The 72,089-nt window shown below is 42.7% G+C and overlaps 1 protein-coding gene across 1 annotated transcript; it reads left to right on the top strand.

The window, feature by feature from the left end:
* The first annotated feature begins 22,715 nt into the window (after nt 1-22,715).
* On the top strand, nt 22,716-64,385 carry LOC144785850 (myosin-4-like). Its single transcript, XM_078664694.1, has 39 exons — nt 22,716-22,948; nt 23,060-23,203; nt 27,295-27,451; nt 27,539-27,566; nt 27,657-27,774; nt 27,871-27,963; nt 28,073-28,136; nt 28,223-28,321; nt 31,721-31,824; nt 31,960-32,098; nt 34,007-34,125; nt 43,658-43,807; nt 43,905-44,075; nt 44,162-44,468; nt 44,583-44,659; nt 44,821-44,908; nt 45,014-45,131; nt 45,454-45,577; nt 45,662-45,798; nt 45,890-46,145; nt 46,237-46,479; nt 46,570-46,746; nt 46,953-47,098; nt 48,990-49,080; nt 49,188-49,577; nt 49,660-49,786; nt 50,132-50,250; nt 52,423-52,619; nt 52,710-52,893; nt 52,978-53,143; nt 54,174-54,298; nt 54,403-54,711; nt 54,800-55,003; nt 56,888-57,013; nt 57,279-57,449; nt 57,538-57,642; nt 58,860-58,955; nt 62,921-63,055; nt 64,249-64,385. Exons 1-39 carry the CDS (start codon nt 22,745-22,747, stop codon nt 64,264-64,266), a joined length of 5,826 nt encoding a protein of 1,941 aa, XP_078520820.1. The 5' UTR covers nt 22,716-22,744; the 3' UTR covers nt 64,267-64,385.
* Nucleotides 64,386-72,089: the final 7,704 nt, after the last annotated feature.

Raw genomic sequence — 72,089 nt, 5'->3', positions numbered from 1 at the left:
GCCCATGTGCAGGGGTGAAACAGACGCAGGATTGTGGGAGTCTTTCTCCACACGGGCATGGTTGTGGCGGTGTCTTACAGGTGCAAACCCGTCAACCACCGGGCAACCTACCAGATTTGAGAGGCAAGATAATACTGCTCAAACTGCGGAACAGCAAAAATCAATCAATCAATCAATCAGGTCATTTGTAGAGCGCACTACTCACCCGTAGGGTCTCAAGGCGCTGGGAGGGGGGGGGGGTGCCGCTACTGCTCGAACAGCCAGGTCTTGAGCTGCTTCCTGAAGGAGAGGTGGTCTTGGGTCAGGCGCAGATTGGTCGGAAGTGAGTTCCAGGTCTTGGCGGCCAGGTAGGAGAAGGATCTTCCTCCTGTTGTCGCTCTTCGGATGCGGGGGACGGCGGCGAGGGCGTGGTTGGTTGATCTGAGGAGGCGCTTGGGAGTGTAGAAGCTGATCCGGTTGTTGAGGTAGCTCGGGCCTTGGTCGTGTAGGGCTTTGTGCGCGTGGGTGAGGAGCCGGAAGGTGATTCTCTTGTTGACCGGGAGCCAGTGCAGATCTCTCAGGTGTCCGGTGATGTGGCTGCGTCGGGGGATGTCGAGGATGAGTCTCGCCGAGGCGTTCTGGATCCGCTGGAGTCTCTTCTGGAGTTTCGCCGTGGTTCCGGCGTAGAGGGCGTTGCCGTAGTCCAGTCGGCTGGTGACGAGGGCTTGGGTGACCGTCTTCCTCGTCTCGGTGGGGATCCACCGGAAGATCTTACGTAGCATGCGCAGGATGTTGAAGCATGACGAGGAGACGGCGTTGACTTGTCTGGTCATGGAGAGGGAGGAGTCCAGGATGAAGCCCAGGTTGCGTGCGTGGTCCGTCGGTTTGGGTGCGGTGCCCAGGGCGGGGGGCCACCAGGAGTCGTCCCAGGCGGAGGGCGTGGCGCCCAGGATGAGGACCTCCGTCTTGTCTGAGTTCAGTTTCAGGCGGCTGGTCGTCATCCATTCGGCTACGTCTCTCATCCCTTCGTGCAGGTTGGCTCTGGCGGTGGCGGGGTCGTTGGTCAGGGAGAGGATCAGCTGGGTGTCGTCACCCTGATCAATGAGTAGGTATTGTTCACGTGTGCTACCCTGCATCTGGACTGATTTCAGGAGAATTCCCACAACTGGAATATGATTGATTACTGAAAAAAAGATGAATCTGCCTTGTGATGTAGAAGGAAAGTAGTATACATATGAATGAAGGAGTCCTAGGCAATGCAGGTTCCAATCTTTATTCAGGTGGTTTTAATTGCAGTGATGGTTTGCTCTTAGCCTGTGGTGGCTGAACTGCCACACGTGTGCAGTCAATGGCACCTATCACACTACTGCCCTGCAGAGACCTTGACATGGTGATCTACTGCAGGACTTGCTTGGTAATGCTTCCATCTTAATACCTTGTGCAAGCAACAAGATGGCTTGCCTGTAATATTCACAGGTCTTTTCGATTGATACAGTGGTGACTACGTTAAGTGAAAGCTAGCATGTTGATATGGCAGGGATGGTATTAAGTGGCCCGTCGGTGAAGTGAGTCTCTGCTTCTAGTCTGCAGTCATGTCCAGAATCACTTGTGGAGGGAAGCGGTATATGGCAACTACCACTTACTTACATGCACCAAAGGTAATGATCCAGTGTCTGTCTGACGAGGTGCAGTTGTTGCGGCGTGTGAAGCAGGTCCTTTTATTAAGCCTCCCATGGACTAGCAATGTATATATATCTTGGCTTTTCATATGCTGTGTTATTTAAAGTGTGTGCATATGGTCTTCTACCTGTGTTTATTTGTGACTGATCATCGATGTGATGTTTCTAAAGAAGATGTTACCCAATATTGGGTCCCTCTTTCTGTTCGCTGCCACATTCACACCTCAGTAGTAAGTTGTAGTGTGCCTAATGTTTTGTACACACAGCAGATACACCAGCACACCAAATCCAACTACTATTGCTCGTATGTTTCAGAATGGGCCATTACATGTTTGCTTTTTGAATTGGGTCCCAATGTTTTTCCCACCTACATACCAGTCAATGACCTAAAAACTTTCTGGGAATATGTGGAACAATTAGCGCTACTATGCTAGAGACATAGCATCTCTGTTCAACACAACAAACATTACTGAATATTTCAGACATTCGTTCTATTTAAGCATGGAAGTCGCTCACTGACTAGGCAGTTGTCCTATTCCCCAATTTTTCTTTTGTCCCTATGGTTCATCTACAACTTTTACTTTAGTTAAATATGAGAAATCCAAGGAATTCAAAGTCCAAATCTAGTGCAGCTTGGGAACATACTTGGTTTACTCAAAGATAGGTAATACTTAGAACCTGTCCCCCCACTCTGAAGTTTTGAGGGTGTATTACACTCAACATTGTCAATCAGATTCTGGCTGGTGGCAGAAGTATTGAAATAGGGTGCAGTAGCTACATTTTGGGATGATGCCTAATGGCACCCCTTGTAAATTAAGCTCAATAACTGTAGCGTCCTACCTAGCTCTGGAGCATGTAAAGGAGCACGCCACACATGGCGCTCTGTAATGTACGTCTTTATTATTCAGCATGCAACTGTTAACTGAACGCACTGCATCACAAACCTTATTGACCAAAGCCAGACACACCTCAACTGATGATGTAACATTGTAAGGAGTCCACCAAGGACCACGCGGATCCCCTTGAAAATTACCATAAAAAACTACAGTAACCACAGGTAAACTGAACCTCTTCTTATTTACTTTAGTCAGCAAGATTGTTTACAAACTTTATCCAACATGCTTTTTCACTAATGGTTGCAAAAACGTAGACGTAGGTGCAGAAGGAAGACTGATTACAATAATGTTCACTACATTCGATGATCACAAACATCTATGAATGTAAGACTGAAGGTGGCTACTTCCTAAAGGGAAACAGCAAGGACAGCACAAGGGTTTATTAACAGAGAAGACCCTGGGAAATATAGCTGTATGGCTTCTCTTAGGGCCCAACTACAAAGTGCACTAAGGGAGCAGAGAAAAGCTTGCTGTATCAAGCATTACTTCGTAAACTTGAGAAAACTGCCCCAACCTGGCTGGTTGTATTTTAAAGTTATAACCAGTGGTAGTGAGCCAAGGAGAACAGCACAGGCCCCTGCAGCCCCTATGGCACAGGGGCCCCCAACCCTTCGGGGGATTCACAACCCTTCTGGGGGCCCTCACTTAGCCCCACGCCATTTGATATCTGTGAGATATGGGATGCAATCCTGAGCGAGCCTAGATCGGTCGAGTGAACGAGATCGACAGCTGCAGCGCGCATGCCGAGCATCGCTGTGGAGCACCGCAGAGCTGCCAGCTGGGACTCGGGGGACAGGAGTCAGGGTCCAGAGTCGAATAGGGCACCCCCTCCCGAGCCTAGAGGCGTAGAAGCCCATGAAGCGCTGACGGCCCCAGCCTCCTTCTATTCGTGGAGAGTGTGCTGCGACCTATCGGAGAAACCCAGCAGTCAGAGGAGGTTAGAGGAGATTGGACCACAGGGGCAGCTGGTCGCGCTCGTGCACGGAAGCACGCGGCCCGGTGTCGGGTGATGCTCTCGTAAACTACCGGAATGCACCACAGAGTCACGGGGGGGGGGGGGGGGGAGTAGGATTGCAGAGAGAAGGCAGCATGAGTCCGCCTTGTGGCCGACTCCTCTCTACTAACATCTGATCTCACTCAGACCCCATCCAGTCCTTTCCTTGGGGCTTTGCGACCCATCGCACATTCACCCCAAGTTCAACTATTTCTGGCAGCCCAGGTGGGACGGTGGACTACAGAATGTGCTGTCATCATAGGATCAATGCCAGAATATAATAGTTCAGATGGGAAACAAAACAGACATTGAGTGGGAATGGGAAGCCTGATGCACACAGCTGTGAAGAGCTGTGAGGGGAGAGGAAGTGAAAGGAGGAGGTCTTGATGGCGTGAGGTGAGCGCCTGGTGCTCTGTTCGGTCTTTATAGTGTGAGTCCCCCAGTAGGGGGGGGCCCTGCCAGGGAGGTGAGCACAAGGTCTTACGGAGGCTGCCGAGCCAGGACTCGGTGCGCTTGGGGCACCATGCCTCCCTTGACCTTTGACCCGTCCACCTTCTCCAGAGTAGATCAGGGGGAGACTGTTAAAAACATCTCTAATATGGCCTTGCCTTGGTTTAAAGTTTGGTTGAAGCATTATGTGATAGTCTTGCATTCCATCCAGCCTAGGCGGTAGCCACAGCCACAGCCACTGCCACACCCACAATTCATTGATTCCGGGTTGGATGATTGGCCCATGACAGCTGGGGAAACCTTTGCTATACCTTTGCCACCACCATTACCACTACTTCTCTGCTTGGGAAGAACTTTGGGAATTACTTTGTAGCTTTGCAATAGGCACAGAAAAGGGGGGGAGGGGGCTCCCTGCGGAGGCAGTCAACCTAGGTGCGGGTGCAGCCGGCAGGTCGCCAGCCCATTCTTTGAGGTTCTAGTTCTCCAATACTTTTTAGCAGTGACTTGGATACTTGGCAATTCTCTCGCCAGTACCTATGGTGGCGTAGTGGAGGATTGAGCATTCGGGCCTGTAGCCAGTAGAAAAGGAGTCCATGCACATGCACACTTGTATTGGTCACAAATCTTGCGCTGGGTTCATCTCCCGGAGGAAGTGCTGGGGAAGTCCAGAAAAAAACTGACAACCTAAATATCTTTTTTTTTATTTTAATTTTACAGAGTTTTATATAGCGCAAACTTGACCCGAATCAGAGAGCTTTACATGGAACCTGTTGCATTACATGAGGACACATTAATTTTTGTCAGGCACAGGGAGATTATGGGCCAGATGTAAGTAAAAGCAGTTTAGCGAGTCCTTAATAGCGATTTTTAGGGAATCGCTCTTAAGGACTTGCAAAATGCCATGTAGGTAGGAATCACAATATTTTTTGCGATTCCTCAATTGCGAATTGCAAATTGTGATTCGCAATCAAGGAATACCTCCCCATTCATTCCTATGGGTCTAGAGGCCAATGGGAATGAATGGGAATTGCGCAAGTAATTTGTGAGTACCCAATAGGTACTCGCAAATTGCGTGCGCAAGCAATATCAAGGGTTCCAAAGGGACACCCTGTTGCACCCCTGAAATGTGCATGTGTGCACATGTAGCGCACATACACGCCCGAAGGGCATAAATGTGTGCCACATGGCACTTTAAAAAAAACTTGAAGTTGGTAGTAATTTGCGATTCCTAAAGGCAATATCGCAATTTGCGATGCCTACTAGCATACCATTTAGCATACCATTTAGGGAATCGCAAATTGCGATTCTCTAAATGTTTTCGCAATATAAGGAATCACAATTTTTGTGATTCCTTATATTGCGAGTAGGTATTTGCCCTTCTCTACATTGCACACAGCTGAATTGCGATCTCAAACGCCGAAATTTGCAGAATTTCAGTGTTTGCGATCGCAATTTGGCTTGCTACATCTGGCCCCAGGTGATCTGCCCAGAATCACAGGATGTTCAGCGTCATTGCCGAGACTCAAACCCAGTTCCCCAGATTCGAGGTCGCCGCCCTAGCCATTAGTTCACCTTCTGTCCCCAACGTGAGTTGCCTGCCACACGGTGCGGGATGTTTACAAACTTCCATTTTCCAATGGTAGCTTATGCTGCGGACGTTTTCAGCCTGCTGCACTAGCTACTATTGGAAAATGGATGTTTCCAACTGCAATATCTGCAGTCGCATCCAAATAAGGTGAGCAAAACCGCCGACCTATGGTTGGGGGGTTCTTTCTCCGCAGAGGTGTCGGGCGGACGCGAGTCCACCCGAAATCATAAGGTGGGTCTTTGTTGTTAGCTCATACATGGTTTTCCAGTATCTAGCTGATCTAAAAGTTATAAAGAATATATGGTTTCTATGTGAAATCGAAATAAAGTTTTTGAAACTGAGTGATCACAATATTCTTCTTGTCACCATTAACGTGATACCACAGGATGTGGATACATGGCAGATCCCTGAAACTGATGATGTGCTACTTAGTGTAGATAATGGAAAGGTTTTATGGATCAAGAAAAGTAAACAGTCCCGATCAGTAAAATTAAGGATAATTATTGAAAACCTTCTCCCATCAAGATGGTTACCTGTAAACATATTTGAGGAAGACATGGGATAACTAGTGAGAATAACTCAGAATTCGAAGGTTACCCCTTGCAAGAAACCCTTAAGGCAATCCAATAGTGTGAATAAACGTTTTTTTTTTAACAAGCTCATTAATCATCTGCGAAGAAGGCAATACACCTTTTATTCTAAGGAATGAAATAAGTGGATTTCTCACTTAAATTAGATGGGTAAGAATCCCAAAGAGCTGTAGCTCCGATAAACTCTGGGTAAAAGTATCAGAAGCAGTAAAATTTAAAAATCAAAAAGCCCTTTGAACAATCATAAGGGAAAGAGGGGCTCCTTCTCCAAACCTAAGATAAATAATAAGTCTAGCATGGAATGGCAAAAGTACATTATTCCCCTCTATGCTTTAAACTCATAGACACCCAGTAACAGTGTTATTGGATCCATAGATAAGGGTTCAGCTGGTAGTTGTGCTCCCCTTCTTCCCCCTATGAGAAGGGAAGTGTTGGATTTATCCTACAGCTGCTAGGAATACTGGAGCAAGAGGTCCAGACCAACTAACTATTTCTATCATAAAACTAGACCTGATTTATGGGCCACTTAATTAGTAGAGCTATTCCACTATTTTTACTTGGCTGGGGTGGTCCCTAGCACTTGGATGGGCGGTATTATTACACTATTACATAAATAAGGCCCCTCCAATGTTCCTGGCGATTATAGACAGATCACCCTGTTGGACTCCAAAGGACTCCAAAGGAAAGATTTTTCCTGAAAGTGTGTTATCGCATCTACTTGAAAGGGGGTAGGATTTTGTTTTATTCCCTTGGAGCAGGCGGGGTTTAGAGCTGGTCACTCGACCTTGGAAAATATAACAGCAATTTAGCTTGTACTGGAGAAATATATGAAACATTGAGGGACACCTGTCTATGCAGCTTTCATAGATTTTTCAACTGCTTATGACCACGCTGACCCTTTGGAAAAAGTAGCTGGTGTTATATTATGGTAGGAGGTAGGCGTGGAATGACGCGAACATTCTGACCAGTAATGGGTTGAAACAGGGATGCCTGTTGGCGCTCCTGCTTTTTCCCTCGATATATGGCGGAACTGCACGATGTGGTGAGCAAGGCTCTAATCCTTTGGGGAATTCGCTTTATGCAGACAATGTTGTTCTGCTAGACTTGACACCCAAAGGTCTCCAGAAATGTCTATCTTAATCGGAAGAAAGGGGATCTTGTGAAAGCCTCTGCGGCCATCTTTAACTTTGCGAGCACAGTGGGAGGAAAGCCTATTGGGGCCATTTTGAAAATCTACCAAGCAAAATGTATCTCAAAGGTTAGGTACATGAGTGAGATATGGGGCCACATTGAGCTGGGGGCAGTGCAAAGTGCAGAAAATTCCTTTTTGCGCAGAGTCCTCTCGGTCCCGCAAGGTACCCCATCTTATGTTGTCCACTAGGAACTGGGGATGACTTTCCTTTCAGATGAACTGGCCTTCCGTCTCCTGGCTTTGTGGCTCAAGATTTGGGCCAAGCAAGAGAATACACTTAGTAAGGACGTCCTACAGGGTTTGTCTTTCTCTTGATTATGTTGCACAAATGCGATGGCTCTAGTACATAAGAGTTGGTCTCGCCAGGCTAGGGAGAGCAGATCTTTTTACGAACCCTGAGCGTACATGTAAAAGGAACCTTGTTTTGGCCAAGGAGTGCTTTTTAAGAACACGTCATTGTGAAAGAGAGGGAAAAGAGCTATGCAAGTCCAGTGTGCAAAAGTATATTTTACTGAAAACTGTGCCTACCATCGAGCCTTATCTCCTAGGGCTAAAAAGTATTCACAATAATTTTTTATTGACGAGGTTCCGGCTAGACCTCTTTTACTAATTATTGGCACACCCCCTTGGGTTCCATATAGGTCAGTGCCTCTTGCCTGTGGCTGCGATGATGTGTCTTCTCAGGACATGATGCACTTTTTAATGTTTTGTACTTTTTATGCTGTTCCTCGAAAGATATTTATTATTCCCATTCTTAAAAAACTGGGTTTCAGTAGGGTGAGACCAGATTTCATCTTTTTACAACTTCTCTCTAGTGATACCGTTTTGTACACGTAATTTTTTACGGGTCGACGTCAGACTCATGGCAAGCTATAACTAATATATGCAATTCATGTATTTTTATCCTATGTTTAGATTACGCGGAACTTTCTATATTTGTCAATTTGTAACCCGAATTATGGTATATTTATGTTTGTATGACTTTTGGGGTTTTATCTTTAAAGCTGAATAAAGTTATTGTTGTTGTCTAGATATTTTGTCATCTTAGTCAGAAACTCCATTCCAGAAGGTAAATATAAATAAAACCAAGATTATGAGGTTCGGTACAAAAGGGCATTGGACCTATACCAAATATAAATGGTTCTATAATAATGCTTTAGAATTCAACAGATACTGAACATATTGCACATATATCTAAGAAGCCATATGCACATAGGAATGCACTGATTCTACTTTATGGAACATCAGGTAACAGGCACTTTAATCATCTCCTAACAGTATATAAAATGCAGACACTTCGTCGACCCTTCTTTATGCTCTAGAGACAATAAATATTAAGTAATGGCACTTTATGTATAAAGACCAGCATGCCTCCGATCTCCCACTCCCTTAAAGTCCGGTGAGTGACAACGAGGCAAAGGGCACAGGACCGATAACAGGGAGCCTTCTACAGATGCGCGGCTCCGTCTGCATGACCGATAACAGGGAGCCTTCTAACGATGCGCGGCTCCGTCGGCATGAGCGCTGAGCCCCCGGTGCCTGACCCCAAAATGGCGATCACCTAGGATAGTTAAACTGCAAGCTCAGTTACTGTCGCGATTTTAAGCCAAAGTATGAACCGCCTCTGTAATCCCCACAACCAGCTAATTCCAACAGGCATCTGAAGTTCCTTTAAAACCAATCTAGCCAAAGTAGCGTAATTCAGGAACACTAATGGATCATTTAAGAAGCCTGATCCCAAAATGGCGGCCACACGGAGACAAACACATCGACAACCAATCTATCCTATAACCCAGTCTGTGCATGAAAACTCGAGTGAACTCCAGCAGACACTTGGCATATTAATCAAAGAGAGTTTTTTTTGTTGACATTTTTTTTTCAACAATCATAATGAAAACCGAAGGGTAACCTCTACACTTCAGCACAAGCAGAACAGTCCAAAAGCCTGACCCCAAAATGGCGCTCATTCGGGACAAAGCACTCTGGAGCTCTCGCCTTGCAACAAAACAGGACAAAATTAGCCATGCCAAATAATCGTTGGCCTTAACTTAAAAAGTGACTGCAGTACAAAACCATAGCATGGCAATGGAAAGCACAAAATTACTAAGCTCCTCAATCCGAGAATTACAAATCAGGCAGTAAGATTGTACTGATCATTTGAAATCTATCTGCCGACACAGTTGGCCCCCCTATCTTCTAGCTCCCAGTGGACTACAATGCACTCACAGAACAGAATAAATAGACCACAGGTCAGCCTGACTCCTCCCCACACCAACTCAGCACATGGCTTAAAACCCCATGGCAGAAACTCCTTCTCCATCAAGTACCCTCTCAACCTCTCACCCAAAGCAAAAATAAATTTTAAACAAAGGCTGTTAAGACAACACCAAGAATGCCTAATTGCGGACTTATACCACTGCACCTCAAAAGGATTGCAGAAAATGGATCTCATTTTCCACACCCAGAATCCTAGGGGCTGGAACTCCATCCTCAGATCCCACCTCCATATATATAAAACTACCACCACCCCTGTAAGCTGTAAACTAACGTCACTAATACCCAACCACTGCACTCGCTGCGGAAACACCTTTGTGACCATATACAGGAATAGCACAATACTGATCCAAGTCAACAACGACAACCTAGAGGCCTTCGGCTCACTTTTCCCCACGCTACACCTTGCCTTCACCCATCCATCCCAGCCCAACGCGAAAGAAACCAAGCCACACACACTGAGAAAACCTTACAACCCATCCACCCACTCAACCCCCCCGCCAATCTACCACCCCCAGTTCCATTATCTCCCTCAACGCCTTCCTGAGCAAACAATACCCATTCCGCTTAGGCACACCCAACACTAGACCCACCCTAGACAACACGCCTCAAACCCCCCCCAGTATCCCCCTCTCCCCTCCCCCATCCAGTAACCAAAGAAACCGACCCACTGATAAAAACCCTGAACTCCCCTCCTGCACTAAACCCAGCAAACCCACTGATATCTGTGATTACCCCCATAAACCATACTAAGACTACAGACATAGGGAACAACAACCTCACAGATTCGCTAGCACCACCAATCACAACAAAACACCCCCCAACCACTAATGGTCGGACCCGGGACACACGGACACCAAACCCCCCCACCCCTCCCTCCTTCAGCATAACCCAAAGACTGGCTCGACTAGAATTCCGAATAGCTACGCAAAATATTAACATAATTTTATCCAAACACAACATCACCTCCACTCAGGGCCCACCCCCCTCACTCCCTGGCTCCCTCAATAAACATAGATATCACCACAAAAATAGACGGCTGACATGGAAGACAACCCCCCTAAGTAACCAACCACATAGACCCAAGAGAACGATCGCTGCAATGTCCTTGCAAGAGGCGAGGGATCTTGCCGAATCCAATAAAGCAGAGCCAGCCACCACCCCCAGTTCTGTGATCCCAGTAATCACTGGATTTGGGAGAGAAATCACAACCACAAAAATAGCGAGACCTCCGGCGCACCTCACAAATATTCCTAGTGCTCCCCCAAATGAGGAACCAAACAACAAAAAGGTGGACAACTGCATGCTCATAAACTGCAAATCTGCGAACAAACATGCAACAGAACTGGCAGAAACCATCCTAACACATGACATAGACATCATGTTCATCACTGAAACATGGTTGAATGAATCTTCTCCCCCTATCTTCGATATGCTCGAACCCCCGGGATTCTCTATCCTCAACAAGGACAGGAACAACCAAAGAGGTGGGGGGACTGCAATCATACATAAAAAGAACATCTCTATAACAGAAACCGACTCCTTCAAATATCATCAACTGGAATACCTTACAGCCACCATCAAAATGTCGGATAACAAAATGCTTCACTGTCACCTCATCTACCGACCACCAGGAAACAATACCATATTTGGTGAACAGCTGGCTGACCTGCTCTCACACTGCTCACCCTCAAATGAGAACAACCTAATACTAGGAGACTTAAACCTTCACTGGAATGAGACCAACAACCTTCAAATACAAACCTTAAATGATCTCCTTCACAATAACAACTTGATCCAACACTGCACTGAACAAACCCACGACAAAGGCTCAATCCTAGATGCCATCATAGCCCATGACGATGCAATCACCATCGATCGCACCCTCCCTGTCGACTGGTCAGACCATCGTCTCATCCTCTTCCACATCAATAAAAAAACACATTGAATTCCTAGCGCGAATGATCACTTCCACTGGACGAGAAACCTGAGACAGATCCCCTTGGTAGAACTAGAAGAAAGACTGAGCACACTCTTCCCCTCCAACGTAGGAGAAAGGTCCACAGTAGAACTTACCTCCCAATATAACGAGGCCCTGACTGACATGCTGGACAAAATAGCACCCCTGAAGCCAAAAAAGAGCAAGACCCTACCATCGAGATCGTGGTTCAGCACTGAACTAAACCTGGAAAGAAGACAACTAAGAGCAGCTGAAAGACTTTGGCACAACAACCCGTTGACAACCCACCTCGAACTACTCAAAAAGAAACGTAGGAAATATAATAAGTACATCGCGCACGAAAAATCCTCCTTTTTTTGCGACTCACTGAATAATGCGAAAAAACGCCCCAAAGAACTCTTCAACATTATCAGACAACAAACATCCAAACCAACACCTGCTGCAATTCCGGCCTCCAAAGACCTATGTAACAAATTTGCCAATTTCCTTAGCGAAAAAATACTAAAGATTGAGCTCTCACTGATGGACCACTCGCTTCCCTCAAAGGCAGGCCCGCTACTCATCAAAGAAGATGCAAACCCACCTAGCCAACCAACCAATAACTGGCTAATCTTTACACCCACCACTGAAACGGAAATGATTGAACTAACCACCGGATCCAAACCCTCATCGCACCTTGAAGACCCCTTCCCCGCTCCGCTCAACTGGCAAAACAACTCAAACACTCCTTAGCCCCTATTTGGACTGAGATTATAAACAGCTCCCTGGAAACAGGAATTATACCTGACTGCCTCAAAATAGGCCAGGTAACACCATTAATAAAAAAAAGCTGGGGCTCACCCTAACGATCTCAACAACTACAGGCCTGTCTCCAATCTTCCTTTCCTAGCAAAATTACTGGAAAAATGTGTTCTCCGTCAACTCACCCACCACATGGACATCAACAACCTCCTCGACCCGCACCAATCAGGCTTCAGAAAAGGATGTAGCACAGAGACTGCCATCTTAAATATCATAGATGATGTGCACAAAACACTGGACAAGAACCGCTGCTGTCTACTCATACTCCTTGAACTTTCGGCGGCCTTTGACACGGTTGACCACAAACTACTCATTAACACTCTCCCAAGAAAGGGTAGGAGCAAAAGGGGTAGTCTCACAGTGGTTCACCTCCTTCCTACAAAGCCGCTCCCAAAGAATCAAAATAGGATGCTCCACGTCCGGCCTACACCCTATAATCAGAGGTGTTCCCCAAGGCTCAGTTATTTCACCAACATTGTTCAACATCTACATGGAGCCACTCACCATCATCCTCAAAAAAGCCAACATTCCCTTCCACCTATATGCCGACGACACCCAGATCTACCTAGAAACCTCCTCCATAGAAGACATGCAAAGACTAAACATCACCCTAAGAGAAGTACAAAAGTGGTTGTCCCTTAACCATCTGAAACTATATCAAGACAAAATGGAAATCCTCATAGCCAGCAAGGAAAAGACCCCCCAAATCACAGAATGGATAAAGTCTATTGATGCTCCCGACTGTACTCTCATCCCAGCAGACTCAGTGAAGTAATTGGGTATCACTCTAGACGCCAACTTGGATATGATCAAACACATCAAGAACACTGCAAGAGGTGCCTTCTTCAACTTAAAGCTACTGAGCAAAATCAAACCCTTCATCCCACCAACGGACCTTAAGCAAGCCACGCAATCCCTTGTTCTATCCAGATTAGACTATGGGATCGCCACCCTCACAGGCACGGCTAAACTTCACCTTGCTCCGCTCAGAACAACACTAAATTCAGCAGCCAGAATGGTGACAGGAGTAAAGAAATACGAACACATCACCCCCGCTCTAAAAGAGCTTAAGTGGTGGTTCCCAGTAGAAATGCGGGCCAATTTCAGAACTGCTTGCGTCACACACAAAGCTCTGCACACTGGCAAACCCACCTATCTACCTGCCAAACTCAAAAAAGCGGGACAGACAAGAAACCTCAGAAGCACCAACTCTGCTACTCCTCCCTCCGAAAATATGCAACCAAAAGACCTTATCTAGGTCCTTCACCGGAAATGCACCCAAAATCTGGAATGCCATCCCCATACATATTAGGACGAACTCTTCTTACAAAGCTTTCAAGAGCCAGCTCAAAGCGCACTTCCTCAATCGAGTGCTCACAAAGTGACAACGGACCTGCTTTAATTTCCTACCTCAAGACAGAAGACCCGGCAATTACAGTAAGTTCACTCCTTATAACACTTCCCCCCATTCCGAACACTACTCCCTCCTACTTGTACCTCAACCTTTCAACTCTGCATTGATTACAACTAGACGTTTATTGATTAACCCCTCCGGCGCTCATGATGACCTCAGCTCGTCATGGGCGTAACCTGCGCTACGCGGATGACGAGCTGAGCTCGTCACGTAACGTGTTTTTTTTAAATCGCAGCGCGCAGCGGGAAAACCGCTAGCCCGCATGCGGTTAAGGAACGTCCTTGGATTCACTGTTTACCTGGACACTCTTGGTGTACTAAACTGTTATGAACAAATGTTGTAAGGCGCTCAAATACCTCCGGGTCTGGCTAGCACTATATAAAACTCCCCAAAAAATAAATAAATAAATAATTTTTCACAATAAATTCTATGGCCTCGATCGAAGCTCTAAGGCTAGAATTCGGATTGGTGAGCACTTACATAAGTGGATAGCTGCCAATCTAAGATGGTATTGTATCCTTTATGCCAAGCAAAAGTCTTTAAGGAGTCTTATGGCCATGGAATGTCTTCTTCCCACCACTGCACCGAGTCTGTTTAAAACTAATATTTTAGCTGCCCTTTAGCACTTTTCCCTGACTAAATCAGAGATTGTGAATATGAGCTATGTTCACTTTAAAAGATTTTTAAAGCTTACTATAGCACCCTGTTTGATGGAGAATGATATGGTTATATGTGGCGCGAAACCTTGGTTCCAGTGTGTCACTCAATCATGTCAGGCAGCAGTACCCTAAGCGTATTTGAACTGAAAGCTGGATCACAGGGTGCAAAGATGTATAATGCTTTGTAGTTTGAAATGTTTACCATTAAAAACTGTGACAGATGCATGGCAGAAGGTAGTCTAGGACAAAAGAATTTGCACTTTATGGTATACAGACTATTGAACATTCCTCTGTCCTGTCTTAAGGGTTTATCAACTGAGACACTTTTTTAAAAACCTGGATTTGCAACTGCTATAGCTGCTATGGAGGTGATAAACTGCCCTTTGAATAAATTAATGTGCTGTAATTTTTTTAACTTTTTTAGCTCTTTTTTAAACTTGTATTAATTGCTGTTTATATATTGTAGATCTCATTGTAAGATCTAAATCTCTAATAAAAATCGTGAACCTTGATCACTCAAATGTTTATTCACCAAGGTACAAATGTTTATAACTCGTTCTTTGTAGATGGATAATTCCACACACTAAAACTGAGCCAATCCATACTGGAATCAAGCCCCTTGGTATACATGGGATCTTCGACCAATTGACGACATTCTATATACCATTCGTGGGCATAAAAATCACCCTACCCAGTCTATATGGTGCACTAGCATTGCAGCAGGAGAAGCGAACCGAATGATGAAGAGCATGCCACCCTTTTGGGTGGGTGAGCTCTTCTGCTCCAACAAGTAAAACACTCTCTCTGACCTCTCAACCACTAAGGTACACAAATGCTGTTACCCTTGTTTTGGTTAGGAACAGCACACTGTGTTTGATCTTAGCCTTGGTACAGATTGTCAAGAACTGTTTCTACTCCTCATCAGAGAAGAGAGGGTGGCTGTCTAAGAACATCTTCCTTGTAATCTGAGTGTGACTCTTCCTAGCATCCCCTCCACCAGCATTAGATTTGTTTTGCTTGAACACTTGTAGGCACCCTTCCCCATCCCCATCCCCTTTGACTTTTCCCAGTTCCCACTAAAACGATGAATGGAGAGATGTCAGTACCACCAAACCTTAGTGGCCTGGTTTCTGCAAGTATTACTAAGACCTATTTGAGGGTCCCTTAGCCCTGCCTTGCAGACCATATATCCAACCCCTCTCCCACCCTCCACGATGGAACTGCATACCAGCCAGATCCAGAAGCTTAAAGAGGTGGTATGCCCTTTGAGTTTAAAGTTTGTTAATGTGCGCTCAAACACCCCGGTGTTCAGACACCACATGATATCCTTTCAATAATGCGGTCAGCCTCCCTAGACATGAAGTCTTTGACTCAGTATCACTATCACAGATGGACTGGGAGATATTCAAGTTTCCAGGTAGCAGCAAACTCGAAGCCTACCCAAGGAGACAATCAGGTTTGCAGAGAACACAGACGCTGTTTTACCATGCTAGGATTTTGTTTTCACTCCGAACAGGTTGCCATTTATTCTGTGTAGTTTTCCTTGTGATTGTTATCGGCGAGTGCTCGAGAACAAAGTATTAGCATTTATAGCTTTGGTGCGAGATGAGTACCCCATTGTATGTCCAAAAGCACAGCATTCACTATCAGTTGGATCCCCAAAAATGGTATTTTGGAAAATAGTGTGGAAAGTGTAAGAGCTTCCCCCATATTTTGTTGCTTTATTAATCTGTGTCACTTACATCAATTTGCTTATATATTTATGCATGTGGGCTGTTATTAAAGGGTTTTTGTAACTAAGAATGCAGGCTGGACAATACTTGATTGTTGCTCTGAAAACTGAGTTATAGTACATGAGTTCCCAGTGTGACACCTTCGAGCTCGTCTTCACTGCTTGGACACGCCACCTCGGAACGTCAGAGACGGTTTGGGACCAACTTTCCATTGCTGGCAGAGTGCCCAATGTTTTGTCATGCAGAAGACACCTGCAATCTTTGATATTGTAGGGATGATAGGGAAAGAAGTCTGACACCCAGAGTGGAAACGCCTGGCACTACAGAGCCCAAAGCCCATTCAGAGTGTCCAATAGAATGGAGGTACTTAAGTCTAATTGGGACACGTCATCTTTGGATGCTAGGGAATAGTTTCAGTTGTAGAGGGTCCCCAGCCATGTGACAAGAAGATGCAAAGAATGGAACCTCTGCACCCCAAGTTGTTATTAATGCTGAGGTGCATTCAAAGAAGCCAGAAATATCACACACATGGTAACCTTTCTAATGAGACACATTTATATTGTGCTCACATTTTAGCATGGGCTCAAATATAAATATAAATAAACTGTACCAAACGCTGTTGAGCCTTCTCTAAAAGAAAGTTAGAGCATTCTGTCCATTTTTATTAGAATTTTGCCTCAGACATTCAGAGTCCGGCAGCCAGAAAGGGCTTCAAACACTGCATGCTCTCATTTCTAAATCATAAATCTCCTTCCCTTATTGAAGTGCGGAGCTACTTGGCACCAATAGGCAGGTTTAATTATACCAGATATATTTAGTATTAACGCTTCACGGTGGCTTGGATTTCATTAGAACTTTGGATGTGCCTTATTCCCATGAGAGGGAGGGCACAGGTGCTGAATCAGCAGGCGAATTTCGTATATAAGAAGAGATGAAGTCCCAGTGCTGAAGCTTCAGACTTTTCGGGTAAGTGCAGCCACTTTGTCTGTGACGTGGGTCATTTTGCATGCAGTAAGACGTGCAGAAGCTGCAGGTCTCGAGTTCTGCACCTGCACTTTAGTTTCATTTCTCTTTCCCTTCAACACTCACTCACCATTCACTCACCTGCCCACTTGATATTTCCTTTGCTTTCCCCTTACTATTTCATTCAGTACCTTGTTCAGTCCCTACCTTAATTGGTCACTTAGTAACTCACTCACTTATCTGCTGCTGCTTTCACTCCTTTATAGTCACCCACTCATTAGCTTCCATTCAATGTATGAACCAGTCCCTCAGGAACTCACTCACTCGTCATTTATTCATGTGAGGCACCAACTATAACTAGAAGATGCCTTTTCTAATTGTAATTGTGAATAATCTTAATAACACAGGTATTTTGCTTTTCCTTCCAGGGACCCTGGTGAAGGTTTCTTTTTCCTAACACAGCAACACTGTCAGGTAAGGCTTTTGTTCCATCGAGGGGTAAGTCATGAAGTCACAGGATGTCAGACATTATTTGCTTCAGGTGTTCATGGTTGAATACTAAAGCTTTATGCATAGTTACACAACAGCAATCTTCAAGCATTGGAGGGTCCACACCCAGCCCTCGGCAGAGGCAGCTCAGTGGGGCTAGGATCATGTTTAACGCACAGAACAGCACTTGCTACATATGGTCAGAGTACTCCAGTCATAATATCCCCTAAGATCTTCTTGTCCACGCTTCACCCAGCACAGGTACAAGGCTCCCTGTGCTCTTGTGGAAGGAGCCGTCCCATGAGTCTGGGAACGACAATCATCTCCAAAGATCTCGGACGCTAGAGCGGCAGGTCAGCCCTACATACATGCATACCAAGCATACATGATGGTCCACATACTCTCCTCTGTTGTGCTTAGGGGAGAAACCAAGCTTGTGAGTGATGCTACTGATCAGCAGACATGTCCAGAAGTCAGCAACGACTCTGCAAATGTGGTAGACCCCCCTTTACTGGCTGCTTGAGACATGTACTGTGTCAGCCCCACATACATGCATACCAAGCATACATGATGGTCCAACAGTGGCACATACTCTCCTCTGTCGTGTGGGGGGGAAACCAAGCATGTGAGTGATGCTACTGATCAGCAGACATGTCCAGAAGTCAGCAACGACTCTGCAAATGTGGTAGACCCCCCTTTACTGGCTGCTTGAGACATGTACTGTGTCAGCCCCACATACATGCATACCAGCATACATGATGGTCCAACAGTGGCACATACTCTCCTCTGTCGTGTGGGGGGGAAACCAAGCATGTGAGTGATGCTAGTGATCAGCAGACATGTCCAGTAGTCAGCAGCGCCTCTGCAAATGTGGTAGACCTCCCTTTACTAGCTGCTTGAGACATGTACTGTGACAGCCCCAGATACATACATACATACCAAGCATACATGATGGTCCAACAGTAGCACAGACTCTCCTCTGTCGTGTGGGGGGAGAAACCAAGCATGTGAGTGATGCTAGTGATCAGCAGACATGTCCAGTAGTCAGCAGCGACTCTGCAAATGTGGTAGACCTCCCTTTACTAGCTGCTTGAGACATGTACTGTGACAGCCCCAGATACATACATACATACCAAGCATACATGATGGTCCAACAGTAGCACATACTCGGAAACCAAGCATGTGAGTGATGCTAGTGATCAGTGGAAATGGTTTCTACAATAGTCAGCAGTGACTCTGCAAATGTGGTAGACCTCCCTTTACTGGCTGCTTGAGACATGTACTGTGTCACCCCTCTACGGTACTGGAAACATTGAACTCAATAACTGAGTGGACCCTCATTAATGAGGATAATTATTGATAAACATGATTCTATTAGGGCTTAGTACACATATCCACATGACATTCAGGGATTTCAACCCCACTGTACTGGAAACATTGAACTCAATAACTGAGTGGACCCTCATTTTTAAGGATAATGTTTGATAAACATGCTTCTATTAGGAGCTGATACACGTACCCACACAACTTTCAAGGCTGGCATCCCTCTACAGAATTGCAAACATTCAACTCAATAACTTAGTAGACCCTCATTATTGAGGATATTTCTTGATAAACATGCTTCTATTAGTGGCTGATACCCATATCCACACAGCTTTCAGGGGTGCTTCACCACCTTACAGTACTGGAAACATTAAACTCAATAACTGAGCAGCTCCTCATATTATTGAGGATAATACTTGATAAATGTGCTTCTATTAGGGGCTGGTACAGATATCCACACAGCCTTTCTACATTGTTGGGCACACAGATCGTTAATACTGTAGGACATCCGACACCTGAAGACGCCCTAACAGACTGTTCTTTACCAACTGGCGAGAGGAGATATAAGTATAAACTGACACAAAGTATTCTGAAAACTGGAAAAGACTTTAAAAAACAAAAAGGGAGCGTTAACATTGGGATTTTCGCAAACTGAAACCTGGCCATACTCAATAATTCATTTTAGGGTTCCCCTTTGCCACTATGAGGAAGAACACAGCCAGAACAAACACATACCAAATCACACACAGGTATGCATTGGGTAGCAGGAGGGTTGGTAACATTATCAGATGCCTCAAATTGTGGCAACTGGCAGAGACGGACAGGCCATTCCTCAACTCTGACATATCCCCGTAGCCGGCCAACTCGGTGCTGCTTTAAAATCAGTATGAGTTGCCATGACCCCACTATGCATCTAGGGCATCAGTAAAGCACTATGTTTACCAACAGGATGGGCACTTTGTATATTGATTAATATATGAGTCTCTGTAGAGGACACGCATTGACAGCAGCTTTTAAATAGGGAAAATATGTTTACTATACTTCACTAACACACACTACAGTGAGCTATGCCGCAGAAGCAGCAGAAGCCACAATGCAAAGGAACAGTAGAGCAAGTTTCCTTCCTATACTCAACAGTTACCACACATGTATCAGCAGGACACACTTACACACACACACGCATATACACCCAAAAAAACACACACAAGAAAAACGTGTGGAGCAGCACGTGGAAAACCCGTAAAAGCTTCATTTGTGTTCACTTAGAAGTAGCAACATCAATGCACCTACTTAAAACACACAGAACAGGTACACCATCTGACAAGACTGTAAGCGTCCCTTATTTTTCGCGTGTGTTTATATAATGGTTTTGTGTGTTGTTGTAAGTATATAGATTGGAGAAAGGTGCTCTGGTTAGAGGTTAGAAAATGTACTTGCAGGTAGATTGATCAACCGTAGATGGTAAAGTCTCGGATTCGATGCCATATACATTTATTTATTAAGGAGATCTGTGAAAAGCTGGTTGTCTTTGCCTTAAATACATAGCACTGAGTTGCACCAAAGGAAAGCAGGGCAAACAATCACTAAGTAAGTACCGTGTGGTTAGAATCCAGTAGAATGGTACGAAATCCAGCAAGCTGCACTCCATGATCAGGGTACCTAGAAAAAGGATTTTTCTCTCACATTGACAACAGAATAAAGTTTCATTGGAAGTACAGAAATTACAGGACCTTTCGCTGGAAGCAAGACATGTTAGACTGTAAGATGCTGCATTATTTGAATTCAAAGCAAATGGTTACAGGCTATTTCTTGTAGCTATACGGATTTTGCCTCCTACAGTGGATCTACTGATGCGGAAGATGCACTGAATGATAGTTAGGAACCGCTGCACTCCTGGGTAGATAAAGTAAGTTAAAGGGTAAGTACTGTACAAAGTTAGTAGGTGCGCAGGAAGATCACCTTCTGGATCCAAAAGGTGCTATGAAATACTAGACTTGAGCAAGCCTTACAGGGAGTAAGGACTGTTCCTAGGCACTCTAATTGGCACGAAGTGCGTAATTTAGATTATAGATGCTCCAAGGATAGTTGTTATCATAGTAGTCTTTAAATCAATTCAAATTTCAAATTTCAATTATAGTAATACTGTTCACATTTCAATCATATTACGTCATATGATGGTATTGCATATACATTTCAATCATAAATCACAAGGTCATGAAGGTGGTTTACTCCAATAATCGAGGCACGCAACTATTGCTCACTGCACACCACTGATAACATACTCGGTTTCTCTTCCTTTTTCTCTTCGTTTTTAGCCACTTTGTACTTCTATCCCAAACCGTCAGGCACACGCATGAATCTTAATTTCTATTTATGTTTTGGAAACACCTCACATCTGTTTTGCTCGCGAGCATCTCCCACAGATACTAATCTCACAGACCTCATCTTGGGCTTACTGTACTACAGACTCCTGAATCCTTAGCGCCCTACATACTTTTTTTCTTTGTTACACAGATTCCCCCTGAAGAAGTGCAACTCTTGCACGAAATGCATCGGGGATTACTAAACCATTGGAGTAAACCACCTTCATGACCTTGTGATTTATGATTGAAATGTATATGCAATACCATCATATGACGTAATATGATTGAAATGTGAACAGTATTACTACAATTGAAATTAGAAATTTGAATTGAATTAAAGACTACTATGATAACAACTATCCTTGGAGCATCTATAATCTAAATTACGCACTTCGTGCCAATTAGAGTGCCTAGAAGATGCACTGAAGGCAGAGCTGAATGCTCAGTGAGCACAATGTTTTAATCAGCGTTCATTTTTTTAAAATAAAACGGTGCAGGGAAGAGTTAACATCGTGCACAGAGGAAGAGTTAGCCTACGTTGTACTGGCGTGAAGCATATTTCCAAACACGGCTGGCTACCCTACCTCTTCCAGTGACAACAGAATGTGTATGTAGCTTGATGAGATCTACTTGCTTAAATCCATTTCACAGATCAATTTCTTGAAAGAATCCACGTATGTAGTGTCTTCTGGGGGCGCTTTACTGGGATTAGGATGACAGGGGAAAGCTTTGCAAGTGGATGTGAAGGGGCAGGTGAGGAGAAACTGAGAATGTTTTGACTCAATGAGCTGTATGTACACAAGAACTTTCATATGGAATAAGGGGGAGCATTTCTTCTGTTTTCTGTGCAGCACAGACTGGGGATTGGATCACTTGTATCAGCCTACATGGGCCTATGGAGTGCTTGCACCTGAAGTTTAATGTCCAAGCAAGCTTCCTCACTGCTCCTTGACAAGCCAGTAAAAGTGCCCTCTGTCACTCAGTCTGAGTGTCCTGCCCGTGAGCATTCTCTAGCCAGGGTGCCCCCTAGCCCCATTGGCTAACATTGATACTCTGCACCCGGCTGCCCTAGTGCCGCTGGTGGTGCCCCTTGAGTGCCTAGTCTAGCCCTGTTAAGTGCTTGTGTTTTAGTGAAGTGGACTCATTACAAATATTTCACTTGTGCACAACAGGTTCAAAAGCTTCACTGCCTTGAACCGGAGCAGGTAAACTGCAGGCTCAGAGAGTGTCGTCATTCGCGATTTACTGAAGTCTTTATGGTCAAAGTGCAATATGTGAGGGTGCTAAATGGATAAACTATATTCACCTGTTTCAGTGATGTTTGTGACAATAAAACACCCTTTATCTTTGTATGACAGAAATCTTGTTTCTAACCAGTTTAGTAATTGCCAGCAGCCATGGCTTCCGATGCAGAAATGGCCGTGTTTGGGCCAGCCGCACAATACCTGCGCAAGTCTGACAAAGAACGCTTGGAGGCTCAGAATAGGCCCTTTGATGCCAAGAACTCATGCTTCGTAGATGATGAAAAAGAGCTTTTCGTTAAGGGAATGATCACGTCCCGAGAAGGTGGCAAAGTCACCGTGAAGACCGATGATGGAAGGGTAAATAGAGTCTTGTACCAACAATGACGTAAACAAGCCTAGCACCATAATGCAGCCAGACATCTCTGCTCAACTCCAACTTTATCTTTGCCTGTCTTTCTTTCTTCCTAGTCTGTAACAGTCAAAGACACCCAAGTCTATCCTCAGAATCCTCCCAAGTACGACAAGATTGAAGACATGGTCATAATGACCCATCTGAATGAAGCCTCAGTGCTGTTTAACCTCGCTGACCGATATGCAGCCTGGATGATCTACGTAAGTACAAATCAGTGACGCTTTAGCACTGCTTGCTTTTTGCACTAAGATTTTTCTGTCAGTAGGTGTGACATACTCATGACGTAGGTGTAACTTACTCTTGAATTTTATGAACAAATCACACTTACGGAAAAAAAGCTTTGTGATTTGGGCCATGTACGTTCAATGACCAGTGTAAGACATTTATCACCTCTTAAGGGGTGAAACAACTCAGTACATGTAAAGAAACTGACACAATTAATCTGTGTGCCATTCTTTATATGTGTTGTTTTGTCTTACGGCAAGGACCCAAGTGCACTGTTATAATACTAGTTTCTCCACTGCTTCACCTTCTGGGTTTCATAATCATTAAACACATATATACTCTTCTGATTTTCCCTCCTGACTTACTTTTGAACCTCGTTAATGAGTCATGTTGTTCACCTGATTAAACACAAGCTAGCCTCTGCATTTTTTTTTTGCCGCCAGTGCTAAACGGGCAACATAAACACTCGTGTTTCCTCAGCTAGGTCAAAGGTGCCAGAAAGATTATAGTCTTGGTTACTAAAATTGTAAGAAACTCCACCTGCATAGATTACTATTGTGAAGCGCAAGGTTAATCATGCATACCAAAGGTGGAGAAGAAGGGAGCTCGCTAAAACTGGTGTGGGGAAGAACTTCCATATCACAGATTTTAATGTTCATTTGTGTGAGTCTCACTGCCAGATTATTGATGTTAACGGCCCTGACAATACTTCACCGCCACACTTTGAACATAGCCCTAAGGGTGTGGCAATGGAAAACTTGCTATCATCAAATGATCTATATGAACCAGGGGTCTCGGATACAACAAACCGAGTGGTCACGTATAACGCAAGGGGCAGTGAATCGATTATTGACTATTTTTTTATGTCTTCAGGGCTCCTTCGTTACGTATTGTTTTATAACGCAATTGTAAGTGGGTTTAGTGACCACAACCCTGTGTTATTGGTTTTGGATGCTCTTTCCGGTTTGTATAAAGGAGAATTAAGGGCTACCTCCATAAGGGACGTGAGGAGTAAAGATCAGGGTAGACGCCTTAAATGGTGTAAAGTCTGTCCTGAGGATTTTCATGGTCTCATTATTCAAGAAATGGGAGTCGAAATTGGGAAATGTAGGAATAGAGAGTTGAGGGGAGGGGAAGTCGTGAGTGCCTTTGATGCTATCTGTGCTAGAGTCGAAAAAGAGCTTAGAGCTAAACCAGGGAGGGGTTCTGCTCCAGTGTGTAGATGGTTTGATCACTCTTGCTCACAGGCACATTCAGCTTTGCTGAAGGGCCTAAAACAATTCCCTAGAGATAGGCGCTTGGTGGCACACTTAAGAAGACAATACGCTCTGACAGTTAAACTTAGGAAAAAAGCCATCAAAGATGAAGCATGGGACTCTTTGATGGACCCCATAACCCTCAAACATAGCTCCAAATTTTGGGCTATAATTAATAATCCTTTGTTCTCCCACACTAACAATGTGGATCTTGAAATTAACATCCCGGAAGCTGACTGGATTAACCATTTTTCTAATATATATGGCTCTGATGAAATTGCCGAGGAGTTTAAAATACCTCACTCCTCATCGTCCCCCACCAAATTACATTTTACCAAACCTGAAGTAGTGATGGCAATTTTAGGCTCAGCTGTAAATGAAGCCCCGGGCCCGGATGGGGTACCCCTGGACTTATACAAACTTAATTCTGGGATGTGGGCTGAGATTTTAGCTAATGTTTTCAATTGTGTGTACGAGGGGGGTTTCCCAAAAACATGGTCATGTGCTATTATAGTACCTATTTTTAAAAAGGGTCTTAGAAGCGACCCTAAGTGTTTTCGACCAATTTCGTTATTGGATTCTTCAATGAAGATTTTGGGCAAAGTCCTGCTTGCTAGAATTAACACCTGGTCCATAGACAATAATATCCTAGCAGATGCCCAATATGGGTTCCGTGCTGGGAGAGGGACTGAGGACCAATGCTTAAATCTTCACTTACTAATCTCGAAATACACAACTGTTAAAAAAGGGTCAATTTTTGTTGCTTTTATGGACCTGTCCACAGCTTTTGATTTGGTGAATAGAGCTCGGCTGTGGGCCATGTTGTTAAAACTGGGTCTTGATCCTCCCCTTGTATATTTTTTGGCAGAATTACACAAAGATTTAAAAGCTGCAATTAGAATGGACCAAGTAGGTAATCGTACCGCATGGTTCAAATCCAGCAGGGGCGTGCGGCAGGGCTGCATTCTTGCGCCTATGCTGTTCACTTTGTATATAAATTCACTTGAGGAAACTCTTTTAACCGCTACTTTGGATACTCCGCGTGCAGGGGAAACTCGAATTCCGGTTCTCCTGTACGCGGATGACGCAGCTTTAATAGCTCGGACCCCTATAGGTCTGCAAAAACTTTTAAATACTTTTAACGATTTTATGCTATCATTAGACTTAGTGATAAACAACTCCAAATCACACGTCATGGCTTTTGGGGCTGGAAAAAACAACTCCAAACAGTTTTACTGTAATGGTGACGTAATCACTAATGTTAAAATTTTCACGTACCTGGGTGTAATCTTTGATACCAAGGGGAGTTGGGCTCCGCAAATTGTAGCTAAAACTAAAGCGGTCAGAAGCTCGGCCACTGCTATTCTAAGTTTTGCCAGGAGATTGGGCGGGAAGCCAACAGGCGCCTTACTTAATTTGTACAGGGCAAAATCAGTGGCAATAGCCAGGTATGGTTCGGGCTTGTGGGGCTATGTTAATAGTGAACCAGTCCAAAGGGAAGAAAATAAGTTCCTGCGTTCCACTTTAGGGCTTCCCCAATCTACAGCCACGTACTCGGTTCACCAGGAAGTTGGGCTTGGGTATATATCTGACACCCTTCTTATGGCCCCTATCTTGTTATGGATAAGGCTTTGGACTAATAAAAACTTGGGTCTAAATCATAAAATACTGGCGGACTGTCTAAAACTAGATAACTATAAAAACATTACTTGGCTTTCATATATACAAAAATCCTCTCTGGACCTGGGACGTCCTGATATTTTTCAGGCCCCTCAGGGTCTAAAGAAATCTGATTTAGATTGGGTGAAGGGCAATTTTATATTATTGAAAAATGTGGAGAGGGAGGAACGCCAACTAGTCAAGCCAACGGTTAGAGCCCACTACCTGACCATTACCTGTCTTACTATACAACCGTACCTTACTATCGTCAATATCCCCTTTCATAGGTGGCTTCTGGTTAAACTTCGGTTTAACCAGATTTATACAGTTCTGTGTGATAGTCAGGGTTGGTTTAAGGAGGAGGATGCTCCTGTCTGCAATTGTGATAGTTTTTCTACACAAAATAATATGCATTTTATGTTATTTTGTAATTTCTTTACGGAGCCCAGACAAAAATATTTGGTACCGCTTTTGAAGGATAAAGCTTTTTACCAGGCAAAACCTGCTCTCCTGTATCTTCAATTATTGGATTCTGCGCTGGTCATGTTTAGCGTGGCCAATTACCTCGTTGCTGCGGTTAGGATCAGGAGGAAAAGGCTTAAAAATGCAAATATTAGTGTTTTGTGAAGAAAATTGAAATGGATGTCGTTCACATTTAAATGTCTATTTTATCGAGTATTTACTCTTTTTATGATAACTTTTTATAATGTATATTAATTAATTATTGTTGATGTTTCCTCATATCATGCTTTTCTATGTATATGTAAATACTATTGATTAATGATTCTTGTATTTGCTATGAATTTGTATTGCCCTTCTTGTGATGTGATTGTAGAATGCTTTTATGATTTTTAACTAAATCGAATAAAGTGGTTTTGACTTGATATCACAGTGGGCATGTAGAGATCCTGGCATCACTGAAATGCCAAGCCACAGTGGCAGTTCCTATAATGGACTGGATTGCTATCAGGTCACAATGAGGAGTAATCACATACTCTTCAGGGTACTGGTGATATTAGCAAAGGAATAGAAATGAAAGGTAACCAATAAAGATAATTGGGAATGCTTAAAACATGTCAAAGTAGAAACTCTCTTCCAGATACTACCAAATTATGGTTCCTATCAGCTAAATTTGTTGTTTCCCTTTACAGACCTACTCTGGTCTTTTCTGTGCCACTGTGAACCCCTACAAGTGGTTGCCGGTGTACAACCCTGAGGTTGTAGATGCCTACAGAGGCAAGAAGCGCCAGGAAGCCCCACCTCACATATTTTCCATTTCTGATAATGCCTATCAGTTCATGTTGACAGGTAAGGTTTTGTTTTAAATTGTGTACACTGTTTCAAATTCATCATGGCCTACCCAAAAATGACATGTATTTATTTTCTTTTAAAAAGATCGTGAAAACCAGTCCGTCTTGATCACGTGAGTAAATCACATTTGCAAGAAGCACATGTTTTATGGTGTAACATGTCAATGTACATAACCAATTAATTGTTCTGATTTTATTTAAAGTGGAGAATCTGGTGCAGGGAAGACTGTGAACACCAAGCGTGTCATCCAGTACTTTGCAACAATTGCAGTAGCTACTGATAAGAAAAAGGAGTCCCCTGCCATGGCCAACAAGATGCAGGTTTGTAAATTATGTTTAATTCATTTTTACACAGGCTGCTCATGATTCTCGATATGACAGACAATTTCATACATGGTGAAACTTTGCCTCTAATAGGGAACTCTGGAAGATCAAATCATCCAGGCTAACCCGCTGCTGGAAGCCTTCGGTAATGCCAAGACCGTGAGGAATGACAACTCATCTCGTTTCGTAAGACTTCCAACTTCATTTTCTTCCTACCTAATTCTCACTTTAAAAGAGTCATTTGCTGTCTCGCAATAAAAACTTGAATTTATTTTAGCCTCTATTTACCCTTTAGGGTAAATTTATCAGAATCCATTTTGGAACTACAGGAAAACTGGCTTCTGCAGATATAGAAACATGTAAGCATTGACTCTAAAATCTTATATATCATCAAACATGACCCAAAATAAGTAGTACTCTTTATTATTGATGCTTTATTTTACAGATCTGCTAGAAAAGTCTAGAGTAACATTTCAGCTCTCAGCCGAAAGGAGTTACCATATCTTCTACCAGATAATGACCAATAAGAAGCCAGAGCTTGTCGGTAAGTTTTAGAAATGGGTCATAGCTCCAGTTTTCAGAATTCAATTGCATTACTGTGTTAAAGAAGGCCAAGACAGCATTGCAGAAATAACAGGGATAAACATCACTTGAAGTCTGATTTGACTTTAAAAAAAAGAAAATCATCTCTATTTGACTAACATGAAATAGTTGCGGAACATACAGGTTTCCTTAGCATTGAATCGCATTAAATGGAAAATTCAGAAAATAGCTTTATCTGGCAATCATTCTCACCAACAATGTTTCCAAACTGAATATGAACAATTTTTCACAGATGATATTAATTACTGAATGTTTTACAATTGAAACGGAGTGTTAAATCTCAGGTAATTACAGTTGATGTACAGACATTTTGAGGGCCATTTAGTGAATACTTCCAAAAGTTCAAAACCCCCAGGTAACATAACCTTCTTCCAAAAACACAAGCACAAACCTTAGGGGCTAAATTAGTAGCTACTTCAGGAACAGCAGTGATGGAGCAACTCTACCTCAGTCATTATTTCCTAATGCTTCTGTTTTATTAGTTCAATGTCCCTTAGAAGTAGATATTCAACTGCTGCAGCTGGGACAGTAAAATAATACTGTTACTAAACTATTAGTGTTCCTAATGCATAAATAAATCATCAATCATGCTGAAGTGGGCATTCGATCACCAGTGACAAGGTACAAGGATAGACCCACAGGTAAGACATTAGGTCCAAAATAAATAAATAGGTATATGCTTAGAACGGCTAATTACATCCATAGAGACAGTGTAAAACATTAGTAATTGAGTCAAAATCTAGATCAGCTTATATTGAGAGGGCCAATACATACGGTAACATGATGTGCTCCAGAACTACAACAACATATAAGGGCACAAAAGGATGCATTAAAAATTAAACACGCCTGTTGTGAATTCATCAAAACTGAAACGGACATGATGCAGACAACTAAAGAGTTTTGGCTTTCCAGGTGTACACTTTAACAGTCATACCCAAGAGGATAGGCGCATAATTTCCCTGCACACACAGTGTGCAAACAACTCGCACTGTATAATCTTAATGTTTGAAACACATATAGTAAATGTTTTGTGCTGCATTAACCAATTTCCAAAATGTTCAACATTTGGCCCAAGCGGGCAGGCACAATAGTTGATTACTAATATAACAACCAAATGGCAGTAATATAAATCTTAAATGAGGCAATCCTCATATGAATAACCTTCAAAAATGGAAACAAGTCATAAAAGCACTCAATAAATATACTCAAATTGGTGCCAGAAAAACCTTATCACTGAATCAAAATGCCAACATAAGAAACATAATAGATACAATCACAACGTACCCTTACAGGGCCCTAAATCATCATGCACATCAATATACCAATGTTAACAGATAGCAATAACAAAAATAGAAGAATATAAACAAGAAAGTTCTTGTTTAACTTAATCGGATGCCTATTTAACTTTGTGGTCTCCCGTACCAAAAGAGTAGACCTATAAACAAATGTGACAAAACCAGTGATCAAAACCTATTGGAGGATAGAAACATGAAGTGTAAAGTTTTCAGAGAAAGACGGATAATTAGCGAATAATGAATGAGCAGAAACAATGAACAGTTACTCCAGTCTACACACCCTCATAGTAAAAACTTTATCCAAAATGTACAGCTAGCTCCTCATCCATATTCAATCCCTGTGGATATTGCATGTTGAACCAAATGATGTGACGAGATTCCAGCTTCCTGAGAGCTAGAAACCTTTAGACCCAGACCCCCCCATTCTGATGTGGGTCACGACCTGGTTAAATGCAAAACATGTAACAAGTCTGCCTTGCCCATATGGAATTCCTTAAATTGCCTTGCCACAGGATATTGTTTGTCATTGTGCACAATGACCTTCATGTGCTCCAATGTGCATTTTTGGACTCTATGTATCACGCTCCCAATATAGTAAAGATTGCAAAGTTATTGTAGGGCATAGACACAGAATTCAGAGTTAAATGACAGGCTTGGCAGATCGTGAACTTGTGGGAGGTTTCACAAATGAGCATATATCAGCGCTGGACTTGCAAGCTGTGCCATTCCGCATGTCACAAATCCTGCAGTGCTGTTGGTACCATTATCTTCACATTGATTGGTGATCATATTATTGCAGAGTAAGTCTTTCAGGTATTTACTTCTTGCGTATGAGAATGAGTGGTCACATGTTTAGAGATATTGTCATCACTGTGAAGCACATGCCAATGTTTGTGTGGCACTCTCCTTAATTCATTGGATTGTTTAGTAAACGATTTCTTACTCTGAGACAAGGAGAGCTTCCCTCTTGAGTTTGTTCACTTTGATATCAGTAGCTTCAATATGTCAGTGCTTTAGCCCCTTGCACGGAACCTGCCCAACATAATTCTTTTCTCACATTCTCTCAAGAATTGCGTCATTACTACAATTACACCTTGCGCGGATTAGCTCAAAATAGTACATGCTACTGATTAAACTCTTAGGATGGCAACAAGTTACAGGCAAAATGCTGTTTCCAGTGGGTTTTTTCCTAAACAGAACAGTTTGAACCTGAGAATTCATTATGGTGAGCCTTAAATCTAAAAATTCATGGCTGTTTTTGTTGATGTTACTCGTGAATTTCAAGTTAAGATTATTGGAATTGAGTTCTTCCACAAACTGTAAAGCAAGTTTATTGGACCCTTTCCAGATGGCAAAAATACCATCAATGTAGCAAGCCCAGAGCTCTACATGTTCATCATAGAGACGGGTGTCACTCATGGTTTGCTCCTCCCCCCCAGCCCTTGTAAATACAAGCCTAGCTGGAGGCGAAACAACTCCCCATCAGAGTGCCCATGGTTTGCTGATAGTGTTTGTTGTCAAAAATGAAGTCATTGTTGTCAAGACAGAACCTGATCATGTCCAGGATGGCTTCAGTGTGGAATAATTGAGACAGGGAACTTGCTTGCAGGAACTGACGACATGCCTCTATCCCTAAATCATGAGGGATAGGTGTGTAGAGGCTGCAGACATCTAATCCCATGAGTAGAAAATCTTACTCCCATGTTATGCCATTAATTATCCTGAAGAAATACCATAGCCAAATATTTAGTATTCAAATCATAAACCTGTTTAAATTGCAAGGATGCTTGAATCTTAATGACTGACTTAGATTATTTTGACATATAGCATCATCAAAATTGTTTTGAAATGAAAACACTTGATGGTGTCGGTAAATAAAGGTGTTAAAATATCTATAAATTAAACTGTAAAATGTTAGATTTTTAGATACCCATAACATTGAGTCAGAAGGGAATTCAAGCACTTTGCATCTAGATAGCCATTGGTGTGTCATGTTCAAAGGCCTACTGTAACATTTGGCTCCTCATATTATTTCTCCTAAACAGAAATGCTCCTCATTACCACTAATCCATATGACTTCCCAACCATCAGCCAGGGCGAAATTACGGTGAAGAGCATTGATGACGAAGAGGAGCTGCTGGCTACTGATGTGCGTTACAATAACCACAGCTCACATTGAGTTGTTAATTAAAATTACTATAAACAAGGACTGCAAACCAATACAAGGTTATTCCCCTAACTAAATAGTATCATTCATAAAATGCTCCCTCTTGTTTCATCACAGAGTGCCATTGACATCCTGGGGTTCAACCAAGATGAGAAGCTCGCCATCTACAAGCTGACTGGAGCAGTCATTCACCACGGAAACATGAAATTCAAGCAGAAACAGCGTGAGGAGCAGGCCGAGCCCGATGGCACAGATGGTAAGGCATGCAGTGCACTTCATCAAAGAGAAAATCATCAGATATTAAAGTGCAACGTTATCGTCCAGTGATTAAAACTAGAACCTGCCTTTGGAATAGATGAAACAAAACAAGATGAGATGGGTTTGAAGACAGATCGTTACAGAGAGGCAGAAAGCAGAGTGATTTACGATGTAAGAGAACAAGGTTTTATAAGAAGAGACAGGATATAAAGACAGTTGGACAGACACAATATTACTTTAATGTACAAAGAAAGAAAATAATATGTGAAAACTCCATAAAATAGTAAAGGATTTTACAACTATAACATTTCCACTTCTTACTTGTTTTAAACAATACATATTGTAGTATATTGCATTGGTATGTATTTAGGGCATCATATACTCCTTGCAAAGCCTAAAACTAGGCCTGGGTGAAGTTTCAATTACACTGGAGTAATTTTGGTATTTCCACATTACTCTTTGAAGCAGATTATAGATAATTACACAATTACACCTGCTTGCATAATTTGGGGGGGAAATCCTAACTGCGAGAGCACATTTAGCGAGTATGAGTGGCTGTCTACACTCACTATTGGTGTTCTCATGCATTAAGCAATATTTATTACTGCAGGATGCAGTGTCATGTCCATTTTGAGCTAAGAAAATTGAGGTAAATACTGGGAATAACTTAGGGGAAAATCCTACCCCATGAGCACATTTGGCAGGCACGAGCGGCTCCTCACGCTCGCGATTCACGTTCTGTTGCATTTGGTGCTATTTCTTTGCACAAATATGCCCCCTTGTGTCCACTGCATTTTTGCCCCCCAGAAATAGCAATTAACGCCATTCCATGTAATCTTACATAATTCTTAGACAATTCCGTGTGATTACGCTACATAGGTTACATGAGTTACACCAGCCCCTACCTAAAACACGTTTTCGACTATTGCAAAAGTAGCTCCTTGGTATGTCTACTTTACATAGTGCTTTATAGTCCTGACAAGGACATAGGAGATTCTTCCTTTGCATCACAGGTGCCTTGAGGTACATGGTTGAAAGCACGTTAGTTATAGGTTGTCCTGTTCCTGAGGAAGTTTTGTGCTGTGCATGAAGATAGGAAACAGACTAGACGTGTTGTGTAAGGCTTTCTGCACATAAGTGGAGAGTCTGACAAACAGCCACAGCTGCTGATGCAGGTCCATAACAAATATATGTTGCTAAATGTTATATATGGGGTTGACGTTTACCAACTACAATTGCCACATCTTACTGGCCCTCACACATTTGTGGGACATATGCAGGTGTCTTCTGATAATTTTCAATGGTGCCATGGCTGTGAAAACTGGGACATTTCACACAACATCGTGCTGCATTCAGTTCTGTTTCAGATAGGAATAGTCTAACCATGCACTGATATCTGTCAATGGTGTGTAAATAGAGATTGATTCTTTGTATTTGTGCTGGATATTATGTTCCCTTAACTTTAAAACTAAGAGAGCACTGTATACTATTTAGTGTAAAGATGATTCAGTATTTATACTACTTCTTAATTACAACACTTTCATGTCTATGGAGACATTAGAGAAGAACACCTAACAAGATTAATCAGTCACTCGCTTGACTTTTACAAGGTAATGATTACTGACAAATTCATATTATAGAAACCTGTTAACTGTAAATGGGCATAGGCAAGTAATGAGGTTGTAAGACCCCTAGAATGGGAAGCAATGTGTGGCTGAAATTCAGTTGCACTGTAATATAGAACATGTTGCATTGTGATGGACAACATGCTAATGTTTACAAGGTAAAGTGTTTACGCGAATTGTAAAATTAGATGATGAAGCAAATAAACCGGTACGTGAATTGTAAAATTAGATGATGAAGCAAAAGACCGTAACACACTCTCGCCTCTCATTTCTACCTGCAGTTGCTGACAAGATTTCTTATTTGATGGGTCTCAACTCAGCTGACTTACTGAAATCACTGTGCTACCCAAGAGTGAAGGTTGGCAATGAATATGTCACTAAGGGGCAGACTGTTAATCAGGTACCTTTTCAACCTTTATTTTACATTTTCAATATACCCTTGACATATTGGAATCAATAAAATGCACTTCTTTCTGAACAACAGTTTCACTATGGCAAACCTACAGAAAAGTTAAGTGAAGGCAACCCAGTACCACTTTTATCAATTATCAATTCTTACACTGAAGTGTGATAAGATAATTAACAAATGCACTTCAAAATAGAAAAAGTATCTTTAACCATCTAGAGTACCAACAGATAGTCTCTTTAGATCCCATGTGCAGAACAGTTCTCTCAGTGATCCTTAAAAATGGTTATGTGGGAACTTTCTCTCAAAATAGCAATTGTTCTAATATTTCTGAACTGTATATTAAACATTTTAGTCAAAATCTAGTCACCAAAGACACACCAGTAACGTATGAGCAATGTTTCTTTCTGCTGGAATCTAAAGCAGACACTTGATTTGTAAGAAATGTTGATATCATCACTGTCCTCGTACATCCACTTGGGAGGCAATAAACACTCTGTGTAATCCTTGGTAAATGGAATCCCACTTTAGCTTGTCATTATTTATACTCAGGTCTAAGATCCATTTAGCTACCTGTGTACCTCCAGTTAGCAGCAAGTATTCCAAAATTTACCCAGAACATTAAGTTGGGGCAAAGTTAGCACCCTGCCAAAGAACTCAATCAAACCTTTTGTCTGTGAGGAAAATACTGAAATGCCTCTTGCCTGTCTCCACACAAACTAGCGATGGATAGCATATTCCTGCCATTCTGTTTCTTTTAAGGTGCTTCACCTACCCCAAAACCCCCTCATTTACTGAATGCTTAGTCTATGATATGACCCCAGTTATGTCCTGTTCCTTAAATGTTGCAAGGAAATCTGTAATTTTCCTTGTAAAGGGCATAATGCCTTTAGCATTAAATAAATAAAACAACTACAGGAAGCTGACATGTCATACTGAGGTCAAATTCATGAAACCGCAGATGCAAATTTGCAAGTACCAGCATGATCCTCACCACAGTGTCAGAAGCTGCAGGCCCCTGATTCACGGATGCCCATTGTGGGCAAAGAGGAAGGTTGGGGCGAAAGTGCAGAGGCTGCATCCCAGAGGTCGAAGTCGGCATGGAGTGGGAAAAAGATATTCCCAAAATTTAACAATTTGATCAAAACAGTTCCCATACTTTTTATTTAAAAAAAAAACAAGTATTCCTGAACGGCTGAGTTGCTTCAGGTTGAAAGGGGAGAAGAAGGGACTTCTTTAGCGTTAAGTAGGAGAAAGGGGAGTTAGAAGGAACAAGCATTCTCTCTAGGGTGTCTGCTAGCTGAAAGAAATACAAATCTAGAATGTGTCCTTTAAAACGAACCCTAAAAAAATGTTTGCACTAGTTACAATCAGCGCATTACTAAAAATGTAACTTTTGAAAGCACTAAAACATATAAACGAAATATTTTTACACGTTTTATGACTGTATGTGTGCAATTTATCTTATACTGGGTATCATACATATTTTAAATTAATGACTTAGGGGCATATTAACAAGGGCTTTATCTCCGCTTTTTTGGCTTTAAAAGCCCAAAAAGCGGAGATTGCCTATTTACAAGAGGGACATGCATAATCGCATGTTAGCACCCTTTTTCCCCGACGCCTCCTTTTGCATCTCTGAGATGCAAAGTGGGCCTCACTGGGCAGTACAGCCTTGTAAATATCGCGATGTGCACAGCTGTGTTCTCCAGAAACTAACGTCTGCTAAAATCCTGACCTACCCATCCCTAACATAGGGGGTGGATTATACTGCTATGACCACAGGGTCGTATCAGCAAGATTATCGCCCTTTTGCAGGGAACATCGCTGGAAAACCAGCGATGTTCCCTGCAAAACGGCGATTTCCGTCACTATCTCTGGAATTGTTATCGCCCTGGAGCAACGCTTTGCTGATAACGCGCTACCAGGGCGATAAATTCCAGAGATAGACGGCGATGAATAACAAAGTGCGCTTTGTGTTATTCATCACCGCTCCTTGCTGATATGCCCCTAAGTCACTGTGCTTTCTGTCACAAGTGAAGTCAGCAAACACAACGTATTTTCACAAATATCAAAATGTCCCACCTTCCCATGTGTACGCCGGTGCTACAAAAAATTCGCCCACTTTTAAAATATGGCTGCTTAAGGACTGGTGTAAATTAAGCTTTCATTTATTACTTAACTAACATGTAATGTGACGAAAAGCAGGATGTGCTATTGTCATATAAAAAATAATGGTCATTGGTCCGCCTCAAAAATCCAATTTACATAGAATGTTTTACCACTGCTACTTTTCCTAATGTTGGTCAATTCAGTGATTTGCAAGAAAAGAATCTGAGTTGACCCATGGACACAATGTACCTATTAATATCTCTACTTGGAGCTCTCAACCAAACATAGCCAAAAATCCTCAACTCACCATTCTGGTCTGTATTCTGTTGTGAAACTACAGGACTCCTCCGTTGCCCTCACTACAAGGCCTCCTTTGTGAGGCCCGGTAACTTCACCTCAGTGAATGTATTAATACCAGAGGTCCTGGTAACTCTTGGTGGGAGGAAGACATACCGGGAATGGCTAGCGGCACTTTGAGGGTTCCCATAGACATGAGGAATTACCAGCGGGATCAGTAATTACGGGACCTATTGCCCCAGTAATTCTTCAAATTCTTTTTAAACTTTCACCCAGGTGTTTTGGTTTCTTTAAACAGCAAAAATATCCGAGTGATTCAACAGTTCTCCAGCGGATCTTGTCATTCCTATGAATATGGGAACAAATGTTAGTTGATGCCATGGAATTAAAGGGGACCTTGGATTTAAGATAGTACAATGAAATAAAACCATCATATTAACAAGCTTTCTGAACATTTCTAAACAGCAAATGAAACATTTAAAAAAAAAAAAAATAATTAACTACCAAATGTATTCTGCCATTCGATTTCCGGTACTGACACTACTTCCTTACACCCCCTTCCGTTTTCCTGATGACTATTGTTTGGTAGATGGATCAACACACAATTGAAGTTTTTTCCATCCTGAAGGGGGGGTTCCTGATCAATATGGCAACCCCATGAGAGCCCGTTTTGAATCCCGCATATGCCAGTGTCTTGTAGAACCCTCTACCCAGGAACCCACACTGTGAGCCCTGTAAGTGAGTCTCTTGTTGCAGGACCGCTTCAGGTTTTATTCTCTTGATGTATGCGGCCACCAGCCCTCTTTTAATCTTATTCCCTAGTCTGTTTGCATTCCGCGACAGTATGGAGCTTCACCCATTATCTTGAGTGTCAGCCCCGCTCATCTGGGGTGTGTGATGGTGTCCCGCCATTCTGCATGGTGGTCCTACAGCTGCACCTATTTGCATTCTTACTACATGCTTACTCCACTCACCATGTATGAACTCCCAACAGCTTAACCCAACCATTCCTATTATCCCTCCCCAATATCCCCAGTGCACCTACCCCTTCTGTCAACCTGACAACTGTGTCGCAGGTAGGTCAGAGAGGCTTGTCGCCCCCCTCCTTCCTCGATTCAAATTCTCACCCTGTAACACTAGAAACTCTGCAATTTAATTACAGACTAGTCAGTTTTAAACTTGTAGGGTAGCAAAAAAAGAGTTGGGTTGAAGAGTTAGCTAGAGTGCAGCCAAAGGCTCTTCGTATTTTGCTGACCCTTCATCCTTCTCGGCCCCGTCTGGCTTGTTCACTTGTTCAGTCATATCTCTCGTCTCATGTCTCATCTCTCGTCTCCACCCTGTCATGTCCATGACAGGGTGGAGAAATTTGGGTCAACGATTCCACTTCCAGATTGGCTCTTGTTATTTTCAGAGTCTGTGGAGTTGTGGTGTCGCTCCACTGCTTGTTTTTTGTTTTCTTTTTCACCCGCCAGGTCTACCCTCCTTCTGTATCTGATGACGGACCAGATCCCGGGATCTGTCGTCTTAGGGGACGGGGCTCCCCACCCGTAGTTTCCTCAAAATGCCACTACGATGTCCCCTGCTTGTTCTCCGACTTTTGGATCTGGCCCCTCCCAAGTGACTCTATGCTGCCGTTCCTGTTCTGCTCTGTCCAGTCTCATAACATAACATTTGTATGGGTAAAGTGCACATTCACCCAGAAGGGTATCATGGCGCTGAATAATTGTTAATTGTTACCCAACTCAATGGTACTCATGTTATCAACCACCGAAGGATAAAAGGCTGAGTGGACCCACAGGGATTTGAACCTGTGACCGGCAAACATTGTTTATAATGCAAGCGTTACAAAGCGTGCCATTACAACTCAATTTTTACAACGCAAAATCCATTACAACGCATGTCATTACAACCCATGCCATTAAACGCATTCCCCAAAGTAACGCCCCGGCAGAGTTAGAATAGTAATTTGTACTGTAATGGATTATGCGTTGTAATTGCTTGTGTTGTAATGACATTCGCTGTAATAGATTTTGCTTTGTAAAAAATGTGTTGTAATGGCACACGATGAAAACACGTGCATTGTAACGTGTCCTATTCCTTGTGACCATGAGGCTGAACACATGCCCCCTACAGTGGATGCATTAGTCCACAAAGCCACCACACTCATCTCAGGTGTAGCTGTTCCTCTATCCAGGCCCAATCCTTCTCTGGCACTGGAAAAAGATGGCCTTACCCCCAATTATGACTTTAAGCTTGGCTGGGAACAGCAACGTGCATTGCACATTCATTGCCCGCAGTTTCACTTTGACTGAATCAAAGGACCACCTTTGTTTTTGTATTTCTTTGGAGTAGTAGGAAAACACCATGATTTAAAATTGTGCAAGCCTGATCTTTCCGGTGGTTTGGCAGTCAGAGCCCTGTGGCCTGCTCTATTACAAAGCAAGAGGAGAACTGTGCTGTGGGAAGAGAATCTCTCAAACATTTTTTCAGGAATGTCGCCTTGTTGGAGCCTTCAAACCCTCCAGCAAACCAATCAAACGCAGGTTGTTTGTCTGTGCATAGTTTTCAGCATTGTCGACCCTCCGGGCCAAATCTTTCAGGGTAGTTTGAACGTCTGTGACTTCATTTCGGGGGGTATGTGTCATGTCATCTACTTCTGATTTTCTGCTTTCTGCCTGGGTTACTAGTTCAGAGACATTACTAAGATCTTGGCGGGAAGAGTAACTTCAGAGCGGTCCTCCCCTATTCTCCCTTCCAGGATTTTCCTTTAAGTGTGTATGGCCTGCAGGAGCACAGATTTGTCTGGCATAGTAGCTGTCTCCTCTTCCGACCACCATTTTGCCCTGTTTCCGTTGCTTGAGTTCTTTGTCTTTGGCCATATTGGCTGGTTTTGTGGGCATAGTAGCTGTCTCCTCTTCCAACCACCATTTTGCCCTGTTTTGGTTGCTTGGGTTCTTTGTCTTTGGGCATGTTGGCTGGTTTTGGGGCAGTGTCAGGGAGCTGGAGCCCGGATGGACCCCAGGAAGAGGACGTTATTCCAGTTCAGGACTCTCAAAGGGATGTCGGGTGTGTTTGCATCACCTTGGCTGAAGTTCTCGTGGTGCAGTATTTTCTCTGCCACTATTCAGGTGTCCATTCCACCCTTTTGAAAATGATCAGGAAGATCTGACTCCTGCATGCTGCTGGAGGAAGATGTAGCTTGTGGCTCCCATGTTTCGGTACGTCTAGGCTGAATCGTTACCTCCACTGCCTCTTGTTGTGAGGTCTAGCAGGCTCTCAGTCTTATGTTGGTCTCCAGGGTCATTGATGTCCCAGTCTCATCCATTGCTAGAAGTGGGACAGGGGTGTTGCCTTTATTTATTGCCAGGTCTCGACCTGCCTTGCAGTGTCTCCCTCCTGCTTTCACCCCCAACTTCTCTCACCTCGTGGGGATAACAACAATGTGTTAGATTTGGGGGTCTCTAGTTGGCAGAGGTAGGTACCTTTGACCAAGTAGGGACCATTACGTCTAGTCAGAGTACGGGGGTACACTCCTAAAATAACCCTGCTCACCCCCTTGGTAGCTTGGCAGAAGCAGACAGACTTATTTCAGAGACAGTGTGTAAAGCATTTGTGAACACATACAGTAGCCCAGTGACAACACTACAGATGGACACCACACCAGATGCATATTAAAAATAAGTATTCTCTATATAGATTTAACACAAGACCACAAATGACAAAAATCCACAATACTGTATTTAAAAAATGGTAGAACTAGTTTACGTTTAAGACGTAAAATGCGACACTTTGAGTTCAATGTACCTTAGGATGCATAACGCTATACAACGAAAGTGTTGCAGTGTAGGTTCCTTACACACAAGAACGGTGATGCGTCGGGTCCCTACTGAAGCGTCAGTTTTCTCGGTGTGGGGAGGTGATGCGTCAGTTTCTTACTGTGCTTCCGTGGCGATGCGACCAGCAACACCGTGATGCGATGAAGATCCGGTGCAATGAAACAAAGATGCATCTTCTTCTTGATGCGTGCACAACCAACGGCCGTGTGGCGACTCAACGATTCTTCTGAGCTGCGACAGGCCCTGCGACACGCTTCCCGGTGATGCGGCGGCATCTGGTGCAACGTCGATCCTCTTCTCTGGCGATGCGAGGTGCTTCGGCGATGATGTGACAGCTGCAGCAGCGGCGACACGCTTCTCCGTTGATGCGACGGGGTCTGATGCAATGTCGATCCTCTTCCTCGGTGATGCGACGACAGTGGCTGTGACATCGACACACTTCTTCTTCCTGAGTCGCACTTCCAGCTCCTTGCGACACGTAGTCCCTCAGAAAGCCCAACACAACAGCGGGCACTTCCAGAGAACTCTTGGGGAGCTGCATGGTGAAGTCTGTTGTCCATGAGACTTCAGCAGGAGGCAAGCTCTATCTCAAGCACGTGGTGATCATTGCCTAGTCCAAACCAGTTCTGGTCAGTCCTGGAGCACTCTGTTTACTTGTCTCTTTCTTTCCTTTCACAATGCAGGGCAGAGACATCAGACGCACCACAGGAGGTGGAGCCAGCATTGTGGAGGGAAGGCACAGCCCTATTCAGGTCCCAGGTGCAACCCCTCCCACCCATCTGCATGTAGATCTCTCTATTCAGCCATGTGCTGACTCACCCTGTCTCCTGGAATCCCCCAGCCCCTGTCACTCAAACTCCAGACAAGGAATACTCAATCTAGCAGAGGCAGGCTTTGATAGTTAGGCAAGAAAATACCTACTTTCTAAAAGTGGTATTTTCAAACACAGAATGTTAAAACCAACTTCACTAAAATATGTATTTTATCATTCTGAATTCAGGCATACTAAACTCGAATTTCTACCTAGTTCCCTGAGTCAGTTAGGATTATAAGATGTTATAATCAAACTGCCCATTCTGGCCTATAGGGAACAGGCAGCCTTACAATAGTGAAAAACAAAAATGGCAGTAATTTACTATTAGGACATGCCACACACATCAGGGCTTGTCCTACCCTTTACCTCCAATGCACCCTGCCCTTGGGTCGACCATAGGGGTGACTAATATGCAGAAAAGGAGAGGTTTAGGGACTGGCAAGTGATTGCACTTGCCCAGTCAACATGGCAGTACCAGACTGCACACAGGCTCTGTGATGGCAGACCTGAGCCACACTTTGCAAGGCTGGTTCTGTGGGTGGCACAACCAGTGCTGCAAGCCCATCAGCAGCATTTGGATTTACAAGCCGTGGGCACACTCAGTGCACTGTACTAGGGTCTGACAAATAAACCAAATCAGCCAATCATGGAGTCACTAATACGTACATCAATTTAGAATAGAGAGCACTTGCATTGTGGCATTGGACAGCAGTGGCACAGTGCCCAAAGCATCTATAACCAGCAAAAACACACGAGGCAACAGCAAAAAATGGAAGGGAGACCCACGCCAAGATGCCAGGTCTAACACAATGTCACCGCAATTTGTTCACTAGGAGCTTCCACAGGGCAAAATCTATCTAGTGGCCTGAGCTGAGCGGTCTCCACCCTGTCATCTCTTTTCACTCATGCAGGGACAAGGACCAACGAATATCAGCGTAGTGGGGCCAACAACCATGCACCTTCTCCTCCCAGTCTGCCCTCCCGATGCTTCAGTGTCCGCGGAGAGGGAGTTTTGCGCACCTACACCTTCGTGACAGGCCTCCACACTGCCCGTTCTGCCTCACGGGCCACTCAGCGCCTTTTCCGTTGCCTCTGTCCGCACTGCTCTAGAATGGTAATTCTCTCCTTCTGTGCTTCTTCCCATCCACGAGCCGCAGGGCATCAAGCATTAGCGCGATGTCATCCCCTTCAGCCTCAATGTCCAACAGTGAACTTTCTTAAATGTCCTTGCAGAATCTACTGGTGTCCACAAGGCAAGCGGAGCCTCACGCGACCCCTCCTGTCCACGTCCTTGCATGGCCCCAGTGCCACATCTGTCCTCACCAGCCCGGTCCACATCTAGCTGTCATAACTTCAGAGTGTTTTACGTCTCTTCCACTCCACTGTGCACACGCCAGTTAGGCTCACTCCGTTGGAGGGCTCAGCCTGTCCATCCCGCCCGCCACAGACTCTGCTCAGGGTCCAGTGCTCAGCGCCTCACGTTGTGGTGGGGAGAGGGATGCGGGCCATCTGCACCTTATTCTATTACAGGAAAGGGGCTTCTCTGGCTTCGCTCACTGCGAGAATCATTGTCTGGTGTCCCGATCTCGCCATTCTCCGTCCTCGCCACCGTGCTGAGGGTGCCTATTAGGCCTCTAGTTTGGTGCGTCACCTGTTCCATAATGAGATCTTCTTTCAGCCTGCTCTGTTGTGGACCTTGGTAATCTGATCATGTTTTCTGAATTTGGACAGTATGAAGATCACAGGATTATAGTAGGATTACGAAACGGGCCGGCAGAACTGGTGAGAATAGCTGCTAATTGGCCATTTTGCTGATCACTCCGCCACTTCTATGCATTATCACATCTACACACCGGAGACAGGATTAAAGTCCAATACAAATTACCTGAATAGACAGGATATTTCACCTATTTACTTCACATTAAGAGTACTTGTTGTATAGTTATTGTCTAGGGAAGGTGTATAGTGACTTTGTTTTGGAAGACACTCTTTTTTCTTGCCTTACTGATTTTGGAACTGGAACTAGGACCATAAAATTCATGCTGTTACTCCAGCCTGAGAATGAAGAAGAAAAGCATTCATCCCTAAAACCACCCCCTACATGCAGATCTTCTTGCAAAGATTGCAGCTGAACTCCCAGAGAGAACAAGAGCCTTATTTATGTATAAACCTGACAGGTATTATCTTACAATGTGCCATATAATAAAACAAAAAGTTAAAAATGAAACTACTTAGCCCATTCAGCACCTGGTATTTTCTAGCAATAGGTGTGGAGGACTTTCTCAAGAAAACAGCAGTATAGCTTTAGGAGCTCACACCACAGCCTCTCTGCAAGCAATCTCCTTAACCTTTCCTTCTTTGTGTATGACTAACAAACATTTTGGGATCTTTTAAACATGCAGAAAATAAACAATGTACGGCACACTACACTACTTGAAGCTGACCAATTTAATCTTTTCCCCAAAAGGTCTATAATTCCATTGGTGCACTCTCCAAGTCTATTTATGAAAAGCTCTTCTTATGGATGGTGATACGCATCAACCAACAGCTGGACACCAAGCAAGCCAGGCAATACTACATCGGTGTCTTGGATATTGCAGGGTTTGAGATTTTTGATGTAAGTTTCAGATCTTTTGGTGGGTGATGTTTTAAACCATGCTGACACTCTGATCACAATATATATCTAATCACAGAAAATCTGTGTTATGTTTCAGTTCAACACCTTAGAACAGCTGTGTATCAACTTCACCAATGAAAAACTGCAACAGTTCTTCAACCACCACATGTTTGTCTTGGAACAAGAGGAATACAAGAAGGAAGGCATTGACTGGGAATTCATTGACTTTGGCATGGATCTGGCTGCCTGTATTGAGCTTATTGAAAAGGTGGGTGTCTATGTGAACAACTTGTGGATTTCTATATATAATGAACAAATACGCTTAAGACTCACAGAAATCTTTATACTTCTCAGCCCATGGGTATTTTCTCCATCCTTGAAGAGGAGTGCATGTTCCCCAAGTCTACAGACACATCCTTCAAGAACAAGCTCTATGACCAACATCTGGGCAAGTGCAAGAACTTTGAGAAACCTAAGCCAGGCAAAGGAAAGGCTGAAGCTCACTTCTCCCTGGTGCATTATGCTGGTACTGTGGATTACAACATCACTGGCTGGCTGGAGAAGAACAAGGATCCATTGAATGACTCTGTCATCCAACTGTATCAGAAGGCATCCCTTAAAGTATTGTCCATGCTTTACACAGCAACTGCTGCAGAGGCTGGTAAATATTTTGCAGTAACATAACATGTAAAAAGACATAAAGAAAAATATGCAAAGTGCGCACTTTTGAGCAAGTGCCTGATGATGGATTTGTTTTGCTATTTTCAAATTATAGAAGCAGCTGCTGCTGGTGGAAAGAGTGGAAAGAAGAAGAAGGGTGGGTCTTTCCAGACGGTGTCCGCTTTGTTCAGAGTGAGTAGTACACATACATTTATATTTCTGCTGTACAAATAGCCTTTTGGTACACAATACAGGACAATACGTCTTCAGAATTAATTGTTGCATCAAATTCGTGAAGCATTGACTAAAATATTTGCAATATTTTAAATACACGTATATCACTACTACTACAGGAAAATCTGGGCAAGCTGATGACTAACCTGAGGAGCACTCATCCCCACTTTGTACGTTGCCTGATTCCTAATGAGACAAAGACTCCAGGTAGAGTGTCTCTTTAATGACTACCCATTCGTACAGTATTTGACTATCACTGTGTTACTTTTGAGCATTAAGTGAACTGATATGAGCTCTATTCTCTGCCTTTAGGTGTAATGGACAATCATCTGCTGATCCATCAGTTGAGATGTAATGGTGTCTTAGAAGGCATCAGAATTTGCAGAAAGGGATTCCCAAGCAGGATCCTCTATGGTGATTTTAAGCAAAGGTAAAGAGACTGCACAAAACAGTTAAATACATCTTAAACCATAACTAAACAATTGCACAGTGCATAGTTATATTACAAGAATAGAAATGTATATGATACCTTTTTAGTTAAGAGTTAGCATAATTGTTTTATGACTCATGGAAAAACAAGGATATGCACTGACGTAGTGAGAGAAAGCAAACTCATACACAGGACTTCTTTCTCATAAATATGTAAGATAATATTTGTATGAGCTTTCCATTTATCAAATTCATATTTTAAATACTTTAAATAAACCTGATGTTATTACCACAAAACTATGTTTTTACATAATTTATTTAAGGTACAAAGTGCTCAATGCAAGTGCGATTCCAGAGGGCGCATTTATTGACAGCAAGAAGGCTTGTGAAAAACTGTTGGGTTCCATAGATATTGACCACACACAGTACAAGCTTGGACACACAAAGGTAGGGAATTATGTAATCACTTCATAAAATGGAAGCTGATGATATTGGAAGAAGAAATTTTCTCATTCACTTTATTCATTAAAGGTGTTCTTCAAAGCTGGTCTCCTGGGTGGTCTTGAAGAAATGAGAGATGAAAAGCTGTCAGAGCTCATCACACGCACACAGGCGGCTTGCAGAGGGTTCCTCATGAGAGTAGAATTCAAGAAGATGATGGAAAGAAGGTTTTTATCAGAACTGATTCATCAGTGCAACTTATATTATTAATCCAAATGGGTCCTTTTTTAACTTCTTCTTTATTTCAACCCCGAACAGAGAAGCCATAATGACCATCCAGTACAATATCAGGTCATTCATGAATGTCAAAACCTGGCCATGGATGAAGCTTTACTTTAAGATAAAGCCTCTTCTGCAGAGTGCGGAAACAGAAAAGGAAATGGCAAACATGAAAGAAGAGTTTGAAAAGACAAAAGAAGCTCTGGTCAAATCTGAAGCAAGGAAGAAGGAACTGGAGGAGAAAATGGTTTCCCTTATGCAGGAGAAAAATGATCTTGCATTACAAGTTCAGTCGGTAGGTGAAATTTCATAAATTTCAAGGATGACTAGGTAAGTTTTTATAAACAAAAATTAATTAAACATACTTTATTGTAATATTCAATTAGGAAAGTGAAAACATGGCAGACGCAGAAGAAAGATGTGAAGGTCTTATTAAAAATAAAATCCAACTGGAAGGTAAAGTGAAAGAGTTGACAGAAAGACTTGAAGACGAAGAGGAAAGTAATGCTGAGCTGACAGCCAAGAAGAGGAAACTGGAGGACGAATGCTCTGAGCTGAAGAAAGACATTGATGACCTTGAGCTTACTCTTGCCAAAGTAGAGAAGGAAAAGCATGCCACGGAGAATAAGGTAATGTGATGAAGTTCGATTTAAATCTAAACATCAACATAGTAAATGGAAGAATAATTAAAATGACAGCTACTCATCTGTGTGATTTAGGTAAAAAACCTCACAGAGGAAATGGCAGTACTTGATGAAAACATTGCAAAGGTTTCCAAGGAGAAGAAAGCACTCCAGGAGGCCCATCAGCAGACCCTGGATGACCTACAGGCAGAGGAAGACAAAGTCAGCACTCTGACCAAAGCCAAAACCAAGCTGGAACAGCAAGTAGATGATGTAAGTGTCCATGAAAAGAGAAATAATAGAGAAAACCTCAACACATTTCTTGTTATAATGCTGAACCAGTATATCGACTTTACCAATAATACGTGTAGCTCTTTCAAAACTCTCCAGTTGAGTGACCATTTTCATCAGTAATTAGTATTAAAGATAACAAATCTTTTTGAATAGCATTAATTAACCGATATGTTTAACATTAACAGCTTGAAGGCTCCTTGGAACAAGAGAAGAAACTTCGCATGGACCTAGAGAGGGCCAAGAGGAAGCTTGAGGGTGACCTAAAGCTGTCCCAGGAAACAACGATGGATCTTGAGAATGATAAGCAGCAAAGCGATGAAAAACTGAAGAAGTTAGTGTCAATAGAGAAAACCTAATTCCTAAAAACATGTTTTTGTTTCAGTTTCCATGATGAATATTTGTAACTTTTTTATAAATTGTTTTGACTAAAAAACGATTTGTTGTTACTGGCAACTTTCAAAACAAATGTATATATTTAGAAGACATAAATTTCGAGAGTACCTCATTATTGAAAAGTATACATAGTTATTACATTACATTTCTTGTGTGTCTTTAAATGTGTCTGTTTCCAACAAAACAAGCCCGGACTCGGGAGGCAGAGGTCTGCCACGGACAAAAAGAGGGCACTTACTGAGATGGATGACAGGTTACACAGGGCACAGAACACAGGGCAAAAAAACAAACACCAGAAGGGAAAGCCCACTCCAGGGAAGAGAGAGGATAGTACAAGAGAAAGAAAGGCATCAGAAGAGGAGTCCATGGACCTCAGCTGACTGATAAATAATCATAGTCAAAAACAGCTTGCTCCATGCACAAAGAAGGGTAGCATTAGGGCCTAAAGATGCGACAGAATCCTGATAACCTTCTGTGTCTCACACCTGGAAGAACAGTCTCACTGGGTGTGATTATCACATCTCGAAGATGAAGAAAATGTAATTTGTTGGTGTGTGAGTCCCACCCCTTTGAGAACAGTCTCAATTAATTGAATAGTCCTCTTGTGGCTAAGAACGTGGTTTAAATTCATGTTTCTTAAATATATATATATTTGTTTTAGAAATGTTCAAGATGCCAGAAGAACAGATAGTGACCATTGGAAATGTACAAGGGATTACACTCCAAGAAATGAGTTTCACTGTAGTGAAGTAGATTGCGATCCAATACATGTACCTTGAAATGCCATCTAATTAATTAGGTGTGATTTTCATTTCTTCGACACATTATGGCTGCAGTTAGAATGTAAAAAAAAAAAGCATAGAACAATTTATGTAGAGGCTGCAGAAAAAAAGACGTCAGCAGGCAAGGGGTAGGGGGAACACAATAAAATAAATCTGTGGTTACCGAAACATCATGCGGGAAGTTTCAGAAGAGGAATAAGGGTGGGGGAAAAGAGATGAGGATAGGCAGATAAGCAGAGGTGCTGGGACAAATACAACATGCTACCACTGACACTGACACAATGGCACTTATTCATATTGTTCGTAAGTTCTGATGGGCCCGGTAACATGAGTTACCAGGACCATTGGGATTACGAGTAACATGGTAATACCAAGGGCACTGACATCTCCCCTTAAGGACTTCAGCTGGTCAAAGAAGCTGGAATTCCTTGGCAAAAATGCGGTAAGGAGTAAAGAATAAACAGGGGTATAGGTGTGGTAAATCAAATTTACCTGGTTTTACCCATTTCTACGTGGATAATCAGGGTCCAGCCTGTAATGGGGTAATATTAAGGTTTGTAACTGTAGCTACTGGACCTGAAATTTCCAGCGTCATTACCAGTCTGTATGTAATGAGGGCTAACCTGGCACACATGGCACAAAGAAAGAAAAGGGGGTGGCAGATCAGAAGGAGGAGAGAGCTATAGACTACACAGGGTGAAAGGATGGGGCCCAAAGACTGCATGGTGAGAAAGAATTCAGTGAAGGCACCAAAGAAGTAAAGGAGGCAAGACAATAGCTGCCAGGCTGCCACAGAGCACAGGAGGCAAGGGCAAAGCAGAAGCAGGGTTAGTGGGTGATTGTTGAAGCAAGCATCAATTAGATTTATAGGCACTGAAGTTATATAGTGTTTTATTGTATTATTATTCTTTTCTTATTTTGTATTTTATTTTGTGTTAATAAAGTACATTTTGTTATGTTCAAACCAATAGACCCAAAGCTCTACTGACAAAATCCTACGCTTCTATAAATTACTTGAAAATAACACCACATTTTCCACAAAAACAGGAAAGACTTTGAAATCAATCAATTTCAGAGCAAGATTGAAGATGAACAATCTCTTGGAGCCCAGCTGCAGAAAAAAATCAAAGAGCTTCAGGTACTTACATTTAATAGATGTACTTCATTAAGTTAACTAGCATGGCAGAAATGGATATTGTTATCATTAGAATGCCATTTATAGGATTTAATATTTTAATATTTGAGGCTCGTATTGAAGAACTGGAAGAGGAAATTGAAGCTGAGCGTGCAGCTCGGGCAAAGGTTGAGAAACTGAGGGCTGATCTCTCCAGGGAACTTGAAGAAATCAGTGAAAGACTGGAAGAAGCTGGTGGAGCCACTTCAGCCCAGATTGAAATGAACAAGAAGCGTGAAGCAGAGTTCCAGAAAATGAGGCGAGATCTAGAAGAGTCCACTCTACAGCATGAAGCAACTGCTGCTGCCTTTCGCAAGAAGCATGCCGACAGCGTTGCAGAACTTGGGGAACAGATCGACAATCTGCAGCGGGTCAAACAAAAGCTGGAGAAAGAAAAGAGTGAATACAAAATGGAAATCGATGACCTTGCCAGCAACATGGAGAATGTTTCCAAGTCTAAGGTGAGACATTAGAATTCATTCTTCTGATAATGAAAGTTAATTCAGTTGTGGATTATAATGCAAATACAATCTTTTTTTAAAGGCCAACCTTGAGAAGGTTAGTCGGCTTTTAGAAGACCAACTCAGTGAGGTTAAAGCTAAAGACGACGAGCATCAGCGTCTTATTAATGACCTCACCACTCAGAAGGCACGCTTCCAGACGGAAAATGGTACAAATTTTAACACAAATGTTTGTTGATATATTGCACATATCCTTAAAGTTATAGAGTAATCCTTACAAGATTCGTAAAGGAGTATTTAGCAATATAGATACCCAGTTTCACTATGCATGACTGATTGCATTCTTCTCAAAGCACCTCACAATTTTCTTTAATGTAATGCATTCCTTATGATTGTGGATTCTTCAAACAAAGTTTCACACTCTTGGTGTGAGGTGATAATCACTACATATGCACAACCTCAGGAAAGGATTCCCAAGAAGATACACCAATATGTCAGGAAAGCAATAAAAAATTACATGAAAGGTACTTATATGACTTGCTTGTTTGTTAAAGGTGAACTCTCTCGCCAGCTGGAAGAAAAGGAATCGTTGATCTCCCAGCTCTCTAGAGGCAAACAAGCCTTCACTCAGCAGACAGAAGAGCTGAAGAGACAGCTGGAAGAGGAAACAAAGGTACCTTATTTTCGACTTTTAAAACTCTGTCCCAAGCAAATGTCTTCCCAGAATATTGAAGACCACATTTTGCTGACAGAAACAGCATTTGAAATGAATGAGATGCATTTTATGGGAATAGTAGCATAAGGGGATCTTAGACACAATATTAATAGAGCTCAAGAACATGCATACGTCCCTTTCAAAGCATCACCGCCTTTTCATCCGCGTCAGTTCAGGCAATGGAATGCAAACTACGTTTTCGTGCAGTTATGGAAGCCAACCCAAATAGAGTGGATGAGTTTGTCTTATTCTTGTATGACAGCGAAGTGAAGTGGCTTCAAAGGGCTCTCAGTTCAGATAGAAAACATACAAAATTAGTCAACAACTGATATACCCTGGGAGAAAGATCTCTGACACCACTGGCCGAAGTCTTTCAAACTTTCTACCTGGAAACACAAGCCGGCCAGTGCTTGATGACAGATCAGGTTAAGAGAGGTGGTGACAGGAAAACCTTTTACGGATAAAAACTGGTGCCAGGACAAGAACCCATAGGTTATTGACATTTGTAGGAAATTATACTGTTCTGTAACAGGGTATACCGAAATGCATTAAGGCAGAAGCAACTTGGCCGCATATCTTAGTTCTCTCAAATTCACACAGCTGAAGGTATTTGAGCAGTATGATCTCCTCAAGTTAATGGAGGCATGATAGTAATCTGTACACCTAGGATAAGCAAAAGCTCACAATTACAGTAAAGGCACATTAGCAAATCAATATAGGCATAGTCATTGCTGCCTGAGTCCATATTTCGTTAAAACCTCTCTTAAGCCTGAGCTCAACATAAAGACTTTTTTTTAAAACAAATAGTGGCCCATAAAAAAATCATATCAAGTCACTGATATTTGAAGTATTTTAGTTTGTTTACATATACTTCTGTCACGCCAGATCATCACATACAGAAATACATTGCTCTATATGACTGCTCCTTGATACAGGATCCGCATGAGTCTGGACCACATGAGTCTGGACATTTCTGCAGCATTTGACATAGTCTCCCACGCCATTTTTATCCAACGCCCATTTGACATCAGGATCCAAGGAATCACACTCCTATGTTTCTGCTCTTTCTTCTCTTGAAGTGCCTAGTCAGTCAGCCTGCAATCATACCACCTCGAATGCAAGCAACCTCATCTGGTAAGTTGTGCAAGGATCCTACCTGAGCCCGACCCTCTTCAACGCATACACGATCCCTCTAGCCAGCATCATCCACTCTGACAACATCAACGTCCTCTCCTACACCAACAACAACAATCGCATTTGCTTTCACAAACCTGCCAAACACATCCGCTCCCCTACTTGCATACATCCTGCTTATAGGGAAAGCAGACCTGGCAGTCAAGCCCTCTCTTACATCGATCCTAAAGCGTGGGACAACAAGCTACTACACTTAAGAGCCTCCTCCCCACTTTTTAAACTCTACAGGAAGCTGAAGACCTGGCTTTTCGAATAGTCCCCTCTAGGCCTTAGGTTTGGCTAGGCTCACACCTGCAGCTCGCTTGGTTACCAACGCCCCTCGTCGCACTCCTTCTTTCCCCCTCCTTCGCAAATTACACTGGCTCCCCATTCGTAAACTCATCCATTTTAAAATTTGTTGTTTAGTCTTCAAAGGCCTCCATCAGCTTGGCCCTATATATTTATCCAACAAATTGACCACATATACTCCTTCGCGCAGACTTCGTTCAGAAGGCAAAGGCCGCTTGGTCATTCCCCGCTTCAAGAAAACCCAGTGGGGAGGGAAAGCCTTCTCCCACCTGGCGCCCACAATGTGGAATCAGCTACCCAAGGCACTACGCCTCACCCACAACTACTTCAGTTTTAGGAAGAAACTGAAGACATTCCTGTTTTAATTGTTATGATCTCTTGCCTCTACTGTCAGCGGTGCGGAGATACCCCATGTGGGGCGATTCAGGCACTCTATAAATCACCTGAAAAAAATAAATTAGCACTAGGATACCCTCCTGGGTGATAGTGCACTCTACAATTCTACATAACCTAATAACATAATGCACACTTATTGTTGAACAAATGTCATTCAAAAACAGCACCACACTTCTACTCTTTCATACTGAAATGCTGTGTCATACAATATTAATACTGTGAAGATGCATTTACATTTTGGTCTACTTACAGGCAAAGAATGCCTTGGCACACGCGTTGCAATCTGCTCGGCATGATTGTGATTTGCTCCGTGAGCAATTTGAAGAAGAACAAGAAGCTAAGGCAGAGCTCCAGCGTGCTCTGTCGAAAGCCAATGGGGAAGTTGCCCAGTGGAGGACCAAGTATGAAACTGATGCCATTCAGCGGACAGAGGAACTGGAAGAAGCCAAGTATGCTGAGTTCAATAAGCCAATATATGTTGATGTGAAATAGTTGAGTTATTTCCACTGTATACTAATCTGGTTCTTGCAAATATCTAGGAAAAAGCTGGCTCAGAGACTTCAGGAAGCTGAGGAACAGGTTGAAGCTGTGAACTCCAAGTGTGCATCCCTGGAAAAGACCAAGCAGAGACTACAGTCTGAAGTAGAGGACTTCATGATCGATGTTGAGAGAGCTAACAGTGCTGCTGCAGCTCTTGACAAGAAACAGAGGAACTTCGATAAGGTAACACTTGACACAAAGATTCATAGAAAGCATTTGATGTACTTTGTGCAGTTTTACTAAGTGTGCTGCATAATTTTTTAACAGGTTCTTGCAGACTGGAAACAAAAGTATGAGGAAGGCCAGGCTGAATTAGAAGCCACGCTGAAGGATACCCGCTCCTTGAGTACTGAACTGTTCAAGATGAAGAATGCTTATGAGGAGTCTCTGGATCACCTTGAAACCTTTAAACGTGAAAACAAGAACCTGCAACGTAAGTTTCTCAGTATATGCTAATGAAGCTCAGTTTACCCAAGATACAAATACATGGTAGCTGTTTACAATTTCGCCAAGCTTAATCTCTCACTAAAATTTAGTTAACATAATGGCCAAAAATATTTGTGATTTATAAGGGATTAAGATGCCTGTTTTAAAATACAAAATCTTTTTTCAATAGTAACATTATTGTTAATTTGAGAAATAGCAACACCTGAACTATAGATGTATCGCACTTAAGTTTCTTTTAATCATCAATGATGCTATCTTTGGTTTGAGTCTGTTCTAGAATTATGATAGAAAACTGCCCAACATTTTCTATTCATCTAAGTCAGCAATGAAAGATGCTTCTAAGTCAGACTGGCTGCCATTGCAACAAACACTCTCTATGAAATTTCAGAGACTTTTCTGAAAATTGTTGTGGACCATTTAAAGGGCAAGTCCATGGTTGAATGAAGTACATTCAGTTGGCAGTGATTTGAACAAAGAGTTAACTTTTAAGGCAGAATAAGAGGCTAGTGACTCTGAGGTTTGTGCACAGATGACTGTATTATTTGAAGCAGAAATGAATCAAAAGAATATGTTTGTGATAAGCTAAATAATGGAAGGTTAACTAGAGAGAGTGTAAAGTAAGCCTGTAAAAAGGCACTGGGTTGAAAGTTAATTAGAGATAGTGTAAAATAAGCATGGAGAAAAAGCCACTAGTTTGCTGGAGACCACTTGACAAGACTTAAAGGTCAAACCCAAAATATTTACAGAAGGCTACTTATCAAAACTACAGATGAGAAACGTCAAACTATTTATAATGGCATAGAAATCAGTTGAAAATCTCAAAGCACAAACAATTTCATTTCGGATATACAAAGAGAAATGATTAATTAACAAATTGTATGTAGGGGAAAGTCAGCACAGCAATGTCTCATACAAATTAATCTAATTAAAGATGTCTTTTATATCCCTTATTCAAAGGCTAATATATATTTCGTTAGAAATTTTCTACATTCATTGTATATCTATATCCTTTCCAGAGGAGATATCAGATCTTACTGAGCAGATTGGAGAAACTGGAAAGTCTATTCATGAACTGGAAAAAGCAAAAAAACAGGTTGAGCAAGAAAAGAGTGACTTCCAAACAGCCCTGGAAGAAGCAGAGGTATGTACAAGAGACATGTTAATAACAATAAAACAATTCAGTTGAATTGGTGAGTCTGAGGAATGATGAAATGGTTTTCAAACTGTATTTGTATGTTATAAAAGGGATCATTGGAACATGAAGAAGCTAAGATCCTGCGAATACAACTTGAGCTGAACCAGGTGAAATCCGAGGTTGACAGAAAGATTGCAGAAAAAGATGAGGAGATTGAACAGTTGAAGAGGAACAACCAGAGAGCTGTAGATTCTCTGCAGAGCACACTGGATTCTGAGATCAGAAGCAGGAATGATGCCCTGAGGGTAAAGAAGAAAATGGAAGGCGATCTTAATGAAATAGAGATTCAGCTCAGCCATGCCAACCGCCAGGCTGCAGAAGCACAGAAGCAGCTCAGAAACATACAAGGTCAACTCAAGGTACTTTGATAATAACAGGAGACAAGTGGGGTTCTACCTTTCCTTTTGGGTAAAGATAGCTAAGTCATAACATGGTTATTTTTTATAGGATGCCCAATTACATCTTGATGATGCTACTAGGGGACAAGAAGACCTGAAGGAGCAGGTGGCTGTCATTGAACGTAGAAACAATCTGCAGCAGGCAGAAATTGAAGAGCTAAGAGTTGCTCTCGAACAGACAGAACGATCTCGTAAATCTGCTGAACAAGAACTTCTTGATGCCAGTGAACGTTTGCAACTCCTCCATTCTCAGGTAGAACCTTTTTTTCGGGCCTAGATTTCATGATGTATAAATATCCTATTACGAACAATGGGGTCTTATAACGGGTGCAAAGAGAACATAGCACATGACATTCCTGTCAGGTATAGTGTGGTTTGAAACCAATCATGAACTTGGTGTATTTCCAGTTGCTCACAGGTTAATGTTGAATGTATTGCAGAACTTGCTTGATAAATTTCAATCCTATTGTGTGGATAAGAAGTTGGAGATTAATTCGTCCAAAACAAAGTTCATGGCAATTAGTCCCCATAAGAGTTAAAAAAAAATAATCACTGTTAATGATGAAATGATCGAGCATGTGCAGAGTTTTAATTATCTGGGTATTACTTTGGATGTAAAAATGAATTGGAATCCACAAATTGAAAAATCTAAAACAATTCTGATACAAAACCTAGCCCCCATAGTCAGAAGGCACAGGAACAGTTATTCTAGAGCCGTATCCCCCGCAATTGAGCTGTTTAAGTACAAGGCTCAATCTGCCACACTTTATGGAGCAGAACTATGGGGCCACGCTGCTAAAAATGCCTTTTCAGTGCACAAAAATAATTTTTTTAGACAACTATTAGCAGTACCACGTGTCACACCCCTTACCCCACTCTTCCTTAATCTAAATATACATGGCTCTGATGATCATGCCATCTTACGTCCATTATTATATTGGATTTGTCTGTGGGCAACGGATAAATTAATTGACTACAGAGAAGCATTAAAAGAAATTATGGTAATAAGGAACACAACTCGGCTGCTGTGGTTGGTCCATATCGAGAACTGGTTCTCCAAATTGGGGTTATACCACTATTGGACAGACCCAGGATCTTTGAACCTAACTAGCAAAAAGCTACTGCGGGAAAGGTTCTGGGATTCTGTCCTAAATTCTACAATATATAATTCAAAAACTGGAGTATTAACCCTCAAATTTCTTAAAGTAAAAAGTGAAAGTAGCTTTGAAAGCCTTATGGACGAAATTTTGCCAAATTTGCCAAAAACATTGTATTTAAAGTTCCGTTATGGCATTCTCCACATTAAAGCTAACACTTCAAAATGGGCATGTAACAAGGGTCGTATAGGAGATGATTTGCTTGAAAAATGCGAGCTGTGCGACATGGGCACAAGGGAGGATGTTATATTTCTCTGTCCAGCATACCAACATAGTAGAAAGAAGTGGCTAAAACCCATTTGTCGCCTCCTAGGTTTCAGACGTATTAGGAAAGCAGAAAGAGTGTTTAAAGCTGATACTACACAGACCATTGTATTTAGCTTAAGCCGATATCTTTTTGCTGTAGCAATAGCACGAAGAAGACGAGGTCTGAAACTGTAATAGTTTAGGTTATAGGATAAGGCATCTGACACAAAAATTGATAATGATGTTGACATGGTTTTGGTTTTGTGGTGGATAAGATATTGAGTGATTTGCACATCTAAATTTTGTTACACGAAATGGATGAAATACCTTCTAAAATTGTATTTGTCTTTTAACATGTTTTTTTTATCGTTAATAATATTAACCAATATTAGCACCTGGTATTTATTAATATTAATATTTATTAATATTTATATTCGTTGCAAGTTTTTAAACAGTGTGTTTTTCATGCATTTAGCGAACTAGGGACTGACAGATTATAATAGCGGATTAGGAATTGCAATTGTCTGGTTTTGTTAAACTCCCTTCAGAAAAATACTGCATTGTTTATCATGACCCTTTTTTATGGCCTGCTATCAATAGGAAAGTGAAATTGTTATTATTGGTACCACTTGTTTTTAGAGATTGTATTGTTTCTTATGTAAATGATTCTTTTATGGTTTGTCTAAACAAAATAAAAATTTGAATGAATGAATGTATGTTTCTTTCTTTTTAAGAATACAAGTTTGATCAACACCAAAAAGAAGCTTGAGAGTGACAGCAGCCAGCTCCAGAGCGAAGTAGAGGAAGCCATCCAGGAATCCAGGAATGCTGAAGAAAAAGCCAAGAAGGCCATTACCGATGTAGGTTCCTTATTGAAACTAAGGAATTACATAAATTTTTATTATTGAATTATCACAAAACAATATACATATACACTTGTGACTGGTTATTGCACAAAATAAAAAAATTAATTTTAAAAGATCAGTCAAATAAAACCTTTGCTTACTCCCACCGTACCTATATGGAGTTTATGACTACTTGTAGTTAATTTGATTCATTAGAAGAGTGTGAATCAAAAGAATCTGTTTTGTTCTATAGTAAGTCTCATTTTATGCTTTCCTGAAGGCTGCTTTGATGGCTGAGGAGCTGAAGAAGGAACAAGACACAAGCGCCCATCTTGAGAGAATGAAGAAGAACCTGGAGCAGACCGTGAAGGACCTGCAGCATCGCCTGGATGAGGCTGAGCAGCTCGCGATGAAAGGAGGGAAGAAGCAGCTCCAAAAACTGGAGAGCAGAGTGAGTTACAGAGGAGAGTGCAAATTGTTAGGGTTTGGAGGTAGGGGTCATTGAGGGAATAATATAACCATATCAATTCCAACTTCAGGTCCGTGAACTGGAGAACGAGCTGGAAGCTGAACAGAAACGTGGGGTAGAAGCCATTAAGGGTGTCCGCAAGTACGAGAGGCGAGTTAAGGAACTGACATATCAGGTATTTGTGCATTAGCTGTTCGAATTTTGTTATACTTACCACTTTTCTATATGTAGATAGGATGTTTTTTCACTAATTGCTTTATGCACGGTCCTGAAGAATCGCCACTGATCTGACTTTGACAATCACAAGGTGAGAAACATGTCGACCATCTTGGAGTAGAGTAGACATTCTGTCACATAGTTAACAGAACACATTACTTCTCCCTTAGCTTTTTACTTTAGGCAGGGTATCCAACAGAATAAAGTTTTCCAGAGGAATTCCTGACCTATTTTAAAATCACACCACACTCATCTACACTTATCTAGGACCCTCACCCCCACTGCACCCTTACGGCAAGGAACAGAAGATCTCCGGCAAAGAGCCCCTTTAAGGGTGCCCGTTGGGCATTGCAGCGCCAGCCCAACAAGGAGCAGGCTCATATGATGAAGCATGACACCTAGCTTGCTCGGTGTGTGAGAGCCCTAGTTCTGAGAAGAGGAATTCCCCTTCTCCTCTAATCTATCCCACCCCTGTTTTCTTCCCATTCTTTGAAAGACTATATTGTCTTGGAACATTGTGGTGAATATTACTTCACCTAGGAACTGCATACCATTTTTTGTTTCACTGTGTTCAGGGCAAGTACGCTGGACCTTGTATCAAAAGCCCATCTAGTATTTTCCCCCTTTTTTGATAACGAATATTGTTATAGTCATACATAATTGGCTATTCTCCATGAAATTTAACTTGACTGTACCTCGCATTCCATTCCTTTACAGATTAGCTTTTCTTTTAGCTCCTCTGAGTAATGCTTTTTATAATGTAAAAAGTACTACTTTTTAAGCACAGCCTCTCTAAGTCCTCGATTCACTTAAGGCGCCTTGGACAACTGCATCTGCTCACACCAGAAGACATGTCCAGTGTGTCTCAGAAGCTATTATAGTCTACCATTTTTATGTGTCTTTGATAACCTAACTGAAAGTTTTGCAACACCCAAGTACATGCAGAACATGCTGAACATGCATATCAGCATAATACTATCAGAAATCTAAACACTACAATTTCTCTAGATTTCTTTGCACCTTATTACTGTACATCCTCACCCATATCGATGTTCTCATCAAAGTAAACATCTTCTACATCATAGTCAACATTTGTTTCTAAGTGTACCAGACAGTGGTCATTTAAAGTACAACCAAATACTGCACTGATGATGTGTATTTTCCTTTTGCTTAAAGTCTGAAGAAGATAAGAAAAATGTCCTAAGACTCCAGGACCTAGCAGACAAATTGCAATTAAAGGTCAAAGCCTACAAGAGACAAGTTGAGGAATCAGTAAGTTAAAAAATATTTTTAAACATACTGTTTATGTGAAACAGGCACCTATGCACACATAAATATAGAGCTACTGGTTCACAAAATGACTTTCTTGCTATAACACTGTGATTATACAAACAATATGTGATAAGAATCTAACTGCCACACTATGCAATAGCAATGTTGAAAAGCAGAGCTGAGAATTCTTAAAATATATTAAAAATAAATTCCCCTCTAGGAGAATGAACTATCATAACAGTCCATGATTAAAGCAATGCGCCGCCACTTACTTTTATGAATTGCCAAACAGATTCTGATAATAGGAAGGGCACTCTAGTTTGTACCCTTAGCCAGACAGCTGGGCATGTAGGAACTTTTGATTAGAGGTGCCTCGTGCGGGTAAGGGGCCAATGCGCCAATGGAGTTTGACACATAGCCTGATGGTCCGACGGCACAGGCCTGCTAGGGTGTGAGTATCCTTGGGAGCTGAGTTTGCCTGGGGGTGGGCACAACTATGAGACGCAATGCCTCTGTGGCCGGCTGGGGCCCATGGCATCGGAAACCACCACTCCTCTTCTGGTGTAGCGAGGCCAAGGAGTGGGCCCTGCAGAGACATCGGCAGCTCAGATCCCTGTAGAGCTGTTGGTGCGCCAAGCGGAGAAGCGGGCCCTCAGTGGGGCTAGAAGTGACTTGACAATGAGTCCCTCCCCCGTCGAGCCCGGGTTGCAAGGCCACACGAATGGCCATTTGGACATATGGCTGCTGGTGAGGGAGCCGGTGGATAATCATGGCCCTGCTGGCCCCTACAAAGGTGTCAATAAACAGTGGGGGGGAGGGCACGAGGGGCACCATGCCACTGAAGGAGGCCATGGAGGGCCACGCTCTGGTTGGAGCCATAATGGACTTGAAGCCCACACAGCCATGATCCTGGCAGCCATCCTAGACATGAGAGAGGTACCAGGGCATAAAATAGAGGCAATGGTGATTGATGTGGATCTATTTACCCTGGCCGATAGGGTCACTGATGCAGAGTCGACTATGGCCCAGCTCCAACCAGCTGTGATGGACCATGAGAACAGGTTGATCAGGCTGCAGAGGGAGATAAAACTCCTATCAGCCAAGGTGGAAGAGACTGAGGGGCGCACCTGCCTTAACAATATGCATTTGGTGGGGGTCACAGATTGGGCTGAGGGACCCTTGAGGTAACTCTTTGTAGAGCAATGGCTGTCTTCCGAGGTCTAGGGGGAAGGGTGACAAAATTGTTCTCTGTGGAGAGGGTGCATAGGGTTTTGGATCGGTCCCCGGCACCTGGAATGATAACCAGACTAATAGTGGCTGGCTTGCTAAATTTTAGGGACAACATCCTACACTTTGCACCAGTTCATGTGACCTGGCTGATTGATGCCAGCCCAATGAGTATCTACTCAGATTATTCGACTTCAGTCCAACATAAATGTGAGTCCTTTTTGTTTGTCAAGAAGAATCTGTGGCATCCCAACTTCAAATATGCCTTTCTGTTTCTGACCATGTCTGGGTGATAGTGGGCACATCAGTTCATTTCTTCAGGGAGGCAAAGGAGGTGTGGGACTTGCTGGCGAGGCAGGGCCACCTAATGTCGCAGGGCCATTCTGAAAAGCGCTCCCCTGGTGCAGACTTAACAGCCACAACAGCGTCCATGTCGGGGCTCAAGGGTGACCCCACCAAGGCTGAGGCACGAAAGGAGAGACAAGGACAAGATGGTCGTGGAGTTACAACGTGGCCTCCTGCAGCCCTCTGTGGCCTTTGCTTGGAATCTGGGGCTATCTGAAGATGGATCGACTAGCTCCAGTGCAGACGTTGAGAAAGTGGACCTCTCGATGGTCACACAATGACAACAAATAAGGTCGCCTGATGGGCCACCTGATGGGGGATGCCTATTGGACCCCGCTGGGGTTTAGGGCTAAGGGGTTGTGATATGAGCAGGATGGCTGTGCTCTGGATGGAGTCTTAATCAGCAGGGACCATAACTCCTTCTGGATGAGTTATGGTGCTACAACAAAACCCAAAGTTGGGGGGGGCAATAGGTGCCTTGAGCATTGAGGGATGGTTCATTCAATACTTGCAGCACGAGGTGGCAGGGATTAAAGCGGCAAATGCGGGAATTAGGAACGCTCGGATTACTCAGAGACAGTGGTGAACAACTAGCCAGGGGCACCTATCTTAGAATCCTCTCCTGGAATGAGATCAGCTGGTCGATCAGCACTGGAGACATCGCATTCAGACTTAGGTGCGTTGGCAGAGCTCCAAAGACTGTTGAGCCACAGGCGCGGCAATATGATTGGCATCTCAAAAGTGGATGGTCTCTGGGGAGGGGAGGGAACGTTGATGTGCTCAAACTTCCAAAGGCCGTATAATATGCCGGGGTGGGGAGGCATTTTTTATGAGATCTACAGATGACGTCTATTTTGACACAGCAGATCTACTGCACTCAGGACCAGGCGGACGAGAGCCCATTGGAGTATTGGGCACTGGTCACCCCACTTTTTGTAGAAATGCTATTTCACAACTGTATTAATCCCTCCTCATGAATGGCCAGGCCCCGTTACAGAGGCTGTGATAAAGAGGAGAGGAAGACCTGGGTATAATGGAGGACATTTAGTGGGAGGAGGCCTGTAAATACCCCAGGGAAGTTGCCATCCAGGTGGGGTTCCAGCTCATTTAGTCAAAGCTGTTGCACTGGGCATAGTTTACATGCATAAGGCTCTGTGTTATGTGAGATGTGACTGGCTCGCTGCCTGATGGGCTTTCACCAGCGGGAAATGCTACTCCTTACAACTTGGGGGTGCTCAAGAGTAAGGGCCATCCAGGAAGGGGTTCAACTTAGGCACTCTGGGGTGCTGGGGTGATTGCTGGAGCTCACTCCTCGTTGGTCTGCCTGGGAGTCTGGGGTGAGGTGACCCAAGTTAGCTATACAAGCTTCCATGGAGGGATGTGATAAGTTATTTGGATTCTGTACAGATTCTGACATTGAGAGACTGGGAATCCAATAAGGAGTGGTGTAGGCAGGAAGAGTGGCTGATCTACTGCCCAGAGGGTTGACTCCGGAAGTTTGTAAAGCTATGGGATCATTGGTCTGAGGAAGATGGGGAATGATGGAGGGGAGCCATGGGGTAGGAGAGTTCCTGGAATGGCTGTGATCTGTGTGGGTCTAGGGATAGAATTGTGCCATTTTCCGATCTGAGTATTTACCAACTTCATTCTGACTTAAGGCTGACACAGTCACTTGCTGTTTCCCATGCATCTGAGTGCCACAGAAACCTGGGGGTTTCGGTTAACATATGTAACGTTTTACAAATTATTTGTTGTAAGAAAATATAATAAAAAGATTTAAAATGAAAATAAAAGAGGAGCCTCTGAGTGGTCCAGACGAGAGTCTGGATTTCCACTAGCCCAGATGGGAGCTGGAAGTATTGATCTAATCAATTGAAAACTTTTCAATTGGATTGCCATGCAAAGGTACACGTGTGAAGGAACAGGCTCAGTGGAGTTACATATAATGTAATGGCAGATAAGGAACACGGGTAGTCTTGGCTGACACAACATGCGCGGAACAAATGTGGGCCATTTGCTTCTGGATTAGAATAGTTCATTCAGATATGCGCTGAAGAATGACGAGGTTCAGCAGTTTCGAGTTCAGATTAGGTGAATGATTTTCTATTGACTTAAATTTGTAAAACAGCTTGCATCAGGGACAAATCTTGGTACTTGACACTGTTTGCATTCCTATCACATGTGGTTCAAAGAAAAGCGTCTGGTTTTATACCATTTAGATGGGTGGACCAGAATTCCCACCACCTATACATATGATATGAAGTATGTTAGGATGCGCTTTTACAACAGTAATAGAAAACGATCCTGTTTACAATTGGCATTGTGCAGCTAGGGTAGGTCTTCAAATTCATTACATGCAGGTGACTTTTATTTTGTTGCTTTCGTCCCATTAGGAGGAACAAGCCAATACACATCTGACTCGATTCAGGAAAGTGCAACATGAGCTTGAAGAAGCAGAGGAGAGGGCCGACATTGCTGAATCCCAAGTGAATAAACTCAGGATCAAGAGTCGTGATGTTGGGAGCAAGGTAAGCTAAATCAAACAGACATCATAATCACGACTTTGTGTTTAGTTTTTAACTTTGCCAACTTCATACTCTGTTCCAGCTTTGGAGCACTTTAACGAATTTGAAGTTGCAGTGGACGGATTAAAAAGAGTGAGGTAGACTTACAGAAGGATGGGAACTAGCGAAGCCAGTGCAGACTGGGAACTCAAGGAAGAGTTTAATTGTATTTAGCTTTTGCAAATCGGGGATCAGGCAAAGCCATGGAGAGGGTGGAATTTCGACAGATTGTAGCACTACTGGAGATGGTTAGCTCTGTGCCTTTTTAAGCTTGCAGCAAGAGACTCTAAGTAAAAAACAGTTTTGGATCTAGCTGTCAGCTTTTAGGACCTTGAAAAGAGTTTGTCTCCTGAGTTGAAAATTTGTGTATGGCGGAAATACTTAGAAATAATTCAAAGCAATTGTTATGTACAAAGTCAATGTAAGCTGGAGTTCAGTAGAGGTTCAAAGTTTGAATACATTGATCTGGACGTCGAGAGGCGCAAAGCAATGGCCACCTAGATGGCACTCCAGAGGTCCAGGCAGGAAGGATCAGAGAATTGCAGCTCTACTTGTACTTCACAATTAAGGTGGTTTCAAAATGACTTTTTTTAGATGGTATATCCCTCTTGGGTGTTCTTTCAGCTGCTCCTTTACTTTCGCAGTGAATGGAATTCATATTTATGTGTAAATCATAACACAAAATGTTCTACCGATGTAAAAGAAAATTCATTAGTGGCATGTGAGGGAAAGAAATGTACCTCTGTGCCACAAAAGTATACTTTGAAGGATAAGACCTACATTCTTAATCCCCATAAACATAAAAGCTTATTTTTTGAGAAAAATACATACTTGTTCTTGACGGTGACTGCCTTTAGCGATAGTCATGGATTGATATTGCCCTCATAACGACTAGTTATACAAGGCTGCCAATTCTAAAATGTTCTGATTATAAGTCTGGTAAAAGTAATAAGTTGCGTTTGATCAGTGTTCATTTTAGAAAAATACAATGCCGTTTGTGGATTAATACTTTTTTTCCATAGGTGTTTTGCTCCCTTGAAAGATTCAACTTATTTTTAGTAAAATGCTTGCTTGATGCTGTCAGTAATAACTCACATTGTGTCACTATGGAAATACATATTCCAATTCATGCTTTAATAAATGTGTCTTTCTCCTAGAAAACCGAAGGTGAATAGTTCCTATACTTCTATCAACAAGTGAAGAATTATAAATTTGCAAAATGTGAATTTTTTACTTCTTTGAACCTTTTTTTTATTTCAATCTGCGCAACAATAAAAGTGTTACTGTATTACCAGTTTGGCTCATCTCTGCATTAAATATGGACTTTGATATTCAGGGTGGAGTGTCTTCAGTAGGTGTTTGTGAACGTTTTATACTTTTTAAATGATCCTTTCATTATCTTCTCTTTCATTGTGTGCTAGGATGTGTCAGCTTCAGACCAAAAGTAACATTCTATAACAAGTAAATAAAAAGGAAAATGAAAAGTAACATAGAAACAAGTTGCAGTGGATCCACACATGGCATACAACACAAATCTAAAGTGGAAGCCTGTGTGGGGATGTACGGCATTACGACGCGTACTTTTACAACGCGTGCCGTTACAACGCGGTTTTTTCAACGCAAGTCGTTACCACGACTTGCGTTGGAGGGGGTGCGGACTTAGGAATTTTTTAATTTACTATTCCAACACCAGCCTACGTACAGTAGGGAAGGTGTTGGATAGTAAATTACAAAATTCCTTGTCCTGCAGCGCCCTCCAGCGCAAGTCGTGGTAACGGCTTGCGTTGAAAAGACCGCGTTGTAACGGCACGGCGGTGTAACAGCCGCGTCGTAAAGGCTGTTCACCCTGTGTGGACATCAGCTGATGAGGGACACAACAGTCAATGCCATCAAGGCTGAGATAATGAGTAAGTTCCCATTTAAAAGCAGCTTTGCTCTCAGTCTCCCTAGATCTGGTGTCAAAGATATGTGATCATGGAGCTACCAATACAAGCGCTCAGAAACCTGGCGAATAAGTGTGGAGAGATTTAAAAAGACACAACAAATTTCCCCTGCCATTACTACCAGATGAGGCTGAGTGACAGATACATATGTTATTCATCTGTAGTGGGTGAGAGTGTCCTTGGTCTCTCTTGATTTGCACCACATCAATTCACATGAATTAATTTCAGAACTGAGCTCATGTAACTGGTCTTATGTTCAGTCCACTCCCGCACCCCTTTCCACAGCACTCTTGTGCCTACCAATTGTGTCTGGCCCAGTATAAAACAGCGTGGATATGTTGGAAATGCTCACTGTCTTGTTGCCTGAGATCTAATTAGCTGTATGTAGCTGATTTTGCCGAAGGTCTCCCACACCATATCTACTCACGCTACCTGCTTTGGTCAGCATTAAGCTTAAATAAAACATTTAGCACTTTTCAGTCATTCACGTTTACGATGAAGGGGCCAGTGCTTAATTTGTAAAATAAGTGCCGCGGGCCCAACATTTTGCTCAGAAGATCGTGGCCAGCGGGACTGATATTGGAGTTGCCAAATGCTTATGTTGTGTAGTCTTGAATCCTCCTCATGCCGCTTTCATTCATCCCTTTATCTCACTTGTGCAAGTTCTTTTTTATCCCTGCTTTCTCTCTATGTCACATTTACATCTTTTTATTCCTCTTTCTTTACCCGTTTTGTGAAATTCCATCTCTTGCTCTGGATTGAAGTCCAATGAGGAAAAATAAGTGCCGGTCCCCAAAAAATGAGTGCTGGTGGGCCCAACCTGCAACCACTAGCTCAAATTAAGCACTGGATAACGCCATTCTTTAGAGAAACTTCTTAAGATCTTGGAAAACATTTTACTACAATACATAGAAATTCAGGTTATAACTTTTAATCGTGCTAAACACTCCCCTACTCATCCACCAGTTATGGCGGCCTCACCTAATCTCAGCAGTCAGATCAAATGAGATGCGTCTCTAAAAACCCAAAGATCGACAATTAGTGGATTAATTTCACGTCTGGGTACCAAAAAACAGTTCTAAGTATATTTATCACTCATGCTAAAATGTGGAATTTCATGCTACCAAGTCTACTTCCCACGTAGGGAAAATCCTGTATCATTTTCAGATCTTCATCACTGAATCCATTGTCTCAACGTTATCAATTACTATTAGAATGTGCAACATTTTGAGAGTCATGACACAGGTAGTTTAGGCAAATTTGTCTAAATGTGTCTCCCACTTCCCTTCATTAAAGCAGTCAAAGAGGACCTAATGGAAAAGCCTATTTTTTAAATTACTTTCTCATAAAAACACAAGGCAACAGAATTGTTCTCTTTTGGCAAACCAATGCTAGAGCAAACGTGCAACAACCCCCTGCGCTTATGACACTTAAAAAGAACATACAAAAGTAAGCTCAGACACTAATTTAGTTGCACTGCTCATTAAAAACATGTTTTCTATGAAACAGATACTTATCTCAATTAACTAGTTAACTAACTTTGGACACCATACCAGATCCCAGCAAAGATATAATGCTGCCCAAATCTCACAGTCATATCTGACCTTATTTACCACTGAACCAGCCCAGACTACAATACTTTCTAATAACAATTCTCCACATGTGATTGAAAACCCAGAAGTATTGGACTACTCCCACTTAATCAGCCGCATCAAAATGAGCAAACAATACATTTTATCAAGCCATGTTAGCCTTCAATCCCTCATGTCTTTTAAAAGTCATAGTCAAATTATGCTTGAAACTACGCATCAATTCACTATCACCAACAAAATATATACAAAGAGTACAAATCCCCATGGGGAAGAAAGAACTCTGCAAACCAGCTAACGTACACAAGTTTATTCATGCACACATAAAGGCATGTTTCGGCTATCCCATAGCCTTTGTCAACTTGACAAAGTCTATGGGATAGCCAAAATGCGTCATTCCTATGTGAATAAATATACTGGTGTGGATTAGCTGATCTGCCACATTTCTTCTGGACTCTTTGTGATACATGACCGTTGCAGTCACTGACACCAGCCCTGGCGGAGATAGCGGTGTACTTTAGGCATTTTTGATCAGTCACACACCCTCACACACACACACACACACGCATGCACACACACACACAGACACACACACACGCACACAAACACATTATGGATTTTTAATTTTTTTTATTTTGCTAATAACTTTGGCGATGTTTGATGAATCGCAACTAAACTTTCCAGAATTGTGCTCTTTCTTGCCTACTTTGCACCTGGATAGTTTCAGGGTGATCGGTCAGGCGGGAGCCAAGGAAACAAGCATTGGCATAGCCAATAGGTCTCGCTTTTGGGACTTTATAAGTGTTTAGCCATGCAACAGTTGATGTTGTTGCACCAAGGATATTGTGCTGGATAACTAAACACTTATAAGGTCTCAAAGGCGAGACCTATTGGCTATGCCAATGCTTGTTGCACTGAGCCACTGCAAACCAACACACTTTCTGTAAATGTTAGGATACTAGATAGAAACTTACATATCACTAAAGTTGAGACCACTCAATTTAGGCGATACTTTAGACAAAGTTAAATGAGATCCAAATGATACACATCACATAACAAAGATAATAAATATGCATGCCCATACGATCAGCCCCTGTGCGTACCCATACGACCAGCCCCAGACAAAAGCTGCAACTTGAACACAGAAGCAGCAGAATATCTAGAGAAGGATGTACCCACGGCATGAAACCCTGGTGTTAGGAATTGGATGGTGCAATGCAGCTCACTGGAGAGTGAAGCCCCTTATACCAGATGTAGATATCGACGCCTGTATGTGATGAGCAATATAGAAGGGGAGTATCAATCACCGGCGACCTGGAAACGGCGTATTAATGGAGAAGACAAACACGTACATAGAACATTCACTTTTTCTAGGATATACCAAACCTTCCTTGCTTGCTTCCATAAAAGACCTAAAAAGTCCTTAACAGCCGATACCTGAGATTGAAACTAGTTGTCCTTTATTCTTACTTAGACCGATATGCTTGCTTCCGGTACTTACAGCTGCTAGGTAATAAGGCACATAAACGTGGTCCTCAGGTGCTCACAAGCAGGTAAACATTAACACACTAGTGGTGGGAAAGTGTTGAGACCCTGAATTGGCTGTGGAAAACCTCGCGATTCAATTGGTTGGTGATTATGTGTACCATAGCTTATGATTGGCTATTGAAACCCATGCTAGTTTCCCATCGGCTTGGCCTTCAGGCAAGTGTAGGGTATTGTACAATGTTAATTGATTTCTGTCTTTGCCTTATGTGAGTGGGCTACTATAGTATTATGCAATGATGTTGACTTTTTCTGGGCTCTGTCATCCCGGCTGTTTGAACGACCTACGGACGGATTGCCTCACCGCTACACAGTGCGACCATTACTGAGTGGGTGTAGGTTCTGTCGATCCGATTTCCCCACCCGTGCATCATCGATTGGAGACACTGTACATTATATATTTATTCACTTGAAGTGGGATCTACGCCCAGTAAAAAAATGTATGCCGGGTAGTCCCTTTCCGGCATTAGTGTGGGTCAAGCCTTTTGGTTTGCGTAGTGCAAGTCTGATTATATCTGGGTGATAGACTTGTGTCTCCTGACAGAGACGAGAGGATTAAGTCTCAGATTATTAATTTGACTTCAGATTGTACCCCCCTGTGACCCTATTATTGGACGGAAAGCACCTTATTATATATATATTCAACAAAAAGAATATTTTGAATGGAAAAAATGATGTATATGCGCCCTGATGAATGACTCTAGGATCAAGAGTTCCTTTCCGAAACACGCGTCGGCGCTTTTCTTTTCCTTGTTTGTTCTTGTTTGTATATATAAATCACCTGTTGTGTGCAGTTTTTATGTTTTATAATTTCTGGAACTCATGTGTTGAGGCTGTGATACTGGTGAGATTGTGAGTCCGAATGAGTTGGATGAGTGGTTTGACTGGTTTGGTATGTGGAATTGTTTTCCTAGCTGGGGGTGCGTCTGTATATATTATAAATATGTGTATATAGAATATGTGTAAAAAATTGTTATCACAAGCATGATATTCTGTGATTATAATGTTCTATGTATCAGAAAATTGTGTAAATAAAAATATGACAATGCTTTTTCAATAATCTCTGTTTGTGGAACAATGTCATTATTCTTATTAATGTAGGATATATTACCTAATTTAAATAAGATTTTTAGTGAGAGGCATTTGTTCTTGTACTTGTGTTGCTTACCCTGCCTTCCTCTCATAGTATCCATTTTCAGGGACCCTCTTTTGTCCTTTTGAGACTTTTTCTGGGTGACCGCGTCCACTAGTGTGTTTTGTGACCCAGTATAACTAGAGTCTATGTAATCATTAACAGTTGATTACATTTGCTTAGTTTACAGTTTTGCCAGTATGTTTATTTCCTTTTTGTCCTTCTTCGGTTTCTGACAACTAAGTTCGAGTGGCCGGAAGTACAAATTACCCGCAGCGTTCCTAAACGAAGTGCCAGTGCCCCGCAGTGCGTCAATGTTTGCGTACCGCTTGAGCTCGAGTAGGCCATCGTTTCCCGTCTCTGAGATGGCAGCTGCTTCCTCCAGTGAGGGGACTGTGACCGCGTCAGAATGCCATGAAGCTAGCTAATGATGCTGTCAAGCTGGACGCTAGCTCCCGAGACAAGGTGACAACCCAATAACCCAACAGTGAGAGACCGGGTGGAGGGCAGACCAAAGGCGTTGGAGGAAAGCAGGGTGCAGAAACGTGTTGGGGAGGAGATGCAAAGGGGTGGGGGAAAGCTGGACAGGGGTGGAGGAAGAAGTAGTGTTGAGGAGAGGCGGGTGGGTGAAGTGAATATTAAATTGGCCGTGCGGCAGTAATAGTAACGCAGCGCGGCCGTGAAAGAGAAAGTGATCGCGATCGCTGTGAAAGCGAAAGTGAAGATACGCTAAAGCACGCAAGAGATGCGTGCGCAGCAGCACGCGTGCTTGTGCGGGTGAGTGCAAGCTGGTGGCCGCTTTGGGAGCACTTCCAAAAGCCGCTACTAAATGTCTCTCCGAGCAGGGCATGCACGCTGACTCAGCGAGACCTAAAAAGGGGGGTCCAAAACGCATTTTTCCTTTTCATTTTCCTAGAGTAACTTTAGACACAGCTACAACCTAAACCGTTGAAAGGATTTACACCAGATTTGGCAGGAATCTAGAACCAGGTCCTTAAAGAGTGCTTTTGTGTTTTGGTGTAAATCCTTTCAGTAGTTTTAAGCAGTTAATGCTCAAAGACTTTGATATCTAGGAACGCAGAGGCTCCACAGACCCTGACAAATCTCAAACTGAGAGCTGATTCTCTGCCACCACCTAAACCAGGAAGTGGTGGCAGTCATCTTAGGACTCAGGAGTCGGTCCTGAGTCCTAAAAAAAAAAAATGAAAAAAGACACCAGGAAGCCTGGTCCCAAAAACGCTTTCCAAAGTCTTGCAGCAAACTTAATGAGGATCCATGAATCCGAGGCAAAATTAGCACAAAAAAACAAGCAGAGTCTCAAGTGCCTGCTTTTTTTTAAGCTCCATGGGTGGGCCAGGTTCCTGACTTTTGGAAGAGGAGGGTGGAAGTGGCCCCCTTCAACAAGCTGATTTCGGCCCCAGGTACCTACCCCTGGGGTCACATGCAATTTTCTGGGGAGAGGGCCACTCAGCCCCACTCCTTGGGCCTTTTTGACCCATGGGACCCATCACCTGGGCGCATTTGTAAAGTGAGAGGGGATGCACAAACCTCCTCTCCAAGTCGATTTCTGCCCCGGCGACCCCATCTCCCGGAGCCCACCATGTTTAAAGGGGGAGGGGGCACACGCTCCTTCACAAGGCTGCTTTCGGTCATGGGGACCCAATCCCCGAGGACCATAAACTTAAGAAAAAAGGAGGGGGCCATGCAGCCCCTGTCCCTGAGCAATTAAAGGCCCAGGTACGGGGACGTGTGCCCCTTCCCGATAGATATCAAACGGGCCCCAGGAATTGGGACCCAGGGCCGGGCCCTGTTGCCAACCACCCACAGCACAAAGTCAAAAGCAGTGTGAGGTTGAGGGCCTTTGAGGGGGTTGGCCACAGGGCTTGGTTGCAGCCCAGGCCTTGTGGCCAACCCCATACTTTTCACGGCCACAGGCCGTGTGTATCGTGAGTTGTTGCATGCAGATGGTGCCGCAGGATCTTGCCAGTCAGGCCCTGAAGCTTACCAACAACATGCATGAACGAATGCCCGATACAGTGTGTGGTTGGCTGCCTTAATGGGGATTGGCCACAGCAAGTTGGCTGCATGCAGGTGGTTGGTCAAAAGACAATCCTCAGGCCATGCCCTGTAGACAATCCCCCACCATGCACGACCGACGGCTCTGTGCTGGGTGGGGTTGGCTCTCTTTCCGGGGGTTAGCCACAGTCAGACCTTGTGGTAACACCACACTGCGCCCAACCAAAAGCCGGGCATTGCATGGGGCTTGCTGCATGCAGGGTGCTGGCCGCAAGGCCTGGCTACAGACCAGGTGCTGCAGCGAACTCTCTGCCGGACCACATGCATGGCAGGGGTTGGATTCACACATTGTAATAAAATATTGATTTCCATTTTTTTTTAAACTAAAAACTAGAAATTCACTGAAAAAACAAAAGGTTACAGTATCATAATAGTTAGGTGAAATGTGCAATAACAAGGTCAAGTTTTAAACTCACAAATTCACCAATTTTCTCAAGTAACTATAGCTCGGTCCCTAAGGTAACTAAGACAAAATATTACCACACACATGTATGCCAGCACTATTGCTGCAGTGACAGTTAGTCCCTTGCTGACTCTAGAAGTTTTATTCTTTTATTCCCTGAGGATATTTATATATATATATATATATATACATATATATATATATATATATATATATATATATATATATATATATATATATATATATATATATATATATATATATATGTATATATATTACTCCAATCTTCGGTATTTACAAACCAAAAGAA

The sequence above is a fragment of the Lissotriton helveticus genome, chromosome 10 (genome assembly GCF_964261635.1).
Source record: "Lissotriton helveticus chromosome 10, aLisHel1.1, whole genome shotgun sequence".
NCBI lineage: Eukaryota > Metazoa > Chordata > Amphibia > Caudata > Salamandridae > Lissotriton > Lissotriton helveticus.
This window is presented reverse-complemented; position numbering and strand designations above follow the sequence as displayed.

Coding starts and splice junctions, on each gene's coding strand:
- LOC144785850 (XM_078664694.1), top strand. CDS start 22,745: ATGGCTTCCGATGCAGAAATGGCCGTGTTTGGGCCAGCCGCACAATAC. Junction 27,964..28,072: donor ATGACAACTCATCTCGTTTC/GTAAGACTTCCA, acceptor TTTACCCTTTAG/GGTAAATTTATCAGAATCCA. Junction 28,137..28,222: donor TTCTGCAGATATAGAAACAT/GTAAGCATTGAC, acceptor TTTATTTTACAG/ATCTGCTAGAAAAGTCTAGA.